Source organism: Lissotriton helveticus, chromosome 8 (genome assembly GCF_964261635.1).
Source record: "Lissotriton helveticus chromosome 8, aLisHel1.1, whole genome shotgun sequence".
NCBI classification, from domain to species: Eukaryota; Metazoa; Chordata; class Amphibia; order Caudata; family Salamandridae; genus Lissotriton; species Lissotriton helveticus.
This window is the reverse complement of record NC_136069.1, coordinates 652,130,221-652,202,309: the sequence shown is the minus strand read 5'-3', so window position 1 is coordinate 652,202,309 and position 72,089 is coordinate 652,130,221.

Genomic DNA, 72,089 nt, shown 5'->3' with positions numbered 1-72,089 from the left:
AAGCACTAACAGCCCTGAATGAAATTGATCAACGTATACAATTCACATGGGAAATCAACACAAAAAAAATCACGTTCCTGGACGTCGAAGTCAGGCTAGACCTCAATCACATATCTACAGATATTTATCGAAAACCTACTGACAGGAACAACATGTTATATTTCACCAGCTTCCACCAAATGTCACTAAAGCAACATCTTCCAACATCACATCTGATCAGGGTAAAGAGAATAACTTCCGATCCTATGTTATGTTATGTTATGTTATTATTATTTGTACCGCGCACAGCTGCCCCAGCGAAGGGGCGTCCTGGCGCTTTGCCAAGGTAAACACAACACCACATAAGAAACTCCGAGAGAAAAAAAGAAAAGAAAAAAAGAAACAGCAGAGGAATTAAGCAAACAGAAGAGTTTTGACGGCCCGTCTAAACTGGAGAAGGTTGTCCATCGCCCGGATAGACGGAGGAAGAGAATTTCACCACTTCGCCGCTAACACGCGAAAAGAGCGGCCACCAGCTCTAACCAGTTTAAAGCGCGGGACCGTCACCAGATTCTGCCCCAAAGATCTAAGGGTACGTGAAGGGACATACGGCGTTAGCAGATTCTCCAAAATTTTGGGAGACATACCTTTGAGAATTTTGAAAGCAAGGCAAAGAACCTTGAACTGAATTCTCTGAGGTATGGGAAGCCAGTGGAGCGAGTGAAGAGTTTTGGAAACCTAAACAGGCAACGTTGAGAGTAGAAGAAATGGGAACTCGATTCCTACAAAGAGGATACCCTAAGAACATAATTGACGCGGCTAAAACAAGAACGCAAGCCATACAGAGAACTACACTGCTCAAAACCACTTTTAAACCACCTAACAAAAGGACAGTGATTGTCTCTAAATTCTCAAATATGAGTGCGGATTTCAAAAAAATCATTAACAAACATTGGCCGATCTTAAGTTTAGAGCCAGATTTCAATGCTATATTTAATAACAGACCGTTGTTCGCGTACACCAGAGGCAAGAATATAGGGGAGATTCTCAAATCACCAAAACCGCATAATGTGGAAGCCAAAGGCACGAGACCATGTGCTAATTGCAACAACTGCAATAACACCATACCAGGGACAAGTGTAATGCACCCAATGAAAGGCTATAAGATCAAGCTTACCCTGACAGCAACATGTGACACTTCAAATGTGGTCTACCTTCTTAAATGTCCCTGTGGGAAGATCTACGTAGGGAAAGCGGAACGTAAGATGAACGTGCGCCTTAATGAACACAAATCCAACATTAGGACACGAAATCTCAAGTCTTCAGTGGCCACGCATTTTCTAGAACACAATCACAACATTTCACAACTGAAATTTATGATCCTAGAGGTCATACAGAAGACGGAAGGACCTGACAACAACAAATATTTACTCCGTCGTGAGAACTTTTGGATTTGTAAACTAAATGCAACTTAAACCAAATGAGTTAAATGAACGAACAGAGTTAGCATGTTACCTATGACAAAAATATACTTGTTCAAGACTGTCTGTTCTGTGCACTATGTTCTTATGGTGATATGATTTTCTACACAGGACCACATATCTCCAATCTCATTGCTACACCCATGCTACATCTTGAATGTACATACTAATGTTTCCCTTCATTGCACCCGTTCTCCCCACCTCCACGCCATTTCCAGCACCAACAAACTGCACATACCAGTTTAATATATACACCTTTATAACCGTTAAAATGTATGTTTATTTTTATCTTTCATCTCATTTCAATGTTCTTTATTTTCATAGTGAAACATTTCGATACACTCCACAGTCTCTCTACATTTCTACACACTCCGTAGTTGTTTATCCATCGTGACTGCCATAGTCCGATCACGTGGTACAAACGGTATCCAATGGGCGCCCATTTATTCTGATTACCAGGAAGTACCGGCTTATGTCGGACGCATTGACACACTACTTTTTTCAGACCATAGCTAATGGTCTTGATTCTTTTGTAGAATCACCACGAAACATCAGGAAGAGTTTCAAGTAAGCTTAGTTTTTCGACATCACTGCGTTTTTTCACGAGCCTGTCATGTAATCGCACTGGTTTCACTGCGCCGGAATGCACTGCGCCGTACCACACAACCGTGTTTGAATCATCCTTCACCCCGTACACCTTGGTTCACACTCAAGTCAGCAGCGCATGTATACACTGCTAATGATCATGATTTATGTACATACACATGATGACTAAATGCGATCTTTTGTGATGTCTATGTAGACTATAACTGAGCTATGTTATTTTGTACTTTATAAACGCTCCCGGACGAAGGGAATAGCGCCCAAAATGATTCGGAGCAAAAATTGAACTTGATATGGATTAATACAGTTTTTCTGTTTATGGAACACTAAAGAAAGGAAAATATTTCTGCATATACTTTATGAACTACGAAAATAAATATCATTCACATGAACTATTTTGGATACCCTTTCTTTTTTAACATGAGTGGAATCCTATATAGGAACCATAGAAGTGTGCCCTACGGGATGCAACCAATCACCGATTGGAAGCACAGTTAAAGCTTTTCGGACATTTGGCTTCACAAGGACAGGAGACGTCTCCAAAGAAGCACCCAAATCATTAAAACTCGCCACACTACCAATTTAAATGAGGCTGTGCATTCACGAATCATACGATAGTAAAGCCTTAACACCGCCATTGCTATAAATACCAAACTCCAATTTAGTTAATCCATTTCCTGATTACTAATCCCCACTAGTACAACCTGGGGGTAAGCTCAATCGAATGTCCCAGCATAATGCGGAGATGTTGCCTAATTTCAGTTATCAGTTGGGCAAGCCTTGGGCAAGTGGCAAACATATGAATGCTATCAGCAGCTGACATTCCACACCAAGAGCACTGTATCCCTGAGGTCCCACCCCATCTGTAAATCCGTGCCGGGGTGATATATAGATTACACCAGGTCTTGAAACATTGTACTTGAAGGCTAACCGAGATACATGCTGCAGGGAATCTTCACAATCTTCTGGCCCTCCTTGTACCATCTCTTGCCACCTGTTTATGTGTTTTACAAAGTCATCCCCCTTTTCCTTATTGATTATTTGATATATTGTGGACATTGATGGATGTGGCCCGCATACCAAATCTAGCAAAGGGATTTTACTGCAGCAAATTATCTTTTTGGACAAAAAGTGCCTTAGCTGAAGATAATAGAAAAAAAAGTGGTTATTCCCTATCCCATATTTTTCCTTAATTATATCAAATGAAAGAATTTCCTTGTCTAACATTAAATCCCCCAAGTGTGAAACTCCTTTCTCTTTCCACATTTTTGAATAACCATCCTAGAATATGTCTGGGAGTAACCTAATGTTAGCTAGTGGAGAATATCTGTGAATTCTGCCAATCTTCAATTTTTTCCGAACTGCTGTCCATACCTTAAACGCACACAGCAAAACCTTAAATGTGACCCTCTTGAAATAAGCAAAGTCAATATGACGCATGAGACATCCCTTGGCTTCTGCCCCATAAATTAACTCATAAATAGATACTTCTCTTAAATCCCCACAGTCACTTTTCAACTGGTCGGCCATCTGTTTCAGAGCTGCTGCCCGATAATAAACTTGAAAATTAGGGACTGACCACCCCCCCCGGTCTCTGGGTAAAGTCATATATTTTAAAGCTTGGTGAGGACGCTGTCCGGCCCACAGAAACCACCAGGTCAGTTGATTTAACTTTAAAAACCAAGAAGTACTTATTTCGAGTAGGATAGCTCTCATAAAATATAGGACTTTTGGGAGAAATAACATTTTAATTACATTACTTCTACCAACCAGTGTAAGATGTAGATTATGCATCCTATTAGAATCCATCTTCAATTTCTGCATCAGTGGCTTCAAATTGATATCAACAATTTCTTCCACATTTTCACTAATCTCTACCGCTAGATATCTAGCACTCCAAAGTATTCGGGAAACATCTAGGTTAGTTTAATCATTCATAACAATTTGAGTTTTGCTTTCATTAAGATGATAACCTGGAAGCTTGCCAAATTGACTAGTCAGATTATTTATCTCCAAGAGGGCATCTCGAGGGATGGGCGTGTTTATCGCTAGATCGTCCGCATAGGCTAAGATTTTGGTTTTTCCTCCACTGGCACAGATAGCTTGAATCCTTTGGCTCTCCTCGATTTTCCTGATTAAGGGATCAATGTAAAGGGCAAATAGTAAAGGAGAGCAAGGACACCCTTTTCTCGTCCCACTTGTGATCCTAATTACATCAGAAGAGACACCCACCAGGGCTATCCTAGCAGTCGGTTCCCGATACATGCTTTTAATAACCTTTATAAACCCCTTTCCTAAACCACTTTTTGCCATAGTTGCCCCATAGAAAGAGCCAATGCCTTTTCTGCATCTAGAAGTGTAAAGGCCATGGGATCTCCCATCACCTTAATATAGTTTAATAGGGCAATGGTCCGGCGAATATGGTCTATGGTCCCCTCTCCAGGGATGAATCCGTGCTGATGAGGAGAAACAAACTTCTTAATCACTGATGCCAGTCTGCACGAATTTTTGCATGAATTTTCGTGTCACTAATAATCAGAGTAATAGGTCTGTATGACCCATGCTCATTCACAGGTTTACCTTTTTTCAGGAATACCACAATATTAGCTGAATTCGAGGTTTAGGGTGGTACCTCACCAGCTTGGACTCTGCAAAAGATTTCTAACATCATACCAATTAGTTGAGCCCTGAATTTTTTATATAATTCCCCTGGTATAAAATCCGTCCCCACAGCTTTACTGCATGGCAGGGACTCAATCGCCACTCTCACTTCCTCAATTGTGATTGGTGACTCTAACATATCTTTATCCCCGGGAGAGAACTGTTCTGGCTGTATTTTGTTAAGGTATTCTTCAATCTAGTTCTCCACCCCCCTGTGTATAATTTTTTATAACATTTCTGAAATGTTGATAAAGTAGCTTCAGGGTCATTTACCAAGCCGGCGTCAGGATCAATAATTTCTGTGATACGGGTTTGGACCTCTTTTTCTATGGACCGGACTGAAAGCATATGAGCCACCCTTTCATTGCTCTCATAGACCTTACTCCGCCAGGACATGTATCAGCTGGCTGATTTCTTTAGTTACATTTCTGTGATTGCAGGCCTGGCAATTATTATGCTTGTTTGAGCAATCTCTGGGTCGCCCCCCTCATATAGAACCTTTATCAGGTGGGCTTCTGCCTTTTCTAATATGTCATACAGCATATTTAACGTATCCCTCTCCTGCTTTTTGTCTCCCATCCATACTAAGAGGTCTCTCCCCTAAAGCCTGACTTAGGGTCCCCCAAAAATGTGTATATTAGTACTACCCAGATTTTCGTCAATGAACCTGGGGATCCACCTCTCCATTTGTGGTATATAGCCACAATCACTTAGCAAAGCCCTGTTGAATGTCAAGCGAGCTACTTGCGTTTTTTTCTGAATATTAATTTAAAGAACCAAAGGGTTGTGATCTGACATGACTCTGGGATGCTTAAGGTGTATTCACAAGAACGTGTGATAACTACTGCAAGAGTATCGTAACGCAACTTTCAACATATCAGCCTATTATGGGAAAATAACCCAGTGTAAACGTGGAATTCACAACACTGTGGTAGCATTCAATAGTCTGCCGGCCCAAAGCGCGATGAGGAAACCAGCAATAGGCAGCACCAGGCCTGCAACACAAACCTGGCAGGTGGGAAAAATCACCATAAAAGTAGAAGAAAGACTCAAACACAAACTGACCAACACCCAAGCACCATGGAGACAGCCGGAGCAGGCGCAGAGGACGAGCGCAACCCAACAAGCACCCCGGACGACCAGCCCAGGACCTCGGGGACAGGGAAGGGCAAGGACAAGAGTTGACGAAGGTGATGGAATACCATCAACAACTGTTTCGTCACCTCCAACGTGTCATTGGGCACCAAAAATGGAATATGGAGGGACATTGTGGACAAGGTGGAATGCCGTAAGGGAGCACAAGTGGACAATGGACGAGGTCAAGAGGTGATGGAATGACATCAAGTGGAGGACCAAGGAGAAACTCTCCACGAACCAGAAGGGAGCAACACAGACTGGAGGTGGGGGCCCAGCGCCACAGCTCATGCTGTATGACATGGAGGAGCTGGTGTCGACAGTCATCAATGTGTAGGCTGGAGTCGGGGGATCGGACACTGCTCGACAGGACACAGAACAACCACAACAGGGTGGAGATGGGCACAATGGCACAAAAGCACAATCAAGCAGAGCACAGTGAACACCCACAGTGACTCTGGGTCCTCGCCCTGATCGACAGACTGTCACAATCAATCAATCAATCATACCATTTGTATAGCGCACTACTCACCCGGGAGGGTCTCAAGGGGCTTGGGGGAAGGGGTATGCTACTGCTCGAACAGCCAGGACTTGAGTTGTTTCCTGAAGGCGAGATGGTCCTGGGTCAGCCGAAGGTGGATGGGGAGGGAGTTCCATGTCTTGGCAGCCAGGTAAGAGAAGGATCTTCCTCCGGCGGTGGCTCTTCGGATGCGTGGTACGGCTGCGAGGGCGAGGCTGGTGGACCGTAGCTGGCGGGTGGGCGTGTAGATGGTCAGGCGGTCATTGAGGTACTTGGGGCCCAGGTCGTGGAGAGATTTGTGTGCGTGGGTGAGGAGCCGGAACGTGATCCTCTTGTCGACGGGGAGCCAGTGTAGGTTCCTCAGGTGGCTGGAGATGTGGCTGCGTCGGGGGACATCCAGGATGAGTCGGGCGGAGGCGTTCTGGATGCGCTGGAGTCTTTTCTGTAGCTTCGCTGTGGTTCCGCCGTTGAGGGCGTTTCCGTAATCCAGTCGGCTGGTGACGAGTGCCTGGGTGACAGTCTTCCTGGTCTCGGTCGGGATCCAGCGGAAGATCTTGCGAAGCATACGCAGGGTGTTGAAGCACGTTGAGGAGACGGCGTTGACTTGTCTGGTCATTGAGAGGGAGGAGTCCAGGATGAAGCCCAGGTTGCGTGCGTGGTCGGTTGGCTTGGGTGCGGTGCCCAGGGCCGGGGGCCACCAGGAGTCGTCCCAGGCGGATGGCGAAGATCCCAGGATGAGGAATTCCGTCTTGTCCGAGTTCAATTTCAGGCGGCTGTCCTTCATCCACTCGGCGACGTCTTTCATCCCTTCGTGTAGGCAGGTTCTGGCGGTGTCGGGGTCTCTGGTGAGGGAGAGGATCAGCTGGGTGTCACAATGTACAATGTCATGCTGTCTGAATTTCAACATGTACCACGCGTCTACAAACGTGTGGACGCACTGTAATACACCATCTCCCCTTCAAATCACAGGGGCACTGTCAACACTTCCTGCAGAACAGTCCCAGCCACTCTTCATTGATGACGAGGAGGACAACCAGCATCGACACACAAACCATCCAAGACATCATCGACCTCATCGGCCACTCACCTCCAGGATCAGGGCAGCCCAACTGCATCGAGGAGACCCCACCCACTACCTGAAGCACCCAGTGGGAGGCACCCACAGCCCCGGCACTCCCCCAAGCCCCCAGGAACAACACATGGCCTTCCAACGCTGTGTGCTGGAGTGCCAGAGGGAGACCGCAGAGCAGGTGTGGTTGGGCTTCGGTAACATGGCAACCAAACTTGACGCCATCCTTGTGTGTGTAGTCCCACTCCATGGTCTCTAACGAGCCCTGACTGACATCGCTGGAGTCATGATGTGGCGAGAAGAGCACCTTTCCACTCAGGGAGCTGGCACACATTCTGAGGCTTATGGAGGACAGGGTGTGGATGGAGGCGGAAATGATGGCAGCCACCACTGCAAAAGAGCGGAATGTAGCTGGGATGTACCATGCCCTGCAGATCCTCATCATGGCATTGCTGCCACAAGGCGTGGCGATAATGAATGCTGCTGCCCCACACCATCCCCATCTCCGCCCCCTGGTGTGTCCATGCCTCCCTGTGCAACAGGCCTAACCACTCCAGCACCTGATGTTACAGTGACACACAGTGCGGCCAACAATCCAACTCTGGCACCTGAGGTGTCAGTGGCACACAGTGCTGCAGCTGGTACTGCAACACCCCCAGGTGGGGCAGGGCACACATCCAGGGACAAGGACGTAGATGGGATTGTGATCAGAAGAGCTCATTAGCATTCATTTCCGCCACCTGGCCTGTTACTGGTTGGTCCCGCACATGGCCTTAGGACCTTCCACTGACCCCCGAATCACTCAGATACACTCAACCCAATTCACTCAGATGCACTCATCTTGGACAGTGATATGGACAGCTACATCCTGTTTTATGACCAATGACACAGAGACCAGACTACGGACTGCACCCTTCCACAAATGGACTCTGGAAGGCCCTCCACAGGCCCATATAGTGTGGTGTATTTGGTAGTGCCCTGTACCACTCCAGCTGCAGAACTGCACTGGATGTGCAATAAACATCCAGTAAAGCATTGCTCTATCATGCCTTTCAACATTCATGTATGTACATGTGGATGAATGTAGGGACAGTGATTACCCTTGTGTCAATGTTGCTCATCCTGTGGGATGCCAGTCAGAGGGTGCTACATAGCAATGTGTGCACGGGTCTTGTGGACACCACAGCAGAGACATACCCACCAGACACTTTCTTGTCCGGACAGGGACTGAACCACGCCCAGTACGCACGAGTCATGTTTGCAAGCCCTGCACTGTTCTGGCGCACGGCAGGCCAGACCACTCTGCTCACGTTCCCAGGGGGGTCTCATTACTACCCGTTGCAGGCGTACTCGCTGGTGGTGTGCAGGTCACTGGTCTAGTTGTCAGCATGTCACATTATAGCTCCTTGTGAATATGCCCCTTAGTTATTTTACTACCATTTGCCAGTTCCTGTGACACGAAAAAATAATCTAATCTGACATGAGTTTTATGAGGGGCGGGAAAATACGTGTATCCCAGATCATTCTTATCTTGTTTTGCCCGGATATCTAACAACCCATGCAATACTCATAATTGAAGCAGAAATGTATATACTTTAGGTTTCCGCCCTTAATATATTATACCAGGATAATTTGAGACTGAACAGCTCATATTTATATTAAAGTCCCCGTAGATAATAATAGGAAGGGGACACCCAACTAATTTGATATTTAGCCAATCGAACAGTGCTGGATCATCTACCACTGATCCTTAGACCAAACAAACTATTGCCTACACAACATTGTGTAATTACCCATCTTCCCATTTTGTCCGCACTACACTGTGAAAAACTAGCCATGCCCCTCCGGACGAGTATTGCCACCCCTTTAGTCCTTACATCCTGCGTAGTACAAGAGATCAGTTGATACCCATCCAATTCCATGACCTTCCTTCTGCAAGCCTCAATATGTGCCTCTTGAAAGAAAATTATATCGGCCTTCAACATTCGAATATCCTGGTTAATACTGCATCTTTTTACAGGATCATTTAGCCCACAAATGTTAATTTGACCTTCCACTGACCCCCGATTCACTCAGATACACTTAACCCAATTCACTCAGATGCACTCATCTTGGACAGTGATATGGACAGCTACATCCTGTTTTATGACCAATGACACATAGACCAGACTACGGACTGCACCCTTCCACAAATGGACTCTGGCTGGCCCTCCACAGGCCCATATAGTGTGGTGTATTTGGTAGTGCCCTGTACCACTCCAGCTGCAGAACTGTACTGGATGTGCAATAAACATCCATTAAAGCATTGCTCTATCATGCCTTTCAACATTCATGTATGTACATGTGGATGAATGTAGGGACAGTGATTACCCTTGTGTCAATGTTGCTCATCCTGTGGGATGCCAGTCAGAGGGTGCTACATAGCAATGTGTGCACGGGTCCTGTGGACACCACAGCAGAGACATACGCACCAGACACTTTCTTGTCCGGACAGGGACTGAACCACGCCCAGTACGCACGAGTCATGTTTGCAAGCCCTGCACTGTTCTGACGCACGGCAGGCCAGACCACTCTGCTCACGTTCCCAGGGGGGGTCTCATTGCTACCCGTTGCAGGCGTACTCGCTGGTGGTGTGCAGGTCACTGGTCTAGTTGTCAGCATGTCACAGCCACTCCCTGAGGGCAGGTTTGCACGCACATCACACCCACCCAGCACAGGCGCACAGGCCATGATACCCCACAAGTATAAGGGGCCTACGATGTCACATACCCGTCTGCTGGTGGTGACTGGATGACGGACCCAAGACCTTGAGGCTGGCATGGGCCTACCACTATGTGGCGCTGACTGGGGTTGAACAGGGTTTGTGGCCCAAGCTGCATTGTGGCCATCATAGGCACCCCGCCACGGGACGGTGACTTATGGTGCACTGAGTCATTGGCACCTTGAGCTGCTGAGCGGGTGTGCAGCCTGTGATGATGCCCCGTCCCGGCAGTCCGGACGACTCAGGATTTGTATGCCTTGCTGGACCGCAGTGTAGACAGCGCCAGCTGGCTGTGCGGGCCTATCACCACATGGCCTCGCTTTCGGTATCACAGAGTTAGTGGCACTCGGTCTGAGTGGCTGTGCAGGCTGCGATGTTCCTGGGTGCCCTGGTATGTCCCATCCCATGGTGTAATCAAGACCCAGCACCAAACATGAGACCTGGTGGCCTGGGCAGGGTGGCTGCATGGTGTGGAGGGTGCAATATTTGCGGGCCCGGGCTTGTGGCTTTATGCGGCATGTGGTGGGACCTGCATTCTACACAACGGTGGTGGAAGGTGAGCAGTGAGGCCTGTGTGTGCATTGGCGGGCATGCTCGGAAGGGTGGCAGGAAGGGCCGGGATGCCTCTGCCTGGGTGTGCATGGTCGGGCGGGCAATATTGTCTTGTGCAAGAGTGTGTACTGTGCCAGTCATGTATTTGGACTCTGTTTCAGAGGACGGCTTTGTTTCAGATGGGTGACCTTGTGTACTGCTATACGTACCGACAAGTGGTTGGAGACACACCGGTGGCAGCAGGTGAGCAGTGTGGTCTGGGTGCGCATGGTCGGCTCTCTCTTTCTCTCTCTCTCCTCCTCTCTTCTTCTCTCTCTATCTCCCCCTCTCTTCTTCTCTCGCTCTCTCTCTCCCGCACTCTTCTTCTATCTCTCTCTCCCTCTCTTCTCTACTCTCTCTCTCTCCCCCTCTCTTCTTCATTCTCTCTCTCCTTCACTCTCTCTCTGTACTTTGATGTGTGCAGGGCACACCTTCCCATCAGTTTTTTTTCGTATTGCAGGCTGTGACCTATGGATTGTGTCGAGTGGAGCTGCCATGTGTCTTCATTTGATTTCTGTGTTAATTTCAATAAAGTTTCATTGTTTGCTTCGAAAAGTGAATGTGTCATGCTCATTTCTGTGACAATGCATGCATGTCTACAGTTGTGATTGTGCGACATCAGGCAAATTATTTTGAACATGTTTTGGTGTAGCTGATGTGTCATATCTTTGGTCGGGGTGGTGCCAGGGAGGGGTGGTCCTGGGGGTGGTGTTGGTAGGTGTTGTGGCCCTCTTAGGTATCTGTGTTGCATGTTCAGTTGCTCTATGGCATCTGTTTGTCTTCAGGTGTGGATGTGGGCTGTGCTCCCTTATGTGGTGCAGGCTGTGGTCCAACCTTATACCAGGTCAGAGCAGCTGTAAATTTCCTGCTGCTAACGTGCCTTATCGCATGTTTTTTGTTCTTATCGCCAATCTGGCTGGTCGTTGTGAATGTTGAGGTGTGGTGTTGTTGCGGGTTTAGTCACAGGAACACCTACTATGCATCTCATTAGCGATAGTTGCGGGGTTCTCTGTGGCAATGTATTTTGCGGCTGGTGTTGCAGGAAAACTGGTGCTGTGGGCTGTTAGCACCAGCTTGTGAATGGTGGGGTAAATTTATCGGGACTTTGGCTGCAATGAAGTGCCGTTAATTTGATTATAGCTCCTTGTGAATATGCCCCTTAGTTATTTTACTACCATGTGCCAGTTCCTGTGACACGAAAAAATAATCTAATCTGACATGAGTTTTATGAGGGGCGGGAAAATACGTGTATCCCAGATCATTCTTATCTTGTTTTGCCCGGATATCTAACAACCCAAGCAATACTCATAATTGAAGCAGAAATGTATATACTTTAGGTTTCCGCCCTTAATATATTATACCAGGATAATTTGAGACTGAACAGCTCATATTTATATTAATGTCCCCGTAGATAATAATAGGAAGGGGACACCCAACTAATTTGATATTTAGCCAATCGAACAGTGCTGGATCATCTACCACTGATCCTTAGACCAAACAAACTATTGCCTACACAACATTGTGTAATTACCCATCTTCCCATTTTGTCCGCACTACACTGTGAAAAACTAGCCATGCCCCTCCGGACGAGTATTGCCACCCCTTTAGTCCTTACATCCTGCGTAGTACAAGAGATCAGTTGATACCCATCCAATTCCATGACCTTCCTTCTGCAAGCCTCAATATGTGCCTCTTGAAAGAAAATTATATCGGCCTTCAACAAACGAATATCCTGGTTAATACTGCATCTTTTTACAGGATCATTTAGCCCACAAATGTTAATTTGACCTTCCACTGACCCCCGATTCACTCAGATACACTCAACCCAATTCACTCAGATGCACTCATCTTGGACAGTGATATGGAAAGCTACATCCTGTTTTATGACCAATGACACATAGACCAGACTACGGACTGCACCCTTCCACAAATGGACTCTGGCTGGCCCTCCACAGGCCCATATAGTGTGGTGTATTTGGTAGTGCCCTGTACCACTCCAGCTGCAGAACTGTACTGGATGTGCAATAAACATCCATTAAAGCATTGCTCTATCATGCCTTTCAACATTCATGTATGTACATGTGGATGAATGTAGGGACAGTGATTACCCTTGTGTCAATGTTGCTCATCCTGTGGGATGCCAGTCAGAGGGTGCTACATAGCAATGTGTGCACGGGTCCTGTGGACACCACAGCAGAGACATACCCACCAGACACTTTCTTGTCCGGACAGGGACTGAACCACGCCCAGTACGCACGAGTCATGTTTGCAAGCCCTGCACTGTTCTGGCGCACGGCAGGCCAGACCACTCTGCTCACGTTCCCAGGGGGGTCTCATTGCTACCCGTTGCAGGCGTACTCGCTGGTGGTGTGCAGGTCACTGGTCTGGTTGTCAGCATGTCACAGCCACTCCCTGAGGGCAGGTTTGCACGCACATCACACCCACCCAGCACAGGCGCACAGGCCATGATACCCCACAAGTATAAGGGGCCTACGATGTCACATACCCGTCTGCTGGTGGTGACTGGATGACGGACCCAAGACCTTGAGGCTGGCATGGGCCTACCACTATGTGGCGCAGACTGGGGTTGAACAGGGTTGGTGGCCCAAGCTGCATTGTGGCCATCATAGGCACCCCGCCACGGGACGGTGACTTATGGTGCACTGAGTCATTGGCACCTTGAGCTGCTGAGCGGGTGTGCAGCCTGTGATGATGCCCCGTGTTGGCAGTCCGGACGACTCAGGATTTGTATGCCTTGCTGGACCGCAGTGTAGGCAGCGCCAGCTGGCTGTGCGGGCCTATCACCACATGGCCTCGCTTTCGGTATCACAGAGTTAGTGGCACTCGGTCTGAGTGGCTGTGCAGGCTGCGATGTTCCTGGGTGCCCTGGTATGTCCCATCCCATGGTGTAATCAAGACCCAGCACCAAACATGAGACCTGGTGGCCTGCGCAGGGTGGCTGCATGGTGTGGAGGGTGCAATATTTGCGGGCCCGGGCTTGTGGCTTTATGCGGCATGTGGTGGGACCTGCATTCTACACAACGGTGGTGGAAGGTGAGCAGTGAGGCCTGTGTGTGCATTGGCGGGCATGCTCGGAAGGGTGGCAGGAAGGGCCGGGATGCCTCTGCCTGGGTGTGCATGGTCGGGCGGGCAATATTGTCTTGTGCAAGAGTGTGTACTGTGCCAGTCATGTATTTGGACTCTGTTTCAGAGGACGGCTCTGTTTCAGATGGGTGACCTTGTGTACTGCTATACGTACAGACAAGTGGTTGGAGACACACCGGTGGCAGCAGGTGAGCAGTGTGGTCTGGGTGCCCATGGTCGGCTCTGTCTTTCTCTCTCTCTCCTCCTCTCTTCTTCTCTCTCTATCTCCCCTTCTCTTCTTCTCTCGCTCTCTCTCTCCCGCACTCTTCTTCTATCTCTCTCTCCCTCTCTTCTCTACTCTCTCTCTCTCTCTCCCCCTCTCTTCTTCATTCTCTCTCTCCTTCACTCTCTCTCTGTACTTTGATGTGTGCAGGGCACACCTTCTCATCAGTTTTGTTTCGTATTGCAGGCTGTGACCTATGGATTGTGTCGAGTGGAGCTGCCATGTGTCTTCATTTGATTTCTGTGTTAATTTCAATAAAGTTTCATTGTTTGCTTCGAAAAGTGAATGTGTCATGCTCATTTCTGTGACAATACATGCATGTCTACAGTTGTGATTGTGCGACATCAGGCAAATTATTTTGTACATGTTTTGGTGTAGCTGATGTGTCATATCTTTGGTCGGGGTGGTGCCAGGGAGGGGTGGTCATGGGGGTGGTGTTGGTAGGTGTTGTGGCCCTCTTAGGTATCTGTGTTGCATGTTCAGTTGCTCTATGGCATCTGTTTGTCTTCAGGTGTGGATGTGGGCTGTGCTCCCTTATGTGGTGCAGGCTGTGGTCCAACCTTATACCAGGTCAGAGCAGCTGTAAATTTCCTGCTGCTAACGTGCCTTATCGCATGTTTTTTGTTCTTATCGCCAATCTGGCTGGTCGTTGGGAATGTTGAGGTGTGGTGTTGTTGCGGGTTTAGTCACAGGAACACCTACTATGCATCTCATTAGCGATAGTTGCGGGGTTCTCTGTGGCAATGTATTTTGCGGCTGGTGTCGCAGGAAAACTGGTGCTGTGGGCTGTTAGCACCAGCTTGTGAATGGTGGGGTAAATTTATCGGGACTTTGGCTGCAATAAAGTGCCGTTAATTTGATTATAGCTCCTTGTGAATATGCCCCTTAGTTATTTTACTACCATGTGCCAGTTCCTGTGACACGAAAAAATAATCTAATCTGACATGAGTTTTATGAGGGGCGGGAAAATACGTGTATCCCAGATCATTCTTATCTTGTTTTGCCCGGATATCTAACAACCCATGCAATACTCATAATTGAAGCAGAAATGTATATACTTTAGGTTTCCGCCCTTAATATATTATACCAGGATAATTTGAGACTGAACAGCTCATATTTATATTAAAGTCCCCGTAGATAATAATAGGAAGGGGACACCCAACTAATTTGATATTTAGCCAATCGAACAGTGCTGGATCATCTACCACTGATCCTTAGACCAAACAAACTATTGCCTACACAACATTGTGTAATTACCCATCTTCCCATTTTGTCCGCACTACACTGTGAAAAACTAGCCATGCCCCTCCGGACGAGTATTGCCACCCCTTTAGTCCTTACATCCTGCGTAGTACAAGAGATCAGTTGATACCCATCCAATTCCATGACCTTCCTTCTGCAAGCCTCAATATGTGCTTCTTGAAAGAAAATTATATCGGCCTTCAACAAACGAATATCCTGGTTAATACTGCATCTTTTTACAGGATCATTTAGCCCACAAATGTTAATTAAGGCAATTCTAAGCATCCCCATTGATAGTTGAATGCAATCCTAACACCCTGTGGCAAATCCATAGCAGATCTAAAAAACAACCGATGAAAAAGATGCAACCTTCTATTTTAATTCTTTTGTACCCCTCCCCTCTCCCCCTCCAGACCACCCCCACCCTCTCAATAAGGCAAATAAGGTCTGCAGACCCTTCCGATGCCTCCTGCATTCCGATGTGCTCTACTGATGCTCCCCCACCCCTACTCAAAATGTAAAGGATGCCAGAAAACCCCACAAAACAATACAAAACAACACAAAGTATACCCAAAGAGAAGACAAGAGAACGTTTCTAGCGGACTTAAACCTGGAATATCAGATACCTAAAACACCAATAGAAAAAGCATTATTCACCCATATATTGCTGTCTTATCCCCTTGTAAGTTCCTGTAAGTGTTCCTTGGCCTGAATCTCTGAGGTGAATACTCTGGTTTTCTCTTTGTGAATAACCTTTAGTCAAGCCAGGTTCATCAAAAACACTTCACAGCCAAGTTTCTGAACTGGATTGATCAGCTGACGAAGCCTCCATCTCCTTTCCACCGTTGTATGACAATAATCTGGCCATGCAAAGAAAGAGTGTCCCTCAGCTGATCTCTTGGCTTCCGGTTGCGCTTTCTCGAATATTGCCTGAAGTTTCCAAAAAAGATGGGGATAGCTCTAAGTTTTTCACTTGAACCTGTTCAATTCTTTTTCAACAACAATGGGAACCTGTGTACCCTCTGCACCTCGTTTCCCAGTCCAACTGCGACAACTCAGGAAAGGCACCTTTGAAAACTTTTAACACAAGACCAAGTATGTCATTGCCTTCAGCATTTTCCTCTATGCCAAGCCGTCTTAGATTGTTCCTCTAGCTTCCAGAGTACGTCGCCCATTCTGGCTTCATTTGCTTCAATTATTTGCTCGGTGCCCTCTACCCCGGTCTCTAATCTCGCCATATGCTCCTCTAGTGCAGAGGTTTGATTCGAGATATCTGAAAGACTTTAGTCACTTTACGGATCGCCCCCTGGAGTTTTTTATTTGCTAACTATGCCCTCTTATGATTTTGATGGGCTTTAGCCTGCATCTGTTTACGAGTAGAGTATATTAGTTCCATAGAGGGAGGAGTTTCTATCTTACAAGAGCTAGCATTAGAATCTCCGGAGAGGAGTTTAGATGTACTGTCCTCATCAGATTCAATCCCAAGCTTGATAGCGGAATAACCCCATTGTAATTGGCCTGCTTGGCTGTGATCTGTATTTGATCCACTGCCTTTTTCCTTTTTGCTCCTTCTCTTGGATCTGATTGGCACCCTCCTCTGAGTTTCTAATTTAGAAGGGGAACTACTGCTATCCTCCCCCTTAGCTTTGGGCTCAGTGTCCTTAAGTTCACTCATATTAGTATGCTCAGACTCAGGGAAAAAAATCTATCTCCATCTGGAGTTCTATCAGGATTTGTAAACGCAATTCCATTGTTAAAGACCTGCCCTTCGTGTACAACAAACATACTGCCTTGCGGGTTGTTTATATTCATCGAGCCTTCATTTCCCAGCATTCCATTAGTGCCAGTAATGTTTTTGATGATAACATCTGAGACGGAAGAATCTGACACTTCTTTCTCCCGTGATATTTTAAGGGCAGTTTTTACCTTGACGGAGGAGACTCCAGTTGGTATCTCAATACCTAAACCACCTGCCAAGACCAAGTTGGACATGTTGTCGCTTGAAGAGGGTTTTGCCTGCATGTCGCTATTCCCCCATCCGGAGAACATCCCAGGCACCATCTGTTGTCTGGGCCTTGTTGCTGGGTCAACAGGACGCTGATCACTGCTGAGCTTCCTGCAGTCAATCTCTACCGCCTCCTGGGAGAGAGTGGGAGCAGTGTCTCCGCCTTTAAAATCAGCCGTCTTCCTAGCTGCTGGGATTACCTTCGTACCTGCCATTATGACATCCTTTTCGGACTGTTTTATCTTCGGAGGCATCTCGAAATTGTCAAGTCCACCTGGGTTCCTTCACATAGTGACGAGGATCAGCAGAGCCCTTTCACGCCAGAGGTATGTGCCACGCTTGATTTGCTGTATGCCGATACAGAACACTTTCGCTGTCCGTATTAGCAGGTCACCAATCCTTTGAACTGTACTCCTCCAGAGGCATTAAATATATTGCTGGAGTGCTTGTAGTGTACCCTGGTACACTTCAGGTTCTAATGCTTGGTTTTAAGGGGTTCCTCTGTAACTGGGTTGCTGCATGGCAGGGGAGCAACTCTCGCAGCGGTCAAGCAACCTCCATCTTGCCTGCGCGCAGGCCCTTTCCATTGTTATCAGGCTCATTCAATGTAAGACTGAGATCCTCCTCCTGAGACTTCCTCCCCAGGTCTGATACATTGTGGCCCAACATTATACACATCTTCATATGCGGAGAACCTGAAAACAAATTCTTTCCAACAACAAACTTTCACAATATATTAATCTGTTTTGTTTGTTCCAGTGCACTCTGAAAGTTTCATACTTTGTTTACTAATGTAGTGGGGAATACCATCCCTCAAACAGTAATCTCTTCCCAGTTTAACTTGATGTAGGATTGCAGAGCGACAGCTCCGTAAACATATCCTTGATTTGTTACAATATATCCAAATACTAGAAAGGACAGACTGGAGCTGGATCTCCTAGGGAGATAGAACATTTTCAGATATTTAACCATTTTACAATTTGTAAATCTTCACAAGCATCTTAATGTATGTGTTTATGTGTATGCCCAGAAGCCATTCAAAACACCATGTCACTTTCTCGTTGCACCTACTTTGTCCATTATTGTTCCTTGTACAATCTGAAATCTGCTAATCCCTATCTGGTCTGTGTCCTCTACATTTGCCATGCAGAACCTTCCTCCTTTGTCTCTGCGAAAAAACAATAATTCATTGCCTTTTTATCTTGGCAATATTCCTAATAATCTTCGTTTTCACAAGGCTTTGCAAACAGATGTATAACAACACATAGCATGCCATTACTACGCATGCTTTTAGTGTGATGTTTTTACATCGCAAATGGAATGAGTACGCATAATATTACTACACTTACTATTACTTCGCCAAAACATTACAAATATAAGGAATGTATTTTAATGTGCAGACCATTACTTCGCAAAGCACTACTACACTACACTACACGTACCTGATAACACTACACTGAAACCATTAAGACTACTCTACCCTAACTCCCTACCCCCAGCACAACCCCCTACACTGCAAAAAAACACCACCCTGAACCCTAACACTGCTCCCAGCACAACCCACTACACAACAAAAACACAGCACTACCCTGCACCCTAATACACTACTCCCAGCACGACCCCTACTCTACCTTAAACCCTAACTCACTACCCCCAGCACAACCCCCTACACTACAAAACACAATACTACCCTGAACCCTAACACTACTCCCAGCACAACCCCCTACACTACAAAAACACAACACTACCCTGAACCTTAATACACTACTCCCAGCATGACCCCTACTCTACCCTAAATCCTAACTCACTACCCCAGCACAACCCCCACACAACAAAAACACAACACTACCCTGAACCCTAACACTACTCCCAGCACAACCCCCTTCACTATAAAAACACACTACATCCCCCTTATCTCACTCTCCTCGTGGTTCCTCTCTCCTCCTGGGACCTTCCTCATGTCGTCTCTGATGGGCGATGCACGTTGTTGTGAGGAAACTGCCTCAGTTTCCTTACAACAACATGGATCATTTTTTTTTAAGCATACCATTACTTTGCCTGAGTAGTAACAACGCTTGTGATGTAACAACTTGAGTACTAATGGTACGCGTTGTAACATCGCAAATGTAGTAACGCTTGTGAAGTAATGGTATGCGCAGTAGCAGCCGCACACTAAAGGCTGTTTATCTTTGAAAACATTGCTTTTTCCTGCCACGCCTTCATTTTTCATTCATTAAAACCCACCTTCACCATCTCTCTATGAACCAATCACACAAACTTTTTTCCCACGTTATGTGATCCTCGGTAAGTAAACAGACTAATTTTGATAGTACACTGCAGTTAAGAATTTGACCACTGGAAATTGGCAGTATCTTTAATTGTAGCTATTATTCATTCAAGGTTAGTGTTGAACCAGGAGCCGCTCGATGGCTGTTGAAATTCAAGCAAATACACAAATTCTGGATTGTTGGTATTTAGCATGCCAGTAGCAGGCAAAAATTCACTTTTGTGAAATGTAAGAATAAGTACCTTCCCAGGTGTAAAAAGGGAGAGAAACCTCACTCTTTTAAAGCCAGTTCTGGGAGAGGGCCTCTTTCGCAGGTAAAAACATAGGGGCATATTAGCAAGAACATCGTTAAGATTATCGCCGTTTTAGCGGCAGGAAACTGCCGCTAAAACAGCAATGATTTTAACAACGTTCTTGCTAATATGCCCCTCATTTTTTTATTCTGTATGGACATTGCTACCACGGTTTCAAATTATTATCTATGACATTTTCATAATTTCAGTGTAATCATAAGTGACATTTGAACGACTATGAGTGACACTTCCTCACGAACAAACTCAAGCAATGAAGAAGGGGGAACATATAAATATTAGTAATTACACCCATTTGAGCAAAGAGAAACTGTAAGAAGATCCAAAAAGTGCATGTTGAGAGGGGAAAGAAGCATTTCACCTCCCTGGTGGAAAGACTGAGCAGCATAGACAATGTATATGACCTAGAGTACCTGCTTCTAAGCACTACCATCAGACAAAAAATAAGACCAGAGTATGGGAGCAGAAGAGAAGAGTTATAAATATTATGACAGCACTGTGAATAGTCTGTAGGAGTGATACAGTAGCTGACACACGGGCATGAGCCAAAGCCATACCCTCGTGAGCCGCTGTTATCAAAACCTGTCTGCGGTCTGCGTTGGGAATCAACCTGTCACCAACCTCGTTAATTCTCACATAGGGAACTTTATCAGAACTTAAATGATAAGGGTATTTAGAAGGGAAACCTTTCGGGTAATTACCCCCCTTCTCTGTTGCGGCAATAGCTGCCAAGATGTCATCATCAGTCTTACTTTTGGAACATGTAACTGCTGCTATTTAGTATGTTGCAACTGCTGTCTTCGCCGCTTCATCTGCGAGTCCGTTACCAACAGCGTATACCCCCATGCGTTGGTGACCAAGAGTGTGAATTACACACCAGAGTGGGAGCCGTTCTTTGAGCTCAGCCGCTCGAACCCAAAGCATTTTGTGTTTAATCGTGCTACCTTTGGAATCACAATAGTCATTCTGAGTCCAAAAGAACAAGTTGTCGTTGTAAGACTGTACACAGTAGGGAGAGTCGCTCACAACAAGAGTAGTCACACTAGGATCTGCGTACTCCAATGCAAGCACAGGAACACGGAGCTCTGCCAGTTGGGAAGTACAGTTCCCTAATGTCTGTGTATGCACGACATCGGACTTGAATTCACCATTCACGATGGTACCAACCACTATTTCACAGGCCGCAAAATACACATGCTTCAATTCCGTCACCGGTTGCACCAATCCGTCAGTGGAAATCCTCCAGCGGGTGCATGGTCAGAGGAGCAGAATGAACAAATTCATACTGCAAGTACTCTTGAGTCTGCAAAGAGAAATCAAAAATGAAGGTGACATCCAGAGATGTCAAGGATGTGGCCCATTGTATCCACCGAGGATGTAAAGCTTACGAATTAGGTACACTGGTTTTCATTACTGCCTCAAAGCGTGGAAACGGAGTAATAACCTACATGCGTTTCCCCTGCGACAATGCACGTTCTTTGAGAATCGCCATCTGCACTGCAGTCAAAATTTCCACAGTGGAAAATCGCATTTCAGCTGAAGTGTACAAGTGTGACTTGTAAGCGATAGGGACTGTGTCACCTTCATTAAAAGTCAGGTATGTGAAACCCACCGTCCCAGGCACAATTCTTATGACCAGTTTGGTGTGGTTTTCACGAGTCAGTAAGAATCTAGATACAAGAAGATCAGACTGCAAAGATTGCAAAATTGCAGAATGTTCAGGGATGCAGCAAGATTTGGAAAAAATAGGTGGTACCAAGGCATATAGCGGCTTGATACCCTGGGCATATTCGGGAAAGTAAGTACGCCCGATTTTTTTAAAAACCCAGCAAAGATTATAATTTTTTCAGAGATGTCGGAGCACGCACCTGTGAGCATTTCTCCAGAAATTGAGGTGCTAAACCTCGACCTTCATTTTTGAGCTCATAGCCCAAGAACAACACTGTGTATTCTGTAATGTGTGATTTAGCAAAGTTAAATTTGTAACCAAAGTCCCCAAATGCACAAATGATGCGGTCAGCGCAACACAGATGCATCCACAATTCGTCACCTGTGAGGTAAATGTCATCCACATACCAACACGCATCAGGGTTGAGCCTCTCCAAAAGAGAGACTATGCGGGCGGCAAAGATGCCAGGACTGTTCTTATAGCCCATAGCTAATCTTCTGAACTGTTTTTGTTTACCGCCACAGGTAAATGCTGTCCATTGACTACTAATCGAGGACAGATTATGGTTAAAATAGCTATATGTCAAGTGTGGTCTTAAACCTTTTAAGCACAAAACTATCCACAAGGGCTGAACTGTGAGTATTCTGTACCACGCAGGTCTGACAATGGGAGTTACAGTGCCGGTAATCCAATAACAAATGGTACGAGCCATCAGGCTTGGTCACAGTAAAAAGAGGGTTATTCATCGGAGACACACACGTTTCAATCACACCTGGATATTCCAACTGTTCAAGGATTTCTGCCACGGGAGCTTTTGCTTCCCGTTGCATGGGATATCGGGGTTGAGGCTGTGGCATAGCCCACAAAGGATTCTCATGGCTGGGAGAACATTTTTCCCATCCACATGGAGTACGGTACACTGCCGGTGCAAGCACCTTAGCCCACTCTTCTGCAAAATGCAGGGCCTGCTCCTTCGGCACTGTGTGCGCAAAAGCAGGGAGGATTACCTCCTACCCTTGCGGAGCGGCTAAAACGAAAGGCGGGCCAATCTTCTTCTGCTAACAAAATGTCACAAGTAGTCAAAAGAATCTCCCAAAATTCCCCTTTTATTGTACGTTGTATGTCACCTTCAATTAAAAGGTCAATTAAAAACATTTTTTTCAGGGGAACCACTCTAGTGTCAGCTGTTTCAACAACAACGAATGTATCAGTTGCTGTCATCTTCAGAAGTGGACGCAATGCTTCCCGCACTATGGTAATTTTCGCCGCGCTGTCTAGTAGCGTCAGCGCCCACGTCAGGTTCCGAAGCTGTGTTCTCACTATCTGTGGTATATCTCACTGTTAAAGCTGCAACTTTCTTCTTCTGAAACTGGGGTCGAGGACGTTGAGAGTCGTCCTCCTTGCCTTTACCATCAGTCTGGCGGGGCTGTTCACGGCTTTGCTGTGCACCCCGACCTTTGCCGCCGTCTCCTCCACCCGTTGGTGAAACCGATGTTTCGTGCAAAGAGCGAGGAGAACGTTATTCAGGAACCTGAAAACGATCAGGTGACTTAATAGTAGTGTGGTCACGCAAATCATAAGTGCGCTCAGTAGACACAGGTATTGGTAAAGCAGGACAGTTTCTGTTGCTTTTTCCCCTGTTTCTTATTCTTATTCCAATTCTGCTTTGGAAAATCTGAGCAGTCGTCTTTATTAGACTTCTGCTCCTGAGTTTGCTTCAGTGCTGCTTTAGCAAAAGGCTTAACACCCAAACCATTGTGGCCAATGGTCTTATCAGCCACCGTAATAATCTTTGGTAACTGCTGGGGCTTATCGGCATTGGGGACATCGCACAAAGCATTAGACACTTGAAAGCTCACCGCATCACCCTTGTAATTAGCAAGGACAAGATCGGAAACTACGCTGAACACTACAATGAGTCTCATTCCCAATTCAACAGTTGCCTCCGCCCTGTGTTCATCTTGGACACGCTTAATGACTGAAGGTAGGACAGCCATGGACGGTGTGCCAAAGCACTTAGCATAGACTGCCGCAAATATCTTACCCCAGGTATTACAATCAGTCGGTGTTTCTCAATGGTAGTCGTATTGGGAAATACTGGTTCCAGTTGGTCAAATTTCTCGGCAAGCCAAAAAGGCATATCATCCTTATCCTGGGGACGCTTGCCCATAACTGCATTAACCATGACGGGACTAAGCTTCATCCCGCCCGGCCCAACTGGATGCGCCGCAACTCCAGGTACCCGGGTGATGTATTGAACTAAGGCCCTTATAACCCCTACAGCAGAGGTATAAAGGGGCCTCAGATCAGCAACGTGTATTACTGAGGCACGGGGGTGCAGGGTAAATCCAGCCAAAACAGGCCAAGAAGTGCCTGGGATGGACAAAGGACCTAATTGAACCGCCGTTAAAGAGTGGGAAAGGGCGCAATTAAACCAAATTTGGTGCTGCCAAGCTGAAATCGGAATCTCCTGTGTCCTATAAGGAGTGTACTCCATAGGCGCGGCAATGGGAGTGTAAACATGAAACGTATTGCTATCTGCATTCACTGCAGGGAACGTAACCCATGAGTAAAAAAAGCTCAAACGGGTATGCCGCTTCAGCACTCACCACAAAAAAAAACCCTATGCCCTCCAAGGGGACGGCGTAAGTCTGCAAATGATTGCGGACCGCCATCCGACTATGTTGGGGGATCTCAACATCACCCATAATAACACAGTAAAGAAGAAATACATAGAAAATGTAGCACAACACTAAATGGGTAGTAACTCAAAGTTTGAACCTTTAAATTATCAAGCTTGAAAAAACCTATGTAACTATAGGTAGGTTATCAAGTCACCACTGTCAACCGGAAACAATAGTGAGGACTGATATAAGCACTACTCGAGAGTCTCAAAATAAGACCACTAAGTTGGATGCGCCATGTTGCAGGGATTCTGCTCAAACACAGAACTGTGCACAGAGACCCAGGACCTCAGTCAATTGTGGTGGACTAAAAAAATCACCTCAGCACCTAGAAACCCTAACCGACTTGCATCAGTGTCACATTAGCTCTTTGTCCTTTAGCAAAGAAACCAATGATCAGAAAACCCAGAACATGTGACTTAGGTTATTCTCAGGAATGGTGGGAATCAAGAACACTCTTTTGTTTGTTATTCTCATACCAGTCATGTTATGTTATGTTATAACAATTTATTATGCGCACAGCGACCCCAGCGAAGGAGCATCCCGGCCACAACATGGGTAAAAAAGAGACACATTAAAGTTTAAAATGTTTAGTTTTAACGACGTGCTCTAAGATGCCGTATTTTTGCGAGCATAAGCAGACATATGATTAAAAATAATACAAGCAGCATTGTTACAATTCCATTAAACACAAAAGGGGAAATCATATTATAATGATGGTGGGAACAGGTCCTACGGTGCCTTGTATGCCAACCCCCTAGCTAGGAACTATGTTTAAAAAAATATAGAAGGTCTCTTAGGCTTATGTGGGGTACCCTATACCTTTAAGATCAGCAGGAGTGTATCACATCAGGATCTGCAAAAACTCTGTCTCTCTGGAAACGGAATTCTTCCAAGTGTGTAAAATCATGTATCCAGTGCCATATTAAAGGCGTCAGAATTCCAGTTAACTGCAGCTGTGTGTATTTTATGTCTAAGTGTGAGCCAATCAGCCCGTACAACAGCTGAACATTGTTATGATAACCTTGGAGGCTTCAGAACTCACAGTGCAGACTAAGGTTGCGATGTAAGTCTAGGGATGTTGAAAACAAGCCCTTCTCATGTGAAGATATTCACACATTCAAAACTTGCAATAACAGCTACCTGCAGTGTTGTCTGCAAAACCGTCAAAAAGGCAAAATGGTGTTTAAACTTCTAATATGCTTATGCTAACTTAACAATGTGCGCAAGCAGAGGTCTCCCTCACTACACAACAAACCGATACATACCCTCACCCACCCATTCAGTCCTTCACAGATGCACTATTGAACCCATACACTCAGTGAATCACCCACTCACACATCTATGCACAGTCATACCTTCCCACCCACCCACGCAGACTCTCAGGCACCCGTATAGATACTCAGACAACCAATCAATAACCCATATAGACACTGATTTTGCTACTCATCAACCCATTCAACCACTTATACACCAACTAACAAAATAAACTGTGTGAATGTCTGTATCAGTCACTAACCCATGTATTCAGTAAGACACATTTAATCACTCACTTATACAGTCAGTCACGCACCTACTAAATCATCCATTCAGACACTTATACACCCACTTATTCTTCAATACAGCTTGGCCTATATATATATAAAACATATTTAAACTTTACAGAAACACACAGTCACTGAATGATGCCATTAGTGATGTCATTTGAGATGTCATCAGTAATGTCATCTATGATGTCACTGACCATGTCAAGAATGATGTAATATGTGATGTCATCAGCAGTGCATTGCGGGGGCGCGAGTTATAGTAAGCTGAACTAAATATAACTGTAGAATTTCTCTGGTTTATGGGGATGTGAGTGGTTATGTGTCTTCAGTTATGCCACTGACTATGTCATGAGTGATGTAATATATGAGGTCATAAGCTGTGCATTGCAGGGGCGTAAGTTATAGTTAGCTCAAGTGACTATAACTGCTGAATTTCAAGGGTTTTGTATAAGTGAAATCTGAGCCTAACTATAATCCCAGTGTAACCTTCGTTTTTCCAGTGAATTTCCATGCTTTATACAATTCTATTTCCTAACTATAGCGAGCCTGTAACCTTTGTTTTTTCTGTCAATTTCCATGTTTTTTTTAAAAAGTATATCCAGGTGCATTTGTCGAGTGATGGAGAATAGGTGTGGGGCCTCTCACTAGCTCTCAACAATCCAGCTGTGTGGAACTTTCTGTGGGTAACAGGATAGGTTGTTGGCCCCCAAGGACCCGCATAAGCCAGGGGGAATTCATCCCCCAACTAGTAATGCACCAGGAGGCGCATTTGTACAGTGCTGGAGAAAGGGGGTAGGGCCTCTGATGACCTCTCATCAATCCTGTTGTGTGAGACTTACTGGAGGTAACAGGAGAAGTTCTTGGCCACAAAGCACCCTCATCATGCAAGAGGACTTCATCCAACTAGTAGTGTGCCAGAAGGTACATCTGCAAAGTGTTGTAGAAAGGGTTTGGGCCTCCAGTTAATTATCAGGCTAGTTTTTTGTTGTTTTTTTTTTTAGTGAAGGGAGCTGCACAGCCCTCCTTCCCTGGGCTGATTTTGGCCCCATGGACCTCACCCCCCCGGTCCTACCCAGGACACCCAGTGAATTTTGTTAAGGACCGCAGATGGGAGTTTGAATGTCCTTGCAGTCTCTGCTGGGGATTTCATCAGTGATGTCATCAGTAACCTCACTGACCATGTCATGGGTGATGAAATACGTGAGGTCATAAGCAGTACAATGAGGGGACATAAGTTATAGTTAGCCCAGGTAAGTATAACAGACGAATTTCTGTGGTTTTATATGAGTGAAATCGGAGCCTAACTATAACATCTATGAAACCTTTGGAATTTTCTGTGAATTTCTATGATATATCAACAATATTTCCTAACTGTAACCTGTAACATTTGAGAGTAAGTGTAAGAGTGAGAGTACGGGTGTCTTGGTGGTTATTTGAGTATGTCTGTGAGCGGGTGTGTGAGTGTCTGAGTAGGTGCATGAGTGTCTGAGTGAGTGTCTGAGTGGGTATGTGAGTGGGAATGAGATTGTCTGAGTGGGTTTGCAAGCTCCTCCATGAGTGTGTCAGTCGGTCTGCATCTCTGAGTGCTCTGTGAGTCAGTGCGTGAGTCTATGAGTAGGTTTGTGAATAGATGAGAGAGAGTATCAGTGATTCTATAAGTGAGTACATGAGTGGCTGACTGGGTCTCAGTTTGTTTTGTGAGTTGATGCATGAGTCTCTGAATGGCTCTGTGAGTGGCTGTGAGCGTTGGAGTTGTTTAGTGAGTGGGTGCATGAGAACTTGAGTGGGTTGAGTGTGTTCTCTGCTCATGTTCTACCTTTTTCCTGCTCACTTCTGACCTTAAGTTTGCCTCTATCTGACCTCTATGTTGCCTATTTCTGCTCCTTTCTAGCCATTATTTTGCCTCTTTTTGCTGCTTGCTGGTAACTATTTTCCTCTTTTGGCTCGTTGTTGGCCTTTATTTTGCCTCTTGCTGCTCATTTCTGAACTCTCTAATTTGACTTTCTGCTCACTTTGGACCTCTATTTCTGCTGTTTACTGTCCTCTATTTTGCCTTTCTTCTCGTTTCTGATCTTTTTTTGCCTCTTTCTGCTCATTTCTGACCTTTATTCTGCCTCTTTCTGCTAGATTCTGACCTTTATTCTGACTTTTGCAGCTTGTTTCTGACCTCTATTTTGTCTCTTCGTGCTTCTTTCCGACCTTTTTAAGTCTCTTTCTGCCTTTTTCTAACCTTTTTTATGCTTCTTTCCTCTTGTTGCTGACCTCTATTTTCCCTCTTTCCACTTATTTCTGACCTTTATGTTGCCTCTTCTGCTCCTTTATCCCCTTCATGCATACTCTTTCTGCTCATTTCTCACCTTTTTTGGCACTTTCTGTGCATTGCTGACCTTCATTTGACCCCTTTCTGATCTTTTCTCACCTTTATTCTATCTTTTTCTGCACACTACTGAACTTTATTTTACCCCTTTCTGCTATTTACTCACCTTTATTTTGCCTCTTTCTGATCTTTTCTCACATTTATTCTGTCTTTTTATGCTCGTTTATGAAGATTATTTGGCCTCTTTCTGTTCGTTTATGAACTCTATTTTGCCTTTTACTGCTAGTTGCTGACCTTTATTTTGCCTCTGTGTGCTAATTTCTTACCTTTGATCTGCATCTTTCTGCTTGTTTCTCAACTTTATTTTGCCTCTTTCTGCTGTTTGCTGACCTTTATTCTGCCTCTTTCTGCTTGTTTCCGACCATTATTCTGACTCTTTCTGCTTGTTTCTCACTTTTATCTTGCCCCTTTCTGTTCATTGTTTACCTTTATTCTGCCTTCTTCTGTTTGTGTTGGTTCTTTATTCTGCCTATTTCTGCTCTTTTATCACCTTTAACTCACCTCTTTCTACTCGTTGCTGACCTTTATTCTGCCTTTTTCTGCTCATTGCTGAGCTTTATTCTTCCTCTCTCTGCTAATTTCCCACCATTAGTTTGCCTCTTGCTGCTTTTTTCCCTGGACTGAAGGAGAAAACTCAAGGCCCCATGGTCCCTGCTGACTCTCTTCTTCTTGCGGGAGCTAGCATTGGTCACACAGACAGGGAGCCAGAACTACTAAACATGTAGCTCTCTCTCTGTGAGACTGTTCATTTTGTATATTTCCCAGCCAACTTGATAGCAGGCAGAAAAACAAACAAAACCTGCACTTCCAGCAAGCAAGAGCATTTTGTCAGCTCTCAGTGGCAGAAAGAGGAGTCTTTGCTCTGACTTAGCGGGAGAAGAAACAGCAAACGGCTATGTCCTGGGAGGTGGGCACCCTAGGACATAGCAGGAGCCGGCCCTATGAGTGAGCCATCCCAAGGGCCATGTTTGCCTACAGGAGAGGAGCCACATGCCCCCCCTTCTTTGTAGTAGATTGGCCTGCCCCGGGCAGGCAGAGGTCCCTGGGGCTGAAGAAAGCCTCAGAAGGGAGGCCCTGTAAGCCCCCTCCATTTTTCTAATCCTGCATGCCCCTGGAACCTGGCCCACCTGGTGGCTAAATAGTAGAGAAGCGCAGGAGCCTGCGCTTCTTTTTGTTTTTTTCAGCAGGAGCAGCGGATCCATTATGACTCTTGGTGAAAAATCCACCTACAATGTTTTTTCCCAGGCTGGGTCCCGGGGGTAACCCATGATCAGACCTAGGGGGTCAGGGAGTTTTGGGGAAAAAAATCAGGGTCTCAGCTGGAGCCAATGCCCAACATGACTGCTAACACTTCCTCGTTGAAGTGTTGGCCGCCAATCACATTTCAGCATGGGGCTGTCTGATCCTCGGAGGATTCGCCTCCCTATGTATACAAATGTGGACTTCCCTTAATATTTGCAAAACTACTGCATTGATTTACACCAATTTACAAAAAGGTGACTTTCTGGACCAACAGCTACCCTCCTGCCAAATTTGGTGTAATCCCGTTCATCAGTTTGGGCTGTGTTTAAAATTCCTGTGGGAAATTGAATGGGGATAACTCGTTTTGGGACCCCATTTTTCTTTTTCCCCATTTAATGTATCACCTCAAAACTTTAAAGTCATCAGCTAAAATGCATGGCAAACTAGTTTTGAAAAATTATTGAGGATTTCTCAAACAGCGCCAAAGTTATTGGCAAAATAAAAAAAAAATTCTTATGGAAAGTATATGTGTGTGTGTATGCATATTGAGATAGATAGATAGATAGATAGATAGATAGATAGATAGATAGATAGATAGATAGATAGATAGATAGATAGATAGATAGATAGATAGATAGATAGATAGATAGATAGATAGATAGATAGATAGATAGATAGATAGATATGTCTATATGTTATAGAGAGATATAGAAGTCCTGCCTCTAGTTTTTTAAGTAGTGTGCTGTGGTACCTGTGAGTTATATCACAACACAAGCTGAGATGCGGGAAACAACACATTCACTGCAATTTCATCCTAATGATTACCTTAATTAATCATTGATAGAAAGACTGTTTTCATACATTCTTTTATCTAATTATATCACATTTTATTTATCCACTCTTCTGTACAAAAATGTATATTGTTGTATGGTGTCACATATTAACACATTAAGACCAAACAAGAAACGAAAACTATACAATAAAACACCAACAAATACATCAATATGAAAGATTCCTAAAAAGAACTCCTCTTCTTTCATTGAATAACTCGCTGTACTCTCATTAAGTCGCGGTCTCTGCCCAACCATAAGCTAGAGATTGCCGAGTTGATTGAGGCTCAACAGCTAGACGTACCCTTTATTACTGAAACTTGCGGTGACAAAGGGGCAGGTCCTGATTTCTACCTTTCTGTTCCTCAAGGCTTCAGGTATTTAGGCATGATAGAATGGAGAAAAAAGGGGGTGGAATTGCAATGATTTACCACAACATCTTAAATGTATCCTTTGAGCTCAAACCTAGTCCAGTCTGCAAAGCTTTTGCTTTTAATGTAAAAATTGCCAGTCGTTTTACCTTTAAAGGGATCCTAGTTTATCGACCACCAAGAGACAAAAAAGGCTTTTCAAATACAATTAAATCACTGCTTGAGACATGAGCGATTGAGAATTCAACACAAATCTTAGGTGATTTCAACTTTCATCTGAAAGACAGCTTGTACACTAATACTGACACCCTAACTGAACTCATGACAATGGCAGGTCTAAAACAAATAGGTACAGGCCCTACACACCAAGCAGGGCACACCCTTGATGGTATAATTACAATAATGAGTTGATTTCAGTCATGGAGATCTTGTCTTCAACTTGATCGGATCACTTAGCTATAATTTTTGAGCTATATAACCCTTCCACACACAAAGTTACTTGTCCGAAACAATTGACTAGGACCTGCCATTGTTGGAAACAGGTTGCCGGAAATATGCTAAATGGTCAACTATCCAAACACCAAGTTAAGTTCCCAGAAGATGTGGAAGCAGCCTCTTTACAACTCAATAACTGGCTCTCACAGGCAGGAGACAAGCCAGCCCTTACCAGCCAAGGCCCGTGGAGGGAGTTACGGTGGGGCAGGGAGGCGGGGAGGGGGAGGGGCAGGGTGGAAGGTGCTAAATACCGGCATATGGATAATTGCAGGTAAGTAAACAATTTAATTAATAAAACGAATTTCATAGCGCGCCTTGCATCGCAAAATGCGATGCAGTGCGCGCTACGAAATTCGTTTTATTAATTAAATTGTTTACTTACCTGCAATTATCCATATGCCGGTTTTTAGCACCCACCACCCTGCCCCTCCCCCTCCCCACCTCCCTGCCCCACCATAACTCCCTCCACAGGCCGTGGCTGCCCCTTACAAAAAAACCACAGACAAAAGAAAATCACCCACCACTCCATGGTTTTCTGAAACACTCTTGGCAAAAAAACTAAAATGTAGGCAACAGGAAAGACACTGGAGAAACAACTACAATGCCAGTGAACTCTCCACCTACAAATTCCTTTTGGCAGAATATAAAAACCTTATAAATTTAGAAAAGCGTACCTATTTCACTAAACAAATTGAAGAGGCAAAGAACTACACTAGAAAACTCTTTCAAGGGGTTTCAAAGCTATCAGGTCCCCTAGAAACACTTTCAATTGAGCCATCACAAACATTCTGTGACTCTCAAGCACAACACTTTTTTTTTTAAAAAGTGGAGCTAATTTATGCCATCTTTGACACTAACACTTTCCCAATCACATCTCTACCAATGCTGACTCTTCTGATGCCTTGAGCTTCGAAAAAAATGGACCGGTCACTAATGAGAAGATCACTCTCTTCCCCCTAACATCTTCAAGCAAGCGCCCAAGATGCTGGCTCCCAGTCATACTGATATCTTGAATGCCATGTATTCACAGGGTTTTTTCCCTACTCTATGGAAAAAGGCATCCATATTGCCACTACTGAAAAAACCTAACCTTGACCCTACTGAACCTAATAATTACAGGCCAATCTCCCGTCTTCCTCTACCTGCTAAACTAGTGGAGAATGTCATGAATGAACAGCTAACTGACTATTTACAAAACCACAACTATCTTGATGAAACACATTTTGGATTTAGAGCAGAACATAGTACGGAATCAGCCCTAATCAAAGCTACAGACGAAATCAGAGCAATTCTGGATACGGGGGCTACTACCCGGATTTTGCTTGATCTAGCGGCAGCTTTCGGTACTGTTGACCATAATCTTCTGCTAAATCATTTAAATTCTATTGCATTTCGACAAAGCACTGGTCTCAACTTTTCTGTTACGCAGAATACAATCAGTAGCCCTGGGCAGCTTTGAGTCTCCTCCTTTTGCCCTCCCGTGCAGAGTCCCCCAGGGCTCATCCTTGAGCTCCACTGTAGGAGAGTAGGGTCTGCTATCCTATGGTCACCCCAAATTTTTGCTTTTTGCTTCACTGGTTTTCGACTACTGAGGCTGTGGGCCTGCTGATCAGACCCCCAGCCTGCTGTTCTCTCACTAAATTAATGATACATGTGCTATAGGCACATACCACAATTGGAAATGGACTCCTTGTCAGCCCCTGTATAATGCACTATAGGTGCCCAGGGCATAGGGGCCACCAAGGCCTACCAGGGGCTGCAGCATATCTTTTGCCACCCCTGGCTGGTTCTTAAATTGACACAACTGGCTGATCACTCAGCTGGGGTAAGGTGGTGTAATCACCCCTTACTTAGATATAGTATACCTATATCTAAACCTATATCTGGACACATATAAACCTGTGAGCCACTCCTATGGAAGGCCTCATCAATCCTGGAGGCAGAGTGCATGGTTTAATGTGAGATGGAGCTCTAGCATGAGCTGAGCCTGTCTGCAGCTGTCGGGAACAACTCCCTAAGCTGTTTCAGAATAATGCCATACCATATACTCTTAAGTGCATTATAATCCTCGCGGTTATATAGCAACTCTGGTTTGGCTTTATCAAAACATGTCGTGTAAGGTGTCATACGATTTGGAATACTATCCCCTCACCAGTTCTGGCGACGGGGATAGCATTCCACCCCTCTAGAGGGGTAAGACATGTTACTGTACTTTAATGCGGTTAATTTCTAAAAGGGCCTTAGATCCACAAAATGGATGCCTCTGCCACAGACAAGAGTCTGGACCCCTGCAGCTGACCGAAACTCAGCCAAATGGGGCCTGGACAAAGGGTTTCCTGTCGCAGGAGGGTGTCACCACCCTCCAGACAGGAGATAGTGGATTGTAGCAGGGAGGTCTGAAAGAAACCAGACACTGCCTGGGGCGCACAAGGCTGCCCCTTGCATAATCCGGCCAAACCGGTTCTGGGGCACCGTGCCAGGGCGGCCTGGATCAAAGGAAAGGGGTGTATCCACCCCCTTCCTGGGTCCCACCCATAGGGGGGGACCTAGCAGGTAATCACGCCCCCCAGATTCGAATAAGAGTGGGAGCAGTGCCAATGCACTTCAGATTATCCTGAAGAAACATAAGAAACGAAATTCTGGACCCTTCGACATCCTACTCGACGTAGAAGCCCGAAGAATCTCCCTTGTGGTCAAGGAGTGACCACCCTGTGCAAACAGGCACCATCCAGCTATCGACATCTACTTTGTTGCAGTTCCCGCGGAACTCGAGCGACAGAGATCGACGAGATCAAGCCTGCCTGCTTTCCAACAGCCTGATTCACAGTCCCTGCAGAGCTGAGACCCGTGGAGGCGACTGGAAGCGTGGGGCATGCCATCTTGAATTGACCACGAGACGCTGACTGTGCAGCCCACGAGTGACCCTCGAAGCTGTACACCGGGGTTTGAGAAGCCCCAACCCTGAGCCACTCTTGCACCGAAGCTCACCCCTCTACACTCATCGAGTGCTGCGTGGGGCCCTTCTGCTACTTTTGGCTCAATGCGTTGGCCCGGTCACTTGCCAGCCGGCTAGTGGCCCCTGTGCCGACGAAAACTTGAAATCGACTTGTGAATCTGGTTGCTCCAGAGCGGCACCAGCTCCCCTGAAAAGGAGCCCCCACTCTGACCCTCCTGGTCCGAGTGAGAAGCAATCTCCCGGTTCCGCGTGGATTGCTTTTGCCAAGTGTTGTTTGCTCCAATCTTGAAGCCGACAGCGCCGACGGCGAGAGCCTGCGTGGGACAGATCGTGACCTGCTCCTGGACGTCGTAGATGCCCCAGAGCCCACGTGACAGCGGAGAGAAGCACCTCGACAGCGACCTGATTGCGCCCGACATTGCCTGGTTCTGTCCTGGTTCTGTCCTGGTTCCACCCTGGTCACTGCTGAGTGACCCAGACTCTGTCCCCTCTGCTTTCAGGTACTTTTCGACTCTAGTCCACCCTTGGACTCCACCGGACACTTTTCTTTCACCCCGCCTGCAGCCCTTTCAGCTTCAAGCACCAAGAGCCTGCGTGACGAAACCCGACTCAACTTCGACCCTGTGCACCCGCTTCCTGTGGGTGAGGTAACTTTGCTCCGCCGGAGTTCCCACACTGGTACACATCTCTAGGGTCTGTGTCTTAAGTTTTGTTCCTCTAGGTTCAGCGGAAGTGTCCTTAAACTTTAACTTTGCAACTTTTACGCACCATTGGTTAACATTGGTGCATGCGTGCGCTTTCCGCACTGCTCCCGAATCCCGTGGGCCTCTCCCGACTTCAGCACCGCTTGTCCTGACTGCTCCCAGCGATTCCCTAGGCCCTAGGCCTAACCACTGTTCGATTGGTATCTCTTATACCACTTGTTTAGTATATGGTTTGAGTGGCCACCCGCCCTCATCCATAATTGTGCAACTTGTATGTTTAAACTGTGCTTTTGATTTAACGCTTGTGCCCCTTTATTCATAAAGAATACTGGGGATTGTTTTTAGTAATAAACACATATATTTTTATAATATATACTTGTGTGGTGTCCTTTCATTTGATATTACAGGATTGTATGTGGTAAAACAGCTCGCTTAACACGACCTCTTAAGTTAAGCCTTTAGGCTGCTTAGTCCATGCTACCCCTAGGATAGCTTGTCTAACAAGGTTGACTTACAACCTGACACCATAAGGGATTGTTTGGTCTGATAATCGGTGGTTCCAGAATTGGAAACATCACCTATCAGGCCAACTTCTCACATTGGTGAGCAGCGGTGCGGATTTGAGCTTGCTGTTGTTTTACCATTGCAATCTTTTATCAAATTGAAAGATCACATCAAGTACCTCTAGGTACATATAAATCAAAAGCTTAGCATATTAAGTTCTACTGAACTTAGTAGTTGTAGAGAGAAGGGATTAGCACACCCTGACTACAACTCACTAGCAAGGTACAGTAGGAAAACACTTAGTGTAGGTAAGTGCACCACTTACACCTCACTAGCAGTCATGTCTGACACAGGAAAAGCCTCAGGGTCTGCTCCTGTGACAGTTGACCTTACCAAGGCAACTTCCAGCTATGACAAACTAACCCGAAAGGACTTGATAGCCTTGTGCATATCAAGAGGGTTAAAAAGGGGCAGAAGTCCCACCTGTCCTATCCTGATAGCCATTCTAGAGCAGGATGACTTAGAGAAGGGAAATGAACCTCCCTTAGAGTCAGGAGAAGGAGTGAACCCCCCTGTAACTGATACCACTCCAGAGGAGGAAGAAGAAGAGGAAGAAGAGGAGGAGGAGGAGGAGGACTCAGATGTAGAGGACCCAGAGAATCAGGATCAGAGGGGTAGCCAGGTTCAAGTTGCCAGGCTTAACCAGGCCAACTTAGACCTACTGGGAAATGGAGAGGGCCAGCACCTCCCCAGATCCAACCATGTCATTCTCCCAGGCAACAGAAGAGTGAGATCTCCCTCAGGGGACTCTCATATTTCTAGTGCCTCTAGAGAATCTCAGAGAGGCATGACTGCTTCTCAAAAGCTAGAGCATAGGGCCAGAATGAGGGCTGTCAAACTCCAAATAGAGAGGGAGGAGGTAGCCTTGGCTCAAGCTAGACTTGCCTTGGCAAGAGAGCAGAAATTGTGTGGCTTAGATGCCACTGGTGGCAGCAATATTCCTAGAGAAAAAGACAGGAGCTATGATAATAGAAACCTGACAAAAATTGTGGCCCCCTACAAGGAAGGGGATGACATCCACAAATGGATGACTGCTCTTGAGAGAGCCTGCATGGTACAGCAGGTTCCTCAGGATCAGTGGGCTGCAATTTTATGGTACTCCTTTTCTGAGAAAGGGAGGGACAGGCTCCTCACAGTTAGACCTGAGGATGCCAAAAACTACACTGTCTTAAAGAGTGCTCTTATTGAAGGGTTTGGCCTAACCACTGAGCAATACAGGTTGTTGTTCAGAGACACCCAAAAAGCACAGACTCAAGACTGGACTGATTTCGTGGATTGTGCCACTAAGGCTCTGGAGGGTTGGTTGCAGGGAAGTAAAGTTTCAGACTATACAGGATTGTACAATCTTATAATGAGAGAGCAGATCCTTAATAACTGTACAAACCAGCTGTTGCATCAATACCTTATTGACTCTGATCTGACCTCTCCCCAAGAATTGGGAAAGAAGGCGGACAAATGGGTCAGAACAAGGATTAAGCAGAAACCCCAGAACCAAGGTGGTGACCAGAAGAAAACAGACCAGAAGGGTGGAAATCAGAAAGATAAAGAAAAAGACCAGAAGTCTTCAGGCCCCCAAACTAATAGTAAGGAGGGTGGTTCCCAGAATGGAAACAAAAAGAAGAAGAATAATGGCCCAAAGAAGCCTTGGTGTAATAACTGCAAATCAGTTTCCCACTGGGGCAGTGAATGCACCAAGACAAATCCAGTCCCCACCACTCCAGCTCCTAAAGCAACTGCAACCCCTAGTCCAGTAAGCAGTGGTGGAACACAGTCCAAGGGTGTAGCAGGGTTGACCCTGGGTATTGAAGTAGGATCTGGCCTAGTCACAACCCCTACTCAGGCAGTTCTCCTATATGATGTGGACCTAGCTTTGTCCACTACAGTGAGTCCCAGTAACCTGGGCAAATATAGGCAGACGCCTTTAATTAATGAGAAACTGGCTCAGGCCTACAGGGACACATGTGCCAGTGTCACAATGGTGACACCTGACTTTGTGGACCCTGGACAGATTGTACTAGGTGAGAGTTACCTAGTGACCAATGCCAGCAACTCCACTACCTCCCATAGTGTGGCAGTTGTGAACTTCTCCTGGGGAGGGGTAAATGGCCTAAAGAAAGTTGTTGTGAGTGCAGACCTCCCAGTAGACTGTCTGTTAGGCAATGATCTTGAAAGCTCAGCTTTGTCAGAAGTGGAGTACAGGACTCATGCAGAAATGCTAGGGATTTCAGAGCATGTCCTTGCAGTGACAAGGTCTCAGGCTAAGAAGTGCCTTCCTGAACCAGTGGTGGATCTTGGAACAATAGACCAACCACAACCCAAGAGAAGGAGCAAGAGAGGAAAGGCTGAGCCTTCCACCTTGCCCCAGGTTGAGGATCAAGTTTCAGAGGAAACTGATTCTGCAGTCCAAGAGGAGACTGTCTCTGAGGAACTTGAACCTGACCAGGTTGAGTTTCTGGGGACAGGGGGACCCTCAAGGGCAGACCTGAGGCAGGCTCAATTAGATTGCCCTTCCCTTGAACCCCTCAGACAGCAGGCTGCTGCTGAGGCTGCTGGGGATGCCCAAGGTACCCATACTGTGTATTGGGATGATGGACTCCTTTACTCAGAGGCTAGAGACCCCAAGCCTGGCATGACCAGGAGGTTGGTTATACCTCTGCAGTTTAGGGGGTTCCTCCTTACCTTGGCCCATGATATTCCCCTTGCAGGACACTTAGGTCAGAACAAGACGTGGGACAGGCTTGTTTCACACTTTCACTGGCCTCATATGTCAGAAAATGTCAAGGAGTTTTGTCGCTCCTGTGTCACTTGCCAAGCCAGTGGTAAGTCAGGTGGCACAACAAAGGCCACCCTAATACCACTACCTGTGGTGGGGGTTCCCTTTGAAAGAGTTGGAATTGATATTGTGGGTCCCATGGACCCCCAAACAGCATCTGGGAACAGATTTATACTGGTGGTAGTGGATCATGCCACCAGGTATCCAGAGGCTATTCCCCTGAGGACCACCACAGCACCTGTGGTGGCAAAAGCCCTCATTGCAGTTTTCTCAAGAGTGGGCTTCCCAAAGGAGGTATTATCAGATAGGGGCACCAATTTTATGTCCAGCTATCTGAAAGCAATGTGGAAGGAGTGTGGGGTAAACTACAAGTTTACCACCCCCTACCATCCACAGTGCAATGGGCTTGTGGAGAGATTTAACAAGACCCTAAAAGTCATGATAAAAGGATTACCAGAGAAGCTCAGGCGGAAATGGGACATTCTTTTACCTTGCCTGCTCTTTGCTTACAGAGAGGTCCCACAGAAGGGGGTTGGCTACAGCCCTTTTGAACTTTTGTTTGGCCACCCTGTAAGGGGTCCATTGTGTTTGGTGAAGGAAGGATGGGAGTTACCTCTCAAAAAGCCTAAACTAGACATAGTGGACTATGTACTTGGTCTCCGCTCCAGGATGGCTGAGTACATGGAAAGAGCATCCAAAAACCTGGAGGCCAGCCAAGAATTACAAAAAGCTTGGCATGACCAAAAGGCTGTACTGGTAGAGTTCCAACCAGGACAGAAGGTGTGGGTACTGGAGCCAGTGGCCCCAGCAGCACTCCAGGACAAATGGAGTGGACCCTATCCTATCATTGAGAAAAAGGGAGAAGTCACTTACTTGGTTGACTTTGGAACACCCAGGAGCCCTCACAGGGTAATCCATGTAAATCGTTTGAAAGCATTTGTGGACAGGGAGGACATGAGCTTGCTCATGGCCACAGATGGGGATCAGGAGGAAGAGAGTGACCCTCTCCCAGACCTGCTTTCTCAGAACCCTGATGATGGTTCAGTTGATGGAGTAGCCTTGGCAGGCAGCCTCACTGACCAGCAACAGATGGACTGCAGACAAGTTTTGCAGGCCCACAGGCATTTGTTTTCACTCACACCCAGCCAGACTGACTGGTGTACCCATGTGGTGGACACTGGTGACAGTCTGCCTGTGAAGAATAAGATCTACAGGCAACCTGACCATGTCAGGGATTGCATCAAGGCTGAGGTGCAAAAGATGTTAGAGCTTGGAGTGATTGAGCAATCAGAGAGCCCATGGGCCAGCCCAGTAGTCCTTGTGCCAAAACCTCATACCCAAGATGGAAATAGAGAAATGAGATTTTGCGTGGACTACAGGGGTCTCAATGCTGTCACTAGGACAGATGCTCACCCCATTCCAAGAGCAGATGAGCTCATTGACAGATTGGCTTCTGCCAAGTTTCTGAGCACATTTGATCTGACAGCTGGCTACTGGCAAATCAGATTAGCTGAGGAGTCAAAAGCCAAAACAGCATTCTCTACCCCTAGTGGACATTATCAGTTTGTGGTAATGCCCTTTGGTTTGAAGAATGCACCTGCCACTTTCCAAAGGTTGGTGAACCAAGTCCTTACTGGGTTGGATGACTTTTGTGCAGCATATCTAGATGATATTGCTGTCTTTAGCTCCACCTGGGAGGATCACCTGATCCACCTGAAGAAAGTTCTGGAGGCCCTGCAAAAGGCAGGCCTGACTATCAAGGCCACCAAGTGCCAGATAGGGCAGAGTAAGGTTGTATACCTGGGCCACCTAGTAGGTGGAGGTCAGGTTCAGCCACTGGAGAGCAAAATCCAGGCCATACAGGACTGGGCTCCTCCAGTTACCCAGACACAAGTCAGAGCCTTCTTGGGCCTGACTGGGTATTACAGAACGTTTGTGAAAAACTATGGGTCTATAGTGACACCATTAAATGACTTGACATCCAAGAAGATGCCAAAAAAGGTTCAGTGGACAGTTAGCTGTCAAAAGGCATTTGATGACCTGAAGAAGGCCATGTGCTCTGCACCTATCCTGAAGAGTCCTCACTACTCCAAACAGTTCATTGTACAGACAGATGCTTCTGAGTTGGGGGTGGGAGCTGTGCTCTCACAACTTAATCAAGATGGTCAAGACCAGCCCATTGCTTTCATTAGCAGAAGGCTGACCCCTAGCGAGAAACGTTGGTCAGCCATTGAGAGGGAGGCCTTTGCTGTGGTTTGGGCCCTGAAGAAGTTGAGGTCCTACTTGTTTGGAACTCACTTCCTAGTTCAGACAGACCATAAGCCCCTCTTATGGCTCAATCAGATGAAGGGTGAAAATCCCAAACTGCTCAGGTGGTCCATTTCCCTACAGGGGATGGACTTTACAGTGGAGCACCGCCCAGGGACTGACCATGGTAATGCAGATGGTCTCTCCAGGTACTTCCACTTAGAACATGAAGACTTATCTGGTCAAGGTTAGTTTAATGTCCCTGCGTTTGGGGGGGGGGGTTGTGTAGGAGAGTAGGGTCTGCTATCCTATGGTCACCCCAAATTTTTGCTTTTTGCTTCACTGGTTTTCGACTACTGAGGCTGTGGGCCTGCTGATCAGACCCCCAGCCTGCTGTTCTCTCACTAAATTAATGATACATGTGCTATAGGCACATACCACAATTGGAAATGGACTCCTTGTCAGCCCCTGTATAATGCACTATAGGTGCCCAGGGCATAGGGGCCACCAAGGCCTACCAGGGGCTGCAGCATATCTTTTGCCACCCCTGGCTGGTTCTTAAATTGACACAACTGGCTGATCACTCAGCTGGGGTAAGGTGGTGTAATCACCCCTTACTTAGATATAGTATACCTATATCTAAACCTATATCTGGACACATATAAACCTGTGAGCCACTCCTATGGAAGGCCTCATCAATCCTGGAGGCAGAGTGCGTGGTTTAATGTGAGATGGAGCTCTAGCATGAGCTGAGCCTGTCTGCAGCTGTCGGGAACAACTCCCTAAGCTGTTTCAGGATAATGCCATACCATATACTCTTAAGTGCATTATAATCCTCGCGGTTATATAGCAACTCTGGTTTGGCTTTATCAAAACATGTCGTGTAAGGTGTCATACGATTTGGAATACTATCCCCTCGCCAGTTCTGGCGACGGGGATAGCATTCCACCCCTCTAGAGGGGTAAGACATGTTACTGTACTTTAATGCGGTTAATTTCTAAAAGGGCCTTAGATCCACAAAATGGATGCCTCTGCCACAGACAAGAGTCTGGACCCCTGCAGCTGACCGAAACTCAGCCAAATGGGGCCTGGACAAAGGGTTTCCTGTCGCAGGAGGGTGTCACCACCCTCCAGACAGGAGATAGTGGATTGTAGCAGGGAGGTCTGAAAGAAACCAGACACTGCCTGGGGCGCACAAGGCTGCCCCTTGCATAATCCGGCCAAACTGGTTCTGGGGCACTCCAGCCCTCGTGCCAGGGTGGCCTGGATCAAAGGAAAGGGGTGTATCCACCCCCTTCCTGGGTCCCACCCTTAGGGGGGGACCTAGCAGGTAATCACGCCCCCCAGATTCGAATAAGAGTGGGAGCAGTGCCAATGCACTTCAGATTATCCTGAAGAAACATAAGAAACAAAATTCTGGACCCTTCGACATCCTACTCGACGTAGAAGCCCGAAGAATCTCCCTTGTGGTCAAGGAGTGACCACCCTGTGCAAACAGGCACCATCCAGCTATCGACGTCTACTTTGTTGCAGTTCCCGCCGGAACTCGAGTGACAGAGATCGACGAGATCAAGCCTGCCTGCTTTCCAACAGCCCGATCCACAGTCCCTGCAGAGCTGAGACCCGTGGAGGCGACTGGAAGCGTGGGGCACGCCATCTTGAATTGACCACGAGACGCTGACTGTGCAGCCCACAAGTGACCCTCGAAGCTGTACACTGGGGTTTGAGAAGCCCCAACCCTGAGCCACTCTTGCACCAAAGCTCACCCCTCTACACTCATCGAGTGCTGCGTGGGGCCCTTCTGCTACTTTTGGCTCAACACGTTGGCCCGGTCACTTGCCAGCCGGCTAGTGGCCCCTGTGCCGACGAAAACTTGAAATCGACTTGTGAATCTGGTTGCTCCAGATCTGCACCAGCTCCCCTGAAAAGGAGCCCCCACTCTGACCCTCCTGGTCCGAGTGAGAAGCAATCTCCCGGTTCCACGTGGATTGCTTTTGCCAAGTGTTGTTTGCTCCAATCTTGAAGCCGACAGCGCCGACGGCGAGAACCTGCGTGGGACAGATGGTGACCTGCTCCTGGACATCGTAGATGCCCCAGAGCCCACGTGACAGCGGAGAGAAGCACCTCGACAGTGACCTGATTGCGCCCGACATTGCCTGGTTCCGTCCTGGTTCCACCCTGGTCACTGCTGAGTGACCCAGACTCTGTCCCCTCTGCTTTCAGGTACTTTTCGACTCGAGTCCACCCTTGGACTCCACCGGACACTTTTCTTTCACCCCGCCTGCAGCCCTTTCAGCTTCAAGCACCAAGAGCCTGCGTGACGAAACCCGACTCAACTTCGACCCTGTGCACCCGCTTCCTGTGGGTGAGGTAAATTTGCTCCGCCGGTGTTCCCACACTGGTACACATCTCTAGGGTCTGTGTCTTAAGTTTTGTTCCTCTAGGTTCAGCGGAAGTGTCCTTAAACTTTAACTTTGCAACTTTTACGCACCATTGGTTAACATTGGTGCATGCGTGCGCTTTCCGCACTGCTCCCGAATCCCGTGGGCCTCTCCCGACTTCAGCACCGCTTGTCCTGACTGCTCCCAGCGATTCCCTAGGCCCTAGGCCTAACCACTGTTCGATTGGTATCTCTTATACCACTTGTTTAGTATATGGTTTGAGTGGCCACCCGCCCTCATCCATAATTGTGCAACTTGTATGTTTAAACTGTGCTTTTGATTTAACGCTTGTGCCCCTTTATTCATAAAGAATACTGGGGATTGTTTTTAGTAATAAACACATATATTTTTATAATATATACTTGTGTGGTGTCCTTTCATTTGATATTACAGGATTGTATGTGGTAAAACAGCTCGCTTAACACGACCTCTTAAGTTAAGCCTTTAGGCTGCTTAGTCCATGCTACCCCTAGGATAGCTTGTCTAACAAGGTTGACTTACAACCTGACACCATAAGGGATTGTTTGGTCTGATAATCGGTGGTTCCAGAATTGGAAACATCACCTATCAGGCCAACTTCTCACATCCACACTCTTTAATATTTATGTATCAGAACTGGCAAAACCTATAAGATCTTTCGGATTGATGCTTTCATCTTATGCAGATGATACACAAATGGTACTTTCGGTATAAAAAAATACTGCACCACCAATGCAAAACTTCAAGGATTGTATGCTGGTTGTCAGCTCCTGGATCAACTCTCATTGTCTGAGATTGCACTCAGACAAAACAGAGGTAATTACTTTCGGCAACTTTTTGCCAACCTGGTCACAGAACTGGTGGCCAGACGAACTTGGATCGGCACCCATCCCAGCCATCAAGGCAAAGAGCCTTGGTGTGATTATTGATAACAAACTGAATCTCAAAGCACAGCTTAATGCCGTGTGCTTAATTGAGCTTTTTCTTGATAAAACCAATTTAACAAATACTGCCTTTTATCGGTAAACACACAACATATAGAATTCAAAATATCGAAAGGACACAATATCGAATCAAAAATATTGAGAGAACATAATATATAGAATAGACATAATATAGTTGGAAATCATTTCGACATATAGGTAAGTAATATTGAATGTCATTATATCAAATGTTATTATATAGAATGTCATTATATTGAATGTCATTATATAGAATGTCATTATATCAAGAAAAAAAATTATTGTATTAAATGTTAGTATATATGTTAAAAGTATATAATTTGTTTATGTATTGTACAATTTTTTAAGATAATGGATATTTTGTTAATTAATTGTTGCGTATATTAGTTCCTAGCGGTTTGTGGGTTTATAGGGGAATAGGGTTGGAAGTAATGTATTTTGAATTAAAATATATATATATATATATTAATTAATAATGTTTTGGTTAATAATTAATATTGTTAATTAAGTTAATTAATTTATTTTTAATATTTAAACAGTTAATATTAACAGTTTTTCATTAATTTATAATTACGTAAATTGTGCACTTTTTTATTAATTAGTAACTAAATACATATTAATTATTAATAATTACTGTATTTATATGTTAGTTATGTTAATTTTTTTAGGAGTGTGTTGAGTGTTTATAGGGGAGTATGGTGTGTATTACATTAATTGGAAATAATGTTTTTATTAATATTTATATCATATTTAATCAAAGTTATTTTATACTGTTAATTGTGTTAATTGATTTAGATAGTGTTATTAATGTTATTGTTAATTGTGACTAGCTAATTAATTAAATGTAATTAACTATGTTAATTTATTAATATTGTAGATTATTGGAGGTAACGTTTATAGGGGAAAACAGCAGGAGGTAAATTAAGTTTAAATAATTAATTATTTGTTAATTAATTTTAATTAAATTGTAGGACTGAGTCTACTAACTTATTCCTCTACGCTATCCAACACTTTCCCTACTGTTCCTCTCACTGGAGTGGGAATAGTAATTTTTACCCTCCAGCTGTCCAACACTTTCCCCACTGTTCCACTCACTGGAGTGGGAATAGTAATTTTTATTCTTGCGCTATCCAACACTTTCACTACTGTTACACTCGTAGGAGTGGGAATACTAATTTGTACCCTCCCAATAGCCAACATTTTCCCTGCTGTTCCACTCACTGGAGTTGGACTAGTAATGTTTACCCTCCCGCTATCCAACACGTTCCCTACTGTCCCACTCACTGGAGTGGGAATAGTAATTTTTACCCTCCCACTATCCAATACTTTCCCTACTGTTGCACTCACTGGAATGGGAATGGTAATTGTTACTCACCCGCTATCCATCACTTTCTCTACTGTGGCACTCACTTGAGTGGGAATAGTGATTTTTACCCCTACGCTATCTAACGCTTTCCCTACTGTTGTGCTCACTGGAATGAGACTAGTAATTTTTACCCTCCCGCTATCCAAGACTTTCCCTAATGTCCCACTCACTGGAGCGGGAATAGTAATTTTTACCCTTCCGCTATCCAACACGTTCCTTACTGTTTCACTCACTGGAGTGGGAATAGTAATTTGTACCCTCCTGTTATCCAACACTTTCCCTACTGTTCCACTCATAGGAGTGGGAATAGTATTTTTTACCCAGCTACTATCCAACATTTTCCTTACAGTTCCACTCTTTGGAGTGGGAATAGTAATTTGTATCCACCCGCTATCCAACAGATTTCGTACTTTTGCACTTGTTGTAGTGTGAATACTATTTTTATTCACTACGCTATGCAACATATTTATTATAGTTCCATTTAATATAGTGTAATATATTAATTTGCCAAAAAAATACGAATATTATTATTAAAATTATTATATATTATTTATGTTTACATGTATATAATATGTTTTAAATATTTAATCATTAAGAATATTTATTATTTTTTAATATTATTAAGTTAATATATATGTTGAAAAATAATTAAATGTCTCTTCTTTTTTACATTACATTTATTATTTTTACATGTTACACTTTTTTACATTATTTTAACTATGTTTTATTTAATTGTGTGTATTATTTCATTACTTTTATATTACTTTTAATATATTTAAAAAAATCGATATTTTAGTTACCTATATTTTTAACAACGATATTTTTAACTCGATATTTTGGTACTTACCTGTTTGTAAAGAGGGATTTGATATTATGTCCCTCGATATTTTTACTTCTATATTTTGGACACTCGATATTGTGTCCCTCAATATTTAATCACTGATCTCTTTTATCCCCACGGATAGTAGGAAAATAGTGATTTCTTCTCTGATTCTTGCAAAGCTAGATTACTGTAATGGTCTCTATCTTGCCATGCCTGAAAAACAATTCAATAAGTTGCAAATGATCCAAAATGCGGCTGTGAGGCTTCTGCTGGGAATCCCTAGGCACTTATTAGTTCGAAACCATCTGCATAAGCTGCACTGGCTCCCAGTCAGGAACCGCATCATCTTTAAGGCCCTCTGCATCACCTATAGAGCACTTCAGGATACTGGCCGCATGTTCCTGAGACGCCTACTCTTCTGAAATGTACCAAAAAGGCTTCTGCGCTCTGAACAAGAAAAATTGCTAACTATTCCGAGAGTCTTCAACTCTATTAGGTGTGTTAGTTTCAGGGCCATTGTCCCCAAACTCTGGAATGCACTCCCTGTATCCATTAGAACACTTCCAACTCTATTTGCCTTAGGAAGGCCTTGAAAACCTGGCTATTTGAGAAATAGAGACCCACGTCTTGCAGGAACTTGCTTTCTCTACACTTCAGCACCAAGACACCTCCGGGTATTCGCATGCTAAATGAATATATCAACATAACATAACATAACTTAAGTAATAGAAAATGCCATTTGGGAATTAAACCCTATATATATATATATATATATATATTACCTACTGGCGGTCGCCAGTAGGTATATATAGTTAGGATTTTTTCCCTATGGGATTTTTGAAAATTCTATGTCTAATAACTTTGGCGTTTGTGGACGGAATTGGCTGAAATTTTCAGGAAAATGGAACATTTTGTTTCTGAGCAGCCCCTGGAAATTTGGGGGGGGTTCGTCAAGGGGTGGCCGAGAAAAAAGGGGGGTCCCAAAACGTGTTTTTCCCATGTTAATTTCCATAGGGCGGTTGGCCTAATTTTTAGGCCGAACGGCTGAATGGATTTGCACGAAACTTGGCAAAATTGTAGGGACTGTTAGCCCGATGTGCCTTTGCTAGGTCTCAATATATGTGCTCCAGTGGATTTTGAGAAATTAACGTTCAAAAAAAGATATATATCTGTAAGCGCGCTCCAGGCAGCGCTCCGGTTCGCGTACCTGACGCGTAACGGAACTTCGCGTAGCGAAGCTGATTGGCTCTCCGGTGTCTATCAACATTCTAAACAGTCCGGAGCGGCCGCCATCTTGTCTCTCGGTAGGATCGAGAGACAAGAGGAGGCCAAAACAAAGGGGGAAATGACCATAAGGGGGCATAGTAGATCCTCCCTGACCCCCTAGGTTTGATGTGGAGGCTTTAAAAGGGCCCCGCAGTGCAAAAAAAAAAAAAAAAAAATGTTTTTTTGCGTGGGGAGCGCCCGGTCCGCGAACCGGGAAGCGTTCTGGGGAGCGTACTATAAGGAAAAAAGAATGATAGACTTTTAAAATACTGTATGTTAATTGATTGTTGGTTTTGTTGATTATTTTTTAATTTCTTTATTTTTTAAGCAATTATTTATTATTGTGATTGTGTTTCAAAATTTAATAACATTTCTAACATTTCACTGTCTGAAATGTCGTCATTTTCATTGAACATAGCTTGTAATCTCTGAGTGTGTAAAATGTCCTCATTTTGAAGGACTGCTTGCACACATTGCAGTAGTTCTTGGTCCCAAGTTTCATCCATAAATTCTATATAATTTGGATCAATTAATTCTTGTCTGCTCTCTTGCAGGACAATTTGAAATGAAACTTTCTGTTCGCCTTCCATGTTGCCTGAAATTTGGATAAAAAAAATATATATTAGTAGAGATAGGGCACTGTTGGGATTAATTTTAGATAGGCAGTTTTTATCAGTGAATTTATCTTTGGGCAGTGTATAGTATCAGAGTGGAAGTAGGAATATAAAAAAGTGTATGTGATTTAACGTAAGTAAATTCATAATTATACAAGAGAAACCTAACTCCATCCATAACTATAACAGAGAAGTCTATCTAAATTTATAACTACTACAGAGGGATAGTATATAACTATCAGACAAAGTTTACCATATTAACTTATAGTGCACAATATACTTCAGTTTTTAAAATAACAACTTACCTTTACAAAGAAGTTGAAGTGATTAGTGAAAATCCAATTGAAATGTACACCAGGCAGTAGTAGTCAAAATGGCTGTGTTTCCTTCTCTTCCTTTATATATATTCAGGTATATAACCAATCAAATGTCAGGTAAAAAAAGTAGAAAATGAAAGTAACATTTTCATTGGTTGTCAATTCCAACACTTCAGATGTGTTTTGTGAAGTAATTTACCTCACGGTATTTAGAGAGGTCTACAGGCTAAATGGCTAAATGGAATTTCAATCAAATTTGTGAAAATGATAGGGATTGGTATGTAGTATGAGCTAATCTATATTTGGTGAAAGTGTCTCCAGTCATTTTTCTGTAACTTACTTTCCCACCTTTTTTGATGGAGCGCTTCCCGGGGAGCGCCCCGGTACGCGAACTGGCGAGCGCCCCGGTACGCGAACCTGAAGCGTTACTGGAGTCCTCCATTTTGTGTTTCGGTATAATTGAGATACAAGATGGAGGGCAACTAATGTTCAGAATGGGTAGAAGGGGGCACGGTAGACTTATCTTGACCCCCTAGGTTTTCTGAGGGTGGCTGAGGAGGCCCATATGTGCGAAAAAAAAACATTTTTTTTAAAAAATTCGCGAGGTTAGCTTCCGGTCCGCGTACCGGGTAGCGCCCCGGGGAGCGTACTTTGTTGAAAATTAGTGAAAAAAGTTAGAGTAAAATAATAATTGTGAGTGATCAGATGTAGGGTAGCTCTGAGAAGAGCTTTTGGGTTTATGGTACATTTAGTTACTTATAAGTAGGTACCAATGCACAGTCTTAAATTCAGAATGAAAACTCTGTTGCCCTCATCTGAGAAGTGAACTCCATCTCCTCTGTAGATATCTTGCATGTAGTAACGCAAGTTATTGTTGTACATGGAGCCCATTCCATGGTCTCTCATGTAAGCTGAAACAGATTTGTTTACATGCTTCCTCGACTTCTCAATTTGTGGACAAAATTGGTTCGACCACCTCCATTTCTGTCTTTGGCATATATTTGAATATACCAAGGCAGTTTGAGGAAAAAGTGCCATTAATTGCTCAAAGGTGTCCTTTAAAATCCTTTCCAGACCTACCCCAGTCAAAGTGCCCAAATCATTACCTCCACAGTGCACAATTAACAGGTCAGGTTTTGGCAAATGCATAAAGGTTTTCACCAATGGTATCAATTGGTGACATTTTAATCCTCTGTGGCCAAACCACTTAATTTCCACATCTTGTAAATTGAGGTTAGGTAAATTTCTGTTCTCAGCATACCTCTGAGCCCAATAGATGTAACTATGTCCAACAATCCAGACAGAAAACATGGTGAGAGAAGGTTCTGCTGCAGTCAGATGAAGTGTGGCAATGAAATGGCAGTTGTAAAAATAAGAGTTTAAAATGAAAAAAACTGTGGAGTTTCTGTGTTAATGAAGCAGTAACAGTGATTGGTGGATTTTGATTGCTGAAAACAGAAAGTTAGGGTGCATGGATGAGTTCTTTGAAAGATGTATTTTGAATGGTCAATAAAAAATCATTAAATGAAAGATTGCACTGGATATGCAGGTGCACTGAGAGTTCAGAGTTCAATTGAAACATTGTTGTGTGAACTTGCAAACACCAGAGGTCTTCCAGGAGGTGGTTGCTATGCAAAAAAGGCAGAGAGGGCAGAGGGGGGAAGGGTTTTGATTTGAAAAAAGTGAGGGAAGAGTTTTGATTGGGTGACATGAGAGATATGTGTGAAGAATTACAGCATTTCTGTGCTTTTGATAGCTGCAGACTCTGGAGTGCATACCTTTTGCTCTGCTAAAGACAAAGTGGTGTGTTTCTGAGACTGTTTTGAAACTCATAAAGTATTTGCTAAGGTGAGAAAAGATTTATTTAATTTAGATAGAGAATAGTGTGCTTTAAGGAGAAAATTATGAAGAAAGTTGTGTTTTTAAAATGTTGCTTTGCCTCAAGTGTTTTACAAATGGATTTTGTTTCTTTGAGAAATTGTAATTGGAGAAAATGTGAAGTATTAGTACTGACAGGGTGTTTTTGTGCATAGGAGCTGTGCAGTGTTTTCAAATTATGACTTGAAAATCGTTTTTGAGGAAAGGGAATGCTTGTAACATTTATGACAAGGACATAATGGTGTATGCTTCTTTATAAGGCATTTGAGTGTCTCTGATGTTATTTTCCCATTTTAATGTAAGACCTTTCCCCGTGGTGCAAATTCCTTGTAAATATGCTCGCACCTGTGCTTGGCAAATTTAGATTTTGAATGTTTGAGTTACATAGCCATGTTAAAAGTGACCCTAAAATGCTGCAAAGGCAATCAAAAAACGCTTCCATGTGTCTTAAGGACATTTTCAGTCATTTCCCCATGTGCAGTGTTTTCAAATTATGACTTGAAAATCGTTTTTGAGGTAAAGGAATGCTTTTAACATTTATGACAAGGACATAATGGTGTCTGCTTCTTTATAAGGCATTGGAGTGTCTCTGATGTTATTTTTCCCATTTTATTGTAAGACCTTTCCCCGTGGTGCAAATTCCTTGTAAATATGCTCGCACCTGTGCTTGGCAAATTTAGATTTTGAATGTTTGAGTTACATAGCCATGTTAAAAGTGACCCTAAAATGCTGCAAAGGCAATCAAAAAACGCTTCCATGTGTCTTAAGGACATTTTAAGTCATTTCCCCATGTGCAGTGTTTTCAAATTATGACTTGAAAATCGTTTTTGAGGTAAAGGAATGCTTTTAACATTTATGACAAGGACATAATGGTGTCTGCTTCTTTATAAGGCATTTGAGTGTCTCTGATGTTATTTTTCCCATTTTAATGTAAGACCTTTCCCCGTGGTGCAAATTCCTTGTAAATATGCTCCCACCTGTGCTTGGCAAATTTACATTTTGATAGTTTGAGTTACATAGCCATGTTAAAAGTGACCCAAAAATGCTGCAAAGGCTTTAAAAAAACGCTTTCATGTGTCTTAAGGACATTTTAATTCATTTCCCCATGAATGTAGGTAGGCCTCACCTTAAACAAACCTCTGGATAGGCCACACCTTATCGTCATCCTGAATTAATCATTTAAAATGCTAGGGACAGATTTATGATAGGTGTATGCCTCTTTTGCGCCACTGTGCGTCACTTTTGTGACGCAGTGGCGGTGCAAAAGATTTGCTATGTGGCGACAAAATTACAAATTGATGCATCTAGGCAGATGTGTCATGCTGTAAAAAAACCGTGCCACATGAAACCGATGCAGCAGTGATGCAAAAGATGCACCATGTTGCAAGACAGGCCTCACTTCATCTCCAACAAGATAAGAAGCTTAGGGATAGATTTATGATGACTGGTGCATCCCCAGGGATGTGCCAGTCATCCTGCGCCGCTGTTCCGCCACCCATGGTGCGCTGCATTTACAATGCGGCACACCATGGGGCAAAAACAGCACAGATGCGTGACGCATCTGTGCCGTAAAGGGGGCGCATTGCTGGAGCTGCATTGCAAGTGCCATGCAGCTCCAGCAAGACTCAGGGGTGCCCCATCTCCATTGGAGAAAATGTGAAGTATTAGTACTGACAGGGTGTTTTTGTGCATAGGAGCTGTGCAGTGTTTTCAAATTATGACTTGAAAATCGTTTTTGAGGAAAGGGAATGCTTGTAACATTTATGACAAGGACATAATGGTGTATGCTTCTTTATAAGGCATTTGAGTGTCTCTGATGTTATTTTTCCCATTTTAATGTAAGACCTTTCCCCGTGGTGCAAATTCCTTGTAAATATGCTTGCACCTGTGCTTGGCAAATTTAGATTTTGAATGTTTGAGTTACATAGCCATGTTAAAAGTGACCCTAAAATGCTGCAAAGGCAATCAAAAAACGCTTCCATGTGTCTTAAGGACATTTTCAGTCATTTCCCCATGTGCAGTGTTTTCAAATTATGACTTGAAAATCGTTTTTGAGGTAAAGGAATGCTTTTAACATTTATGACAAGGACATAATGGTGTCTGCTTCTTTATAAGGCATTGGAGTGTCTCTGATGTTATTTTTCCCATTTTATTGTAAGACCTTTCCCCGTGGTGCAAATTCCTTGTAAATATGCTCCCACCTGTGCTTGGCAAATTTAGATTTTGAATGTTTGAGTTACATAGCCATGTTAAAAGTGACCCTAAAATGCTGCAAAGGCAATCAAAAAACGCTTCCATGTGTCTTAAGGACATTTTAAGTCATTTCCCCATGTGCAGTGTTTTCAAATTATGACTTGAAAATCGTTTTTGAGGTAAAGGAATGCTTTTAACATTTATGACAAGGACATAATGGTGTCTGCTTCTTTATAAGGCATTTGAGTGTCTCTGATGTTATTTTTCCCATTTTAATGTAAGACCTTTCCCCGTGGTGCAAATTCCTTGTAAATATGCTCCCACCTGTGCTTGGCAAATTTAGATTTTGAATGTTTGAGTTACATAGCCATGTTAAAAGTGACCCTAAAATGCTGCAAAGGCAATCAAAAAACGCTTCCATGTGTCTTAAGGACATTTTAAGTCATTTCCCCATGTGCAGTGTTTTCAAATTATGACTTGAAAATCGTTTTTGAGGTAAAGGAATGCTTTTAACATTTATGACAAGGACATAATGGTGTCTGCTTCTTTATAAGGCATTTGAGTGTCTCTGATGTTATTTTTCCCATTTTAATGTAAGACCTTTCCCCGTGGTGCAAATTCCTTGTAAATATGCTCCCACCTGTGCTTGGCAAATTTACATTTTGATAGTTTGAGTTACATAGCCATGTTAAAAGTGACCCAAAAATGCTGCAAAGGCAATCAAAAAACGCTTTCATGTGTCTTAAGGACATTTTAAGTCATTTCCCCATGTGTAGTGTTTTCAAATTAAGACTTGAAAATCGTTTTTGAGGAAAAGGAATGCTTTTAACATTTATGACAAGGACATAATGGTGTATGCTTCTTTATAAGGCATTTGAGTGTCTCTGATGTTGTTTTTCCATTTTAATGTAAGACCTTTCCCCGTGGTGCAAATTCCTTGTAAATATGCTCCCACCTGTGCTTGGCAAATTTAGATTTTGATTGTTTAAGTTACATAGCCATGTTAAAAATGACCCAAAAATGCTGCAAAGGCTTTAAAAAAACGCTTTCATGTGTCTTAAGGACATTTTAATTCATTTCCCCATGAATGTAGGTAGGCCTCACCTTAAACAAACCTCTGGATAGGCCACACCTTATCGTCATCCTGAATTAATCATTTAAAATGCTAGGGACAGATTTATGATAGGTGTATGCCTCTTTTGCGCCACTGTGCGTCACTTTTGTGACGCAGTGGCGGTGCAAAAGATTTGCTATGTGGCGACAAAATTACAAATTGATGCATCTAGGCAGATGTGTCATGCTGTAAAAAAAACGTGCCACATGAAACCGATGCAGCAGTGATGCAAAAGATGCACCATGTTGCAAGACAGGCCTCACTTCATCTCCAACAAGATAAGAAGCTTAGGGATAGATTTATGATGACTGGTGCATCCCCAGGGATGTGCCAGTCATCCTGCGCCGCTGTTCCGCCACCCATGTTGCGCTGCATTTACAATGCGGCACACCATGGGGCAAAAACAGCACAGATGCGTGACGCATCTGTGCCGTAAAGGGGGCGCATTGCTGGAGCTGCATCGCAAGTGCCATGCAGCTCCAGCAAGGCTCAGGGGTGCCCCATCTCCATTTAATCTGCAACCCTGAGTAGGCCTCACCTTAAACAAACCTCTGGATAGGCCACACCTTATCGTCATCCTGAATCAATCATTTAACATGTTAGGGACAGATTTATGATAGCCGTGTGCCTCTTTTGTGCCGCTGTGCGTCACTTTTGTGACGCAGCGGCGGTGCAAAAGATTTGCTATGTGGCGACATATTTAAAAATTGATGCATCTAGGCAGATGTGTCATGCTGTAAAGTCCTGTGCCACATGAAACCTGCATCAGTTTTCATATAGGTGTTTTGTTGCAAGGTATGCATTAATTTGCAAGAAAGCCCTGTAAAACTAACACAGTGAAATTTAGAAGATTTCACTGACTCAGCTTTATAGCATTGCTGAATCAAATCATTACGCCTGTTTGAAACAGGCATAAGGAGTGATGCACCATGCAATGTGTGGCTTGCTCCTGTGCATTGCAGTAGACATGTTGCGCTTACGACGTGATTCCTGCAATGTGCTGCTTTTGCGGCACAGATGCGTGACGCATCTGTGCTGTTTTCACTCAATGGTGCTCCACATTGTAAATGCGGCACACCATGGGTGGCAGAGCAGCGGTGCACATTAACTGGTGCATCCCTGGGAATGCGTCAGTTAACATAAATCTGCCACTTTACATTTAAGTATGAGCAGGGGACACAGAGTTGGTGAGGCTTATCCAAGGTTAAGAAGAGATGAGTCCTGTTCACTGAAAACTTGGACATAGGCCTTACCTCCTCAGCATCGCTGGTCATGGCTAAATAATAGCTGCAAAATGTTACTCTTGTTAAACAATTTTACTATTATAGTCTCTGAGATTTGTGCCCTACTCTGCAACATCTCATTGTTGTTCTCTTTCTTTAAAGATAACGACAACATCAACATGAGCGACAATCAGCAATCAGTTGATCTCGACCTCATAATTGAACTCGTAATTGAAACATCAGTGGAAGTAGATCCCTTGGATGATTTAAATCCTGAGGATGAAGAAGAACATGATGAGGATGCAGATTTGTCAGAATTGTATGACATAGGGTGGGAAGCTGACGTGCTTGAGCCTATGGAACTATAAACATTTATTTTTTTAAATTTATAATAAATGAAAAGTAAAAATGTAAACCGTTTCATTTAAAAATAAAGACACCTTCAAAAACAGGTTATGTGTAGTGTCTTCAATAAAATATTAAAATATGCTCATAAAATTAGATCAGATTCACATATAAAACAGCACAGGTAAAATGAATATGAATTCCATTTCTTTTCTGCTATTTCTGTATTCTAAATTTGCCAAGCACTAAAAACGTCAAGTAGTGTGTTAAGTTTTTGATGACTGTTATTGATTTACTGTTTGGTAATAGTGGTTAATAACATTTTTTATTATATTTTACCACAGATTCAACTGCAGATCATTTCAAGATTTCAGCATGCCAACTAAAGAAAGACTTAGAAAGGCTGCAAAACGTCAAAGACAGCAGGTACATGATATAATGCAGCAGTCATCTAACAAAAAAACTTGTCAAGTCACCAAGAAAGCACCGGGTAAGAGCACAAAAACATTTATAAGAAATATTTGTGGTAAAAAAAATATTACTACAGAAAATGTTTCAGTCCAGAAAAAGAGAAGCATTTTAAACGGAAAGGAAAGGCCAATCAAAACTGTTACTGCTAGAGCAAGAGATAACTCTGTGCATGATAGTAGAAGGAAACAACAGTTTAGGGACATTCGTAAACGAATGTTCCGCAACAGGATAATTGGCAATTTGTTAAAAAATATTAAGAAAGGTCAACAGAAAGTGGTTTTTTATAAGAGAAAAAAAAAAGTAGAGAAAGTTATTGATCAGGCATTTGAAATTAAACGTAAGTTATTTATTTTGATAATCAATAGAATTAGGAAGCTAAACAAGGCAATTTATGATTTCAAAAGAAATAGTAGATGGAAGAGAATAGTTAATCGTAGTAATTTTTGTGAAGTTTTTTCCGGAGAATGGATGCATAGTTCAAGTTGTGAGGCATTTTTTAATGAGGAGAGTTATTTCCAGGATAATGATTTGGTGCATGCAGTTGACACCAGTGGTCGAGCTTATGAAGTAAAAGATGGTTGTCCAGTTGAAAAAGAAAAACTTGTGACAACAGAGACAGAAGAGGTGTTAGATAATGAGGTTTTAGGAAGACGTCCTAAGGGTCCTGTGTACACCTGGAAGTGTAGTAGTATTTGCAGTGTGCGACAGGATTCCATCAATTTGCTTTGTGATTTTGTACGGACATTTAATAAGAAAAGTTTGAAGCAGAAAATGAAGTTGTTGCAAGAATTAGATCCTTGCAGAGTGAGAGAAGTGACAGGTTTGCATGGTCATTCACTGGCTTGTCTGTCCAGGAGAGTATGCCAGAGTGTTTTTCATCATTTCAGGATGCTAGCAGTGCATCATAATAAAGTGAGGAAATTAGTTAGAATGTTGTATTATGCTAAGAGTCCAGCAATTATGCTTAAACAATTATGCGCTGCTCTTTTGCATGGTTCTGAAATAGATGTGAAGAATATTTGTGCAGAAATTGAGTTTTGTTACTTTGGAAGTAAAGAGGAGAATGTTGAAATTGACCAAGAAGAAGAGAGTAATGTGGAAGATAGTGTACAGGTTTCCAGTACAGATAATTTTCAGAGGGAAATTGCGACGTTTCAGGTGAAATCAAGTGAGAGGCCTAATTTCACTTGTGTGTGTTGTCGACATACTTATTATAAGAATCAGACTAAGTTAGTGGATTTATATGCAAAAAGTGAAAGGGAAAATAATAGTGAATGGAAGGATTTCACAACATATTTGATGGTAGAAAATTGTTTTGATTTGGGATCGGATCAACGTGTGTGTACTTATTGTTGTAGCAAATTAAATCAAAACCAGATGCCTGCTAGAGCAGTTCATAATAATCTGGAATTGGTTGAGATTCCTTCTGAATTGAAGGATTTAAATACTTATGAATCTATTTTGATTCAAAGTATCCATCCCTTTCAGGCTATTGTAAGAATGGAGCCAAAGACAGGGAAATTGCCTCCATCAGATTTACAGAGAGGATTAAAGGGAAGAGTTGTTTATTTGCCTCTAGATTTGAAGAAAAACATTAACACAATTGGAGTAGAAAAAGTGGAAGAGGACCCTCTGGTTATCTTAGTTAATGGGGTTCCGACAAAGAATAAGAAAATATGGCAAGATTTAGTGAATGTTAGGAAACTCAAAAAGGCAACATTGTACTTAAAAAAAATAATAAGTACTATAAGAATATATATGTTGCAGAAGAGGAAGTAAGTGAGGAAGAGGATAGCGATTTGTGTGCTGGTCAAATTGAGAAAGTAGAACCCTCTACTAGTGAAGAAATATATGAACATTATAGTGTTCATCCTTTGCATTCCAAGGAAGTCATGGGGAATGCTATTGAGTTGTTTCAAATGAAACAAGCCAAAGGGAGTCCCATTAGTGTTTGGGAGGAAAGTTTGGAAGCTCGGTGTTTCCCACAGCTTTTTCCAACAGGTCAGGGAGGAAGATATGATGAGCGACCTCATCAAATTCCTGCTTCTGAATACCGGACTTTGCGATTGTATGCAGGAGATGCTAGGTTTCGACAATGTATTCCCTATTTGTTTCATCTCCTGTTTGAAAGCGATCTGTCTGGACTGTCATATGGAGTGAACCACATCTTGAAAAGTGGTATACACATGCAAAACATCTCGGCAAGTGACTTTATGGATAAAGTCAATGTCCAAGACAGTATTTTGGATTCTCACCTGATTAATCTCATGGCGTGTCAGCGTGGTACTAATGAGTACTGGTACCGTCATCATGGTGATTTAAAATGTATGCTGAGGAACTTAGGAACTCCCACATGGTTCCTCACTCTGAGCTGTGCCGAGTATGGCTGGGAAGACTTACTTGAATTTCTACGAGAGGCAAATGGAAACATCGAAAACATCGAATTCAAGACACCCGGAGAACTGTGCTCTTTGGATCCAGTCAATGTATGCCGGTACTTCAATCATAGATTTGAAGCTATGATGTCTTTCATCATGAATAAGAAGAATCCACCTCTTGGAGAGGTGTTGGATTTCTTCTGGAGAAAGGAGTACCAAGCAAGAGGTGCTCCTCACATACATATGCTGTTGTGGATCAAGGATGCACCTAAATTTGGAACAGATCCAGAAGACTCAGTGATGAGTTTCATACAACAGTATTCTATGTGTGCTGTTCCAAACGCAAAGGAGAAGAAAAGCCTAAGAGAAAAAGTTCTACGTTTCCAAAGCCATCGTTGTGGAAAGTACTGTCGTCGTAAATTCCGAAACAAGGACAAGTTCTACACCAAATGTCGTTTCGGCTTTCCACGACCGGTGATTTCTAAAGGAAGAGTAAACAGTTTGATGTCTTCGCTGCGACATAATGTGATGAAGAAATCACCTAAAAACACATACAATTTGAAGAGGAACGAAGAGTCCAAGTACATCAACGACTACAACCCGGTGATTTTGTCCATGTGGAATGCTAACATGGATATACAGTTTGTGGCTGATAATTGTATGGCTGTGGCTCGGTATGTGACATCTTACATCACCAAAAAAGAGAAGACAGAATTGAAGGATATGTGGGAGGACATTTCCCATGAAAAGAGCCTCAGTAAGAAGTTGTACAGTTTCAGTCTGAAGATGTTGTCGCATCGAGAAATCGGAGCTTACGAATGTTCTGACCGGTTGTCTTCAGCAAGTCTCTATGCCAAATCTAGGAGTATCGTTTGGGCGAGTCTTGGTCTTGCTGCAACGCGTAATCGAGTTCTGAAACCTGTGCGGGAAATTGAGTATTTGGCGGAAAAGGAGCCAAACAGTACGGACATTTTGAAGAGCAACATGTTGGATACATATTATCCAAATCGAAGCAGTCACCTCGAGAATGTTTGTCTGTATGAGGTTCTTCAAAATTACATATTCAAGAGGAACATCAAAGAAGATACTGAGAAAGGAGTGTATGCTGTAATTGGAAGTGAGGGATGTCTGGTCAAGCAAAGAAAATGCCATTTGGTAAAGCATCGAAAATTGAGTGGCGAATCTCCTGAAACAAAGGAGTTTTTCTATTTAGCACTTTTGCAACTTTTCAAGCCTTGGCGTGCAGAAGAGGAACTGCTTGGAGATTTCCTCTGTTACGAAGACTCTTTCACTGCCGCCAAGGAGACCATAGAATGTCCTGCTTTTCCCAAATATGTAGAAATGTTGAATGTGGAAATCGAACAGGAAGCAACGATTGCAGCCGAGATTGCCAGAGACAGTTCTCAGGACAGTCAGAGTTCTGCTTCATTGAGTCAGGATCCACAAGGAGGACCTGTTATCGAAAATGAAGCTGCCACTGCTATGAATGAAGTGGAAAGAGCCATGGCACATGCTCAGGAGGATGCGGTTAACTTAGAAGAGTTGGAAAGACAACTCAACGTTGAGCAGAGGAAAATATATGACGAAGTTACCATGCAAATTGATCATGGATTAAGTCATGAGAAGAAAGAGTGCTCATGTACGTTGTTGAAGCCTGTCCGACTCTACGTGAGTGGAGAAGCGGGAACTGGAAAAAGTTTCCTTATTAAAGCAATTTCATGTTATTTGCAGGAAAGGACTGAGTCATCGCTGTCTTGTGTTGTCACCGCTCCAACTGGACTGGCAGCACATAACATTAAAGGGATTACTTTACATCGTTTACTGATGCTGCCAGTGGAGCATTAAATAAAGACAGGGCAACCCAATAATCCCCAAGGAACTGGGTAAATATGCAATATAGAAAAGGTACCTTGAGGAATTATTTCCACTATTAATTATTAATTTTCACAAGCCATCAATATGTACACTCAATCAAATAGACATTGGAACCATGGTATCGATCGTTTATCAACTTTATATCATGTATTATATAAGAAACAGTTAATAATTTGTAACAAATAGAAAGAGGCAACACAAACCACACTATTACAATCAAAATCCTTCCGATAGTGTGTTATACTGTTGGTATTGTATGTATTATAAACATATATACATAACGTGCTCCTGAAGTCTCAGTCAGCTAATTCCACAATTTTGACCAGAGTGTTGTAGTTCTTGTTTATAACCAAACAGTATATAGGCGTCGACGTTTCGGTCTTTAACATGCGATTTTCACCAAGACCATCCTCAGGACTGACAGTTGCTCAAAATATCTACAAAATATACAATATGTACATTATATTAGAACCCATTCCTAATGTCCAATATAATTGATTGTCTGCTAACACTAACCGTCACCACACCCAGTGTGACTACACATAAAATATGTACTACTCACTATGTTTCAAGTTGAGAGACCTCAATCTTCATAGGCCAATCAGGAAGTCTTAACCATAGACCTTCCTGTTTCACGTGCTCCTGTACAAACAAGTATATATACATGCACTAAGCATATGCCTTCACATTTCAAAAGTTCTGTTCCACCTAAGCTCCTCTTCACTTTATACAACGGTTAAGCTTACCTCCTCAAAGAGATAGGAACATTTCCAAAGTGGTTCTGTAATTATTTCGTGTTTCTAACTTGTTCGATAAGTGTGGTTCAAATCTAAGGTACAAAAACGGGAGATAATGTCCATCAGTCCAGGCGAGTAACTAGCGTAACCTTAATTATCCCAGTACCCCTCCCATGGCACTTACTTCCACAACGTGTAGAGCGGGACTCCAATTCACTCCGTCTCTATTCGAAAACCGGCTCGCAATGTTACCGGAGGAGACTACATTAAAGTCGCGGACTCCGCGCATGCGCAGATAGGGGAAGTCACTTCAGTCTATGTGGCGGCCATTTCTAAATGGGTCACATACCTGCTTAATCATATGAACCATATTATATTACCATCGACTTAGTATGTCAAAGTCCTAATCGACTATTGTCTGCCCGAAGTGTAAGTGTGGAGCATGACAACAAATTACACTATCACAAGCTATCTGGAGATGCTTGTTGTGAAGTTTCAAGAATCTTGAGGAAAATGAAACTTCTTATCATTGACGAAGTAAGCATGGTTTCCAATGTCATGCTTGCCTTTGTGCATTTGAGAATGCAAGAAGTTCTCAAAACAGAGTATGATGTGTTATTTGGTGTCAAACACATCATTGTTTTCAGAGATCTTCTGCAGCTGACACCAGTGAAAGGGCAACCTGTGTTCAAAATGCTCACGCATGAAGATACCAGGAAGTGCCTAGGGAGCATTGGCAACGTCAATATATGGTTAAACTTCAATTATGCTGAACTGCATGAAAATATGCGTCAGGCGAAGGATGAAGTTTACAAGAATATTCTACAAGATGTTAGAATAGGAAAAGTGACCGAGCATGGGAAAGAAGCTTTACATGCACGATTACTGTCAAATTTATATCCAGAACAAGATGTTGTGCCTGAGAATATTTTTCAGAAAATTACTGAGAAGAAATCTGGAATATGTTTAATGCCAACTCTTGCAGAATGTGCCATCTTCAACAACAAAATGTTGAATTTAGAAAAGCAAGAGATTGTGAAACTGGAAGCTATTGACAGAGTAGAGCATATGGGATCAACAATTATTTTGTCTGAGAATTTGAAATCAAAATTGGATTCATTAGAGAAGACTATATCTAAAACTGCAGGTTTTTAAAAGAGTCTGAATGTGTGCTTGAACTGCCGTATAATTTTAAGAAGGAATTTACATGTTGAAAGAGGTCTGGTAAATGGATCAATGGGTAATGTTGTTGATTTTGTGAAATACAGAAATAGAGATGGGATTGAATTTTTAAAAATTAAATTTGATGGCATTGAGGAAGTAAAGCTAATTGGTCGTTGTTCTGCTAGATTTTTGCTTGTAAAAGACTTATATGTTCGCCGTAAGCAGTTTCCTGTTTGCTTGGCATATGCGGTGACAATCCATAAATCGCAAGGTTTAAGTGTAGACAGTGCATTGGTGAATATTGGCAGTTCTGTGTTCAAGGAGGGTATGGCATATGTGGCATTGTCAAGAGTTAGAACTTTATCGGGATTGTACTTGATTGAGTGTGATGTCACAAACATTTGTGCAGATCTAGATTGTGTTAAGGAATACAATAGGTTGAGAAGAGAGTATGCGCCACATTTGCCTCAATATCCTTTGTTTGAGAAACGTGTGGTAGGCCGGAAACGAAGAAATGTGACCAATACTGGGGAGGTTGTAGCAAAAAGATGAAAAGTCGATGAACCTGAAATTATAAGCAGAAACAAAAAGGATTCTGTTGAAGATGTTGTTAGTTTTCACTTCTGGTGTCAACTGCTATGCTAATGTAGTGGTTAATGTTTTGTTTTCTCTAGAAAATGTAAAAGAAGAGATTGTGGTCAATTCTGATCAAAGATTATGCAGTTTGTTAAATTCTGTGTTAGAGAAATGTAGCACTGATAGAACAAAAATAGAAAGTGTGTCTGAAATTCGAAATCTGTTAGACAGATGTTCAGGCCAAACACAATTCTCTCAAAATATTCAGCAAGATTGTCAGGAGTTTTTAATGTATATGCTTGATGTATTGCATGCTGAAGGTGTAGATGTAGATCACCTGTTTGGGCTTTCTTATCAATGGCAGCATGACTGCGAGAACTGTAGGGTATCAAGTACTACTAGTGTAGAATCAGAAAGATTTATATATTTAACTTTGCCAGACAGTAAATCAGTCTCCTTTAATAAGCTAGTAAAAGCAGCTGATCACAACATGGAGTGTAGCCAATGTAAGTCTGAAATGTTGTCAACATTATTTATACGAACATATGGCCAGTATGTCATTTTAATGTTCCAACGATGTAGGCCTGATGGAACAAAATTGACAACTTTAATTAAAAATGTTGTGTCTTCACAGTTGTCAATATCAGGAAGGACTTTTGTAACTGTAGCAATTATATATCATGACGGTCCTTCAATAACATCAGGACATTACACAGCTTATTTAAAGTCTAGAAATGGCTGGTCATTCTGCAACGATTCTGTTTTAATTTTCACAAAAAAATTGCCGTATGACCTTAAAAATTCTTACCTGGTGTTTTTAAAACCAAAATTTTAGGGAAAGAATCTCGGGATGTGCTCTGAGGGATTTCAAGAAGTTCTAATGGCTCCTACACGATTTGGCCTTGAGGATAAGTGTAGTACAGAGACATAACTTCTTACCATAACACTGGATGTCATGGAAAAATAAGTGCACTTTGAATGAGTTCAGAAAAACTATTTCTTTTTATAAGCTAATTCAAGCAGCCAATCAAAACATGGAGTAGAGGGAATGTAAGTCTGCAATGCTGTCTACTGTTTTATATTGCTTTGTGATTAAAAGTGATGTAGAGAATTAAATAATTGTAGTAGTCATAGAGGTAGTGTAAGTCTGCTTCATAGTAAGCAGTATCAGTGTCATAGGAAATGTAGAACATGAGTGAGCAAGAAGGGTAAGATATTAGTAGTCCAGGATTGTGAAAATGATCTTCAACATTTTAATTCTGAAAGTTGCGGAAATACAACATGACGGGATTGGCTTACAAGAATTCCAAGAGTTATAAATGGCTCTGACATGATTTGGCCTTGTGGAAACGTGTGGTAGAGAGCGAGAAGTCATTTATTGTATGTAACATATTTTTCAAAACGATGGAGGTTTTCTTTCAGAAAGTGGCGGGCTGAAAGTAATAACAGCACAACAGAGTGTAAGCTGTTCATAGGACATCCTTCGACGTCATGGAAAGTAAGTTAACTTTAAGGAGTTCTGAATTCTGATTTGTTATGTTGTATGGGTTTTTTAAACACAATCATTTTGATTGTGTTTTTTTTTCCCCGCTGTTATATGATGAATACCTTCAAGTCACTGTTTTTAGTGAAATTTGATACATTCTGAGAACAGCAAAAATAAACCATTTAACATGTATAATTAATTCTGTACTGTTTCCATTTATGACGTACATGTAGAACTGTGTAGGAGGCATGGAGAAGGTGAGGCTTCTGTAAGTGTCAAAGTTGTTGCATACAGTGCTCATATTCTACGTAGTCTTTCATATGATAGACTACATTTCCACAATGAGATACCTAAGCAAAAGAAACACAGGTGATATGATTGTGGAATGAGCAAAAAAAATTGCACGTTTTTCAATTATATTACCTGTGTTTTCTAACATTACACATCACATTGTGTAGATGAGGTTTAGGCCTGTTCCTGGAGACAGAGGAGGTCTGACATTTGTTCAAGAGTGCAGTGGACATGACTCACTTCATTGGTAGGCCTGCACATGTATTATCTCCTCTGTATTCTTCAACAAACCTAAATTTCATCTGCAACTCTGAGTAGGACTTACCTGAAACAAATCTGTGGATAGGTTACACCTTATCGGCATCTTGAAACAATCATTTAAAATGTTAGGGTCAGATTTATGATGGCCGTGCGCCTCTTTTGCTCCGCTGTGGGTCACTTTTGTGTAAAAGATGCACCATGTTGCAAGATAGGTTTCAGTTCATCTCCAGCAAGATACCATCAGTTTAAAATGTATATAATTAGCACTGTGTAGGGGGCATGCAGAAGCTGAAGCTTTTGTAAGTGTCAAAGTTGTTGCATGCAGTGCTGCACTTCTGGGTACTGTTTCATATGCTGGACTACATCTGCACTATGAGATACCTAAGCAAAGGCAACACAGGTGATGTGATTGTGAAATGAGAAAAAGAAACTCCACATTTTTCAATTACATCACCTGTATTTCCTAAGTTTACGAATGACATTGTGCAGATGAAGTTTAGGTCTGTCCACGGACACAGAAGAGGTCTGGCCTTTGTTCAAGAGTGAAGTGGACATGACTTACTTCATTGGTAGGCCTTCACATGTATTATCTCCTCTGTATTCTTCAACAAGCATAAATTTGATATGCAATCCTGAGTAGGCCTCACCTTAAACAAACCTCTGGAGAGGCCACACCTTATCGTCATCCTGAATCAATCATTTCAAATGTTAGGGACAGATTTATGATAGGTGTATGCCTCTTTTGCGCCACTGTGCGTCACTTTTGTGATGCAGCGGCGGTGCAAAAGATTTGCTATGAGGCGACAAAATTACAAATTGATGCATCTAGGCAGATGTGTCATGCTGTAAAAAACCCGTGCCACATGAAACCGATGCAGCAGTGATGCAAAAGATGCACCATGTTGCAAGACAGGCCTGACTTCATCTCCAACAAGATAAGAAGCTAAGTCTTCTGTAAATGTCAAAATTGTTGTATATACTGCTCAACTTCTATGTACTCTTTGATATGCTAGACTCCATCTGCACTATGAGATACCTAACCAAAGGCAACACAGGTGATGTGATTGTGAAATGAGGAAAAGAAACTCCACATTTTTCAATTACATCACCAGTGTTTCCTAAGTTTACGAATGACATTGTGCAGATGAACTTTAGGTCTGTCCACGGACACAGAAGAGGTCTGGCCTTTGTTCAAGAGTGAAGTGGACATGACTTACTTCATTGGTAGGCCTTCACATGTATTATGTCCTCTGTTCTCTTCAACAACTCGAAATTTCATTTGGAACCCTGAGTAGGCCTCACCTCAAACAAACCTCTGGATAGGACACATCTTATTGGAATCCTGAAACAATCATTTAAAATGTTAGTGTCTTGCGACACTTTTGTGAGACAACAGCAGTGCGAAAGATGCACCATGTTTTAAGATAGGCCTCACTTCATCTGCATCAAGATACTGTTAGTTTAAAATGTATATCTTTAGGACTGTGTAGGGGGCCTGGAGAAGCAGAAGCTTCTGTAAGTGTCAAAGTTGTTGAAAAACTGTTTGTCCTTCAATCTTTTCCCTTGTCTTTTCTAATTTTTAAATACATGTTTTAATATTTTTCAAATGTTTGTTCTCTCTTTCACAGATTGAAAGTATAAAAATAAAAAGTGAGTAAGTTAACGACAATTATAAGGTAAATGTTTTGTACTCTTTTCGTTACTTTTCTATCACATTCACCTACTATTAGTTCCACAGCTTCATTTCTTTAACCCTCAGTTTCCTGCCTTTGCTACTTTCCTCATTCTTTTCTCTATTACCTACTTACTCAACTCCTTCCACTCTTTTTCTCAGTCCCTCTCTTCTCATAGTTCCTCACTCTTGTTCACTCACTCCGTCTCTATTACTCTTAGTGTCTTTGACTGATCACTCTTTCACTACTTGTTCATAATGCTTTATCTGTGTAATTGAAGCACACTAAGGGGCATATTATGAACACAGCCAATAAAATTATTGCTGTTTTTATTGGCAGAAAACTGCTGCAAAAGTGGTTTTAGCGGCAGTTTTCTGCCGCAAAAGCGGCTTTAGCGACACATTTCTGCCGATAAAAGCTGCAAAACTTTTATTGGCTATGTTGATGATATGGCTCTATGTTATTTACATTTCTTTGCTGTTTCAATTAATCTTTTTCTGTTATTTTTTCTTTTCTGTTTTCTGTTTTTTCTCTCTGTTATTCCACATGTTTTAATCTTATTTTGAACATTCACTCACATTCTCCAAGAAACTCTTCTTTGTTATTGTTCTACTCTCTTTTTTTTCTTTCACTTCCTTTTTTATTTTGTTTTTCACAATTATACCCTCTTCCATCTTTTCTTCGGTAAATAGATCTATTAAACAGTATCTCTGGTTTACTCCCTATAACTGTCTTTCTTTTAACATTACTCTCTGTTTACTTCCCTTATACTAACTCTTCTTTTTTTTTTTTTTTTTTTTGGTTCGCTCCCGGTTCGCGAACCGGGAAGCGAACGGGGAAGCGAACCAAAAGAAATAGAGCTTGCCAGAGTGCTAAACATTCTAGCAATTTTTTTTGAAAGGGGAGGTAGTTCTGAAAAGAACTTTTTTTTTAATGTTTTTGTTGTTTTATATATTTTTTTTATTTTTCTCAACATTTTTTTTTGTTTTTTTTTTTTTTAACAGTTTTATGTTTTTTTTGGTTTTTGATGGAGGGGAAACAACAAAAAACAGGCATTGGAAAGGGCTCAACAGGAGCAAAAAAAAAATTACTGTCTGCGGCGTTTAGGGCAATTGTGATTTTCATAAGCTCGGTTGATTAAGGTAATACTCATATTGCCACAAGACAGTAATGCACCACAATACAAGCAGGTAAACTTCATATGGACAAAGTTGTCCTGAATGTTTGGCACGGTTTCCCGTGCCTCTGCTGCTGTCAAAGATATCTGTGATGATGACCTGGCCACAGGAGTTGTTGGGTTGTCCTGCTGGTCACGCATCTCTGCCCGGCTGTAGTTTAATTGATGCCTCCTGCTCATATGACGATGCATGGTGTAGTTACCGAAGCTGTATTTTTTTAAGGTGCCTCTAGATAACTTCTCCTTACATATGAGGCAGGTGACATATCTGGCATTTACTTTCTTCTGCCCTTCAGGGATCGAAAAAAACTGCCAAATAAAACTGGTTTTCCGATGAGAAACCCGGGGCTGCTCTTCTAAAAACTGTGGTCCTTCTGTCTCCTCTTCCTCTTGCTCATCCTCTTCCTCCTCTGTGTTGCTGATGAACTGGGGAGGTGGTCCTCTCTTCCCATGAGGAGGTGGTGGTGGTGGTGGGGGTCCACCAGCTGAAGCTACCAATGAAGCCATTGCTGAACTATCAAAAAAGGTCTTCCTCTCACAAAGATGAAAGTCAGAGTGAGGAAAGAAGGAGGGGTTTTCATCATTTGGGGAAAACAATAGTTCTAAACCAATGAAAAGTGTTATTTTTAGGTCACCTGACCTAGCCTTACATCATTATGAAACCAAAAGTGAAATGAACCAATGAAAAGTTTTATTAACAAGTCACATGACCTGTTACGCTTATGTTACGCGCTGCGGAACGCGCCCCGGATCGCTTCCGGGTCGCTGCCCTTCGCGCCTCGGTTCGCGCTCCGGAGCACTTCCGGGTGCGCTAACGCGGCGCGTCATAAGACGCATTACGCGGCAACGCGATACGTCGCGCTTTCGCGACGCGCCCCTGATCGCTTCCGGGGAGCTGCGCTTAGCGTCTCAGTTCGCGTACCGGAGCACTTCCGGGTGCGCTAACGCGGCGCGTCATAAGACGCATTACGCGACAACGTGATATGTCGCGCTTCCGCGACGCGTCACGATGTTGATTTCTAACGCGGCAGTTGCGCAAACGGAACGTTTACCGGTTCGCGGACCGGGTCGCGGCATCAAATTGAGCTAACGGGAAGCTTCCCGGTTCGCGAACCGGGAGCGAACAAAAAAAAATAATAATAAAAAAAATTATTAATAAACATATAAAATATATTTTTTGATTTAAAGAAGAATACATTTTACAGCTATAGATATTAGCTTTTAAAAAACCAATGAAATTCACTGAAAAAACCATAGGTTATAGACCATATACAGTTAGGAATTAGCATTTACAAAACCTTGAAAATTCACTGAAAAAACCATAGGTTATAGACCATATATAGTTAGGAATTAGCATTTAAAAAACCTTATTTTACTCACACAAAACCATTGAAATTCCATATATAGTTAGTTGTACTAACTATATATCGCGCACCCGCAATCCACTGCTGATCATGTCACATATTACATCATTCATGACATGGTCAGTGACATCACTGATGACATCACTGATGACATCTCAAATGACATCACTGATGACATCACTGATGACATCTCAAATGACATCACTGATGACATCACTGATGCCATCTCAAATGACATCACTGATGACATCACTGATGTCATCTCAAATGACATCACTAATGACATCACTGATGACATCACTGATGACATCTCAAATGACATCTCAAATGACATCACTGATGACATCTCATTTGACATCACTGATGACATCACTGATGACATCTCAAATGACATCACTGATGACATCACTGATGACATCTCATTTGACATTACTGATCACATCACTGATGACATCATTCATGTGATATTATGATGAACCTCTTCAGACTCTTATATAATCTCAGATACACTCAGTATAAACATACACTCACAGACTGTCACTCATCCATGGAGTTACTCACACACCTAGTCAGTCATGCAAAGAATCAATCACACCTCCATTTCCTCAACTATACAGTTATACACACCTTACTTATTCAAACATATACTAAAACATATTTACTCACTTATACAATCCTGGATACAAGTTCACAATGATCCATACAGCCACTCACACATTCACTGGCTCTTATGCACAGTTATTTATATATATCAACTCTCACATGTACTGTATTTTACATATGTACTTACTTTGACATGTAGCACTGAGATATCCATTCACTCACCAATACACTCATGCACACAGTCAACCGCCCATACAGCTGTTTCCACATGCACTTTTGAACCCATACATCTAGTGAATCAACTGCTCACACATCTATGCAGAGAGTCATACACCTCCCAGCCACCCACACACACACTCCGTCTCCCATACAAATGCTTGGGCAACCAATCAATAACCCATATAGTTAATCATATAGCTACTGATCAACACATGCAGCAGTTTACAGAACAACAGACATAATGATGCACAAATTAGGACAGTTTAGTCACTAACCCATGCACTCAGTGAGACACATTTAATCAGTCACTCATACAGTCAGTCATGCCCCTACTAAATCCTTCATCAAGACACTTATACATCCACTCATTCTTCAATATGTAAGACATATTTTAACTTTGCAGAAAAATACAGTCACTGGATGTTGTCATCAGTGATGTCATCAGTGATGTCATTTGAGATGTCATCAGTGATGTCATCAGTGATGTCATTTGAGATGTCATCAGTGATGTCATCAGTGATGTCACTGACCATGTCATGAATGATGTAATATGTGACATGATCAGCAGTGTATTGCGGATGCGCGATATATAGTTAGTACAACTAACTATATATGGAATTTCAATGGTTTTGTGTGGGTAAAATAAGGTTTTTTAAATGCTAATTCCTAACTATATATGGTCTATAACCTATGGTTTTTTCAGTGAATATATATATATATATATATATATTTATTTGGGGGGAAATGCAAAAAAAAAAAATCAGCCACGATGTTAGCAATGGTTTTTAAACACCACAGTAATTAGTAAGATTTTGCTGAACTGTTTAACCAATAGACATGTCTAACTGATTTTTCTACATCAATCAAGATCTGACACCTCGACACAAACCGATATACGCTGCCGTATTACAATTCTTTATAATGTTTGTGGTCCCGACGCTCTTTGTAAAGGAATCAGTCAAATGAGAAAAACCCGAAGAACGAATTAGGCGACATAGTTGAATAATTGCTCAATGATGGATATAATACTTTATATAACTGCAAGTTAAATAGTGCCACACAGTTATTTTGATACAAATGCAATCAATGTGTCAAAATATCGAAATGGATTTCAAGTTCTTGTTTCAATTATTTAAAAGATCATTCAAGCATCTTTAGCTCACTCTAAGCTGAAAATTGGAAATGTGTAATTAAATGTATGTCTAAGACTGTGGGTGTGAGACTGAGATATAATTGATGAATTGCTTGTTTGATTAAAGTATAATTAAGCAGATTTACGGTTACATATTGCATACATGATAAATGGTTGAAACTGGTTTTGTAATTGAGTTGTTAATATTTGCAAATATATACTTTTAATTAACTTGGTCTTCAACAGCCATTGCAGATGATATTTTAATATTCATTTTAAAAAGACCTTACTACTGAATAGCAACTTGCATGGATAATTTTCAATTTGTAATTGTCCATTTATGGGTAGGAAAAGAAGATAATTTCGGACCATAGCAGGCAAACTTCCCCAGTGCTTAGCAATTTTATAATTACGCCAGACAATTTTTCACTGATAACGTTTGGAACCCACAACTGCTTCGACGAGCTGATAAAATATGACGTGTTTGCCCTTGTCAATCATGTGCGCAATGACCCCTTGGTTTTGATTCCGTGAAATAAATACATCTTTAAACCAAAATTGTAATTGTACAGTTCAACTCGATAATAAGCTAGTGAAAAACTGAAGATTTGTTTATATTAAAATAGCACCTAAAGGCCACAATCAGACACTGATAGACACTGTAGTAATAAACTCCACTACGCTTTGGTGGTGCCCACGTAAGGTATTAGTAGATTGCTGATGTTAAATGCATGTTTACAGTTGAATCACACAGAAATAGTACAGTGATGCATAAAGAAACCGTTTTGTGATTTCCTAATTGCGAATGTTTACGATTTCCTTAATCACAAAATGGAATGCATGAAAGTGTGTGGAACACTTTTAGCGATTCATAGGGTATCGAAAATGACCTACCTCATGAATATTAATGAGGTAGGTCGCAATTTGCGACCCCCTAGGAATTGCAAAAGTCACAGGGATGGTGGCCTGCTGGGCTCAGCAGACCACCATGTCTGGGAATGTTTTTACATAAAGCAATGTTTTTATATGCAGCCAGTTTTCCTTAAAGGAAAACAGGATGCATTTCAAAAACAAAAATTAACTTTTCTTTTCTCTTTTAAAGATTGGGCAGTGCTTTAAAAAATATTTCACAAACATTCACAAAGGGGAAGGGGTCTCATCTCATGGGGACCCCTTCCAATTTGAGAATGGGTTACCACCAACTTAAAGAAGGAGGTAAAATGAGAATGTTCTGCGACCGTATTCACAGTCACAAAACATTCATGCAAACCAGTAGGATTCGCTATTTGGAAGGGACGCCCGAAACACGCCCCTTCAAAATAGTGAATCGCAAACCCATTTTGCAATTCAGTAACAGTTTACCGAATCGCAAAATTGTGTTTGCTGCATCAGAAAAGCATTTTTTGTAATCAACAACTGGCCGAATCTGCGATTCAATCCATTTGTGAGGAGAAAAATGCTTGATGCATCTGGCGCTGTGAGGGTTATTTAGAGAGGGCAGAAAATAAAAGGGCGACTGACACAGCCTGGTGTATACCTTGTTCCCCTACACTTGCAGTCCTCCTTCCATACTTACAAGTGGAGTAACTGCTTTGTTTCCTATCAATCAATCAAGGCTTTGTGAAGGGCAGCTACTCACCCTTGAGTGTCTCAAGGCGCTGGGGGGGGGGGGCAGCTCCGTAGAGTGCTGT